General features: G+C 43.3%; 1 protein-coding gene across 1 annotated transcript; it reads right to left on the bottom strand.

Moving 5' to 3' along the window:
- Positions 1-18,670: 18,670 nt before the first annotated feature.
- LOC140918003 (ectonucleotide pyrophosphatase/phosphodiesterase family member 7) lies at positions 18,671-59,494 on the bottom strand. Its single transcript, XM_073361529.2, has 5 exons — positions 59,462-59,494; positions 58,066-58,276; positions 36,135-36,280; positions 21,834-22,460; positions 18,671-19,012 (listed from the first exon to the last, which is right to left on the bottom strand). Exons 1-5 carry the CDS (start codon positions 59,492-59,494, stop codon positions 18,671-18,673), a joined length of 1,359 nt encoding a protein of 452 aa, XP_073217630.2.
- Positions 59,495-67,437: the final 7,943 nt, after the last annotated feature.

Raw genomic sequence — 67,437 nt, 5'->3', positions numbered from 1 at the left:
CTTGGCTCTGTGTCCTTGTGTTCTCATATCATGTGTGACGCCTGGAGCCTCTGTCCCTGTGTGGCTCTGTGTCTTCATGTTCCCCTGTCATGTGTGACGCCTGGAGCCTGCGTGCCCGCTTGGCTCTGTGTCCTTGTGTTCCCATGTCATGCTTGATGCCTGGAGCCTGCATCCCTGCTTGGCTCTGTGTCCTTGTGTTCCCATATCATGCGTGACGCTTGGAGCCTGCGTCCCTGTGTGGCTCTGTGTCTTCATGTTCCCCTGTCACGTGTGACGCCTGGAGCCTGCGTCTCTGCATGGCTCTGTGTCCTTGTGTTCCTGTCTGACGCCTGGAGCCTGCATCCCTGCATGGCTCTGTCCTCGTGTTCCCATGTCACACATAATGTTTGGCACCTGCGTCCCTACGTAGCTCTGTGTCCTCCTGTTCCCATGTCATGCATGATGCCTGGGGCCTGGATCCCTGCGTGGCTCTGTGACTTGTTCCCATGTCACATATCCCAGCATGGCACCTGCATCCCTGCGTGACTCTGTGTCCTCCTGTTCCCATGTCACACATGATGGCCTGGTGCCTGTGTAACCCACACACCTCCTGGGTGTGGTCTTCTGTCCCATCTAGTGGTGTTCGATCTCGCCTACTGACGACCAGGGTCTGTCGGTGTTCCAAGTGGGGGCTCGTCCTGGATTTCAACTGGGAAGTATTTGAACCTCGGGACTTGCTTCATCAGCTAGGGGAAGTATATAACCCACACATCACCTCAGTGTGGTGTTCTGTCCCATCTACTGGCACCAAGATGAGAAAGAGAGAGAGCTAAGGCTGTAGAGCAGACTCAATAACAGCCAGTTGGCTTTTAGCTCATGCAGTAGAGGCTCATGCACTAAGCTCCAGAATCCCGCCCGTCAACGACTGGGGTCTGTCGCCATTACAAGTGTATTCCTGCATGACTGTATGCTAGTGTTCACATGTCACACTTGATGGCCTGGTGCCTGCATCCCTGCGTGGCTCTGTGTTCTTGTGGCATGGCTTCTGTATTCCCATGTCACAAGTCATGGCCTGGCACCTTCATCCCTGCATGGCTCTGTGTCTTTTTGCACAGTGCCCATGTTCTCATGTCACACATTCATGGCCTGCTGCCTGCATTCCTACATGACTTTATCTGTTTCTGGGATCCCATGTCATGGTATCTACATCACAGGCCAATGCTTATGGCCTCACATCATAATATCTCCACACAGTGAGCGATATCTGGATTCCACATAACAGCATCTGTCACAGCTGAGTGCGTGGAACTCCTGGCAGGAGAGACAAACCTGTCACCTAACACAAGTTAATGAGAGAGAGGGTTTGAGGTTTATTGATTACTGGAAAAATTGGAGAACATTAAATTCAGGACTGTCTAATTATTCTGCAACACACTGGGAACATCTGAGAAAAAGGAGCTCTCCTGTGAATTTGGGGATGACCCATTATGGTACCCCATGGTAACATTCCATACCCAAATTCTGAAGAGGTTGCTGGTGGTTAAATCATGGCTGGGAGTCATTGCGCGGTTGCCCCTATAACTTCAGGCCCAGATCTAGCAGGGAGCTCTGCATGAGGGACCTTTGCTCCTGAGAGGAGCCCCTTTGAAGTCCATGTGAAGCACTTTGCAGGATCAGGCCTTAACGAAGGGACACTCAGGTACAAAATTAATACTTTAGTATAATTAATAGCACCCTTGGTTACTAAAAATAACATGGATTACTGAAACAAGAACATCGATTAAATAAAACAAAGAAGTAAAAACATCGTTTTCAATTTTTGTGCTTTGTTTTTCTTTTTTCAGTACATTCAGCTTGGTCAATGAAAATAGGCTGATCAGTTTAATTCTGTGAAGTCAATTTCTGATCAGTTTTGTTTTCTTGTCTTTGTATGCTTGGTAGGATGCTGTGGTGTCTGGATTGCAAACGGATGTTATTGCTCTAAATGTAAACTGTTCCCCTTGGAAATTCAACCACAGCTGAAACATTTATGGATATGTTTTGCAAAAATCAGTGCTCGACCATAATATAAATGACATATTTACAGAATTACTTGTTGCTATATACAAAAAGAGAGCTTCAGAGTAGCAGAGGGAGAACGACATCAAGAGGGAGAAAGAAGTGTGGAAAAGATGGTATTTGAAAAAGGATGGAATTGGTGAGACAGAGGAAAAGGGCAGTTGTTCCAGGTGGTAAGAAATTAGAGGAGAAGGCTCTTGCATCAATAGGTGCAAGATTCTACATTGAAACAAACAGGATGAAGCTGGTAATCCATCATCGATAACTTCTCTCCATCAGTATGTTCTTTCTTTCTTTCTTGCTCCATCCTTGGTTCTGTCCTTTCCTTTCTCTTCCCCTTTGGTCTTTGCTGAACCCTGATCATTTGTACAATAGCCAATTCCCAAATAAGATGAATGGTATTTTTATACTGAGCACTGCTATCTGTGTTATATAAATGCTCACAGGCATTGCCATATGTCATGTCTCACCTCAGAACTGCTTGTTGGGATGAATTTCCAACCCTCAGCACGTTTTGAATAAAAGGAGACAGGAGTTTTGGGAGTTTCTCATATCCTTTGGGGAGAAATTTTCAAGTGACCCAAAAAGAATTGCATCCATAGAATGGACCTCAGGTTAACAGGATTTTTCACAGATGACATCCCATGCTCAGCTTGTCTCTGTATTGTTCAAACTACAACTTTTATCTTAGTTACTGTAAAGAATCTGTAATTGCCAGAATTTTGTCCTAAGAGTCCAGTCCTGCAAATACTTAAGCATGTGCATACATTTATTCACACGAATAGTCTTGTTGAAGTCAGTTAGAATATTCCCATGCATGAAGTTATATATGTACTTCAGTGTTTGCAGGATCAGGGCCTAAGTAATTTTCTAAGATGGAACTGTTTTTGTGGTACTGAATAGTTCTATTTCCTTCCTTTTTTCATTCTTATACATACCAACAAAAAGCTGTCTTTCTGAGTTCTTTAATCAGTCTAATGCTCTTCTAATCATCCTAGATTCCATGTCCTTAATAACATTAAAAGTCTGGATCTGTAGACATAGGAAAAAGAATAGTGGGCTAGTAAATGAAAGCTAATGTGGCAAAAGGAGATAAAGAAGAATACACTTGCATGAAAAGTTTGATTATAGATAAATCCTTTCCCATCATTTTTGTTTTCCTTTCCATCTGAGTTATTTCAGGCAGACATGCAGGGAAAGGGTGGTCGTGGGACCACAGAACAAGACTGTCAGGTGCTCTGATTACCTTTCCTGTCTCTGACAGAGACTTACTGTGTGACATCAGGCAAGTCACATAATCTCTCCATGCCTCTGTTTTCTCAGCTGTAAAATGAGAATTCTATTTTGTTCAGATTCTTGTAACACCCACATCACAGCAGTATCTCTGAATGTTTTCCAGTAGTACATTAAGCAGTATAACTAACATCTGTTCATGTGTGCAGCATTCTGTCTCTCACCTTCTTCCCAGGGGGAAAATTGTGTGTGCAGTGTAGTGTTTAGTTAGTGGAGTTTAGAAAATATATTACACATTCATAGTTTATATTAGCAAAGGCAAGGTCAAAAAAGTATGCCTTGTACTTAGAGTGGAAGGTGGATGAAGTTTGGATAATAGTACCTAGCCCAGGGGTGGGCAAACTTTTTGGTGTGAGGGCCACATCACAGTATGGAAATTGTATGGAGGGTCGGCTGGGGCAGGGGATTGGAGCACACGGGAGGATGAGGGCACCGGCTGGGGGTGTAGACTCTGGGGTGGGGCAGAGGATGAGGAGTTTGGGGTGCAGGAGGGTGCTCTGGGCTGGGATCAAACAGTTTGGAGGGCGGGGGAAGGAGGTTGGGTTGCGGGTGCGGCTCAGGGGTGCAGGATCCAGGCAGCGCTTATCTGAAGTGGCTCCTGGAAATGGTGGCCCGTCCCCCCTCCGGCTTCCACGTGGAGGCAGGGCCACGCCGCTGTGCACACTGGCCCGTCTGCAGGCACCAACCCCGCAGCTCCCATTGGCCATGGTGCCCAGCCAATGGCAGCTGCAGAGCTGGTGCTTGGGGTAGGGGCAGCGTGTAGAGCCCCCTGGCTGCCCCTGCTTCCGGGAGTCACGTGGAGCTACTGCATGCATGGAGCGGAACAAGGCAAGGCGCCGACCCCACTCCCCGGCTGAAGTACCGGAGTGGGGAAAGCTCCCAACCTCACTCTCCGGTGGAAGCTCGAGGGCCAGATTAAAAGGTCTGGTGGGCTGGATGCAGCCTGCGGGCCATAGGTTCCCACCCCTGACCTAGCCCGTGAGGCTCAGTTCATTAATGTTTAGTGTTTTATTTTTAAATTTGAAATCCTTGGATAGTAGAAAGTGCTGTAAAAGTGCAAAGTAATATATTAAAATCCCTCGTTAAAACAAAAACTTCACAAAAGTCAGACAGCTGGTGTGCTGTGACTGCTGCCTGTCATGCCGACCAATATTGACTCATTTTTTCCTTATGCTCCCCCATCTGTCTCCACCAGTTGTCTCTTCTCTTACTTCATTGTAAGCTATTTGGGGGCATGGATCCTTTTTTTTCATTGTATTTGTACAGCACCTAGCACGGGGTGGCCAACCTGTGGCTCTGCAGCCACACACGGCTCTTCAGAAGTTAATATGCGGCTCCTTGTACAGGCACCAACTCTCGGGCTGGAACTACAGGTGCCAACTTTCCAATGTGCCGGGGGATGCTCATTGCTCAACTCCTGGCTCTCCCACAGGCCCTGCCCCTACTCCACCCCTTCCCGCCCCCTCCTCTGAGCCTACCATGTCCTCGCTCCTCCCCCTCCCCCTCTGAACCTCCTGCACGCCACGAAACAGCTGATCAGGAGGTGCAGGGAGGGAAGTGCACTGATTGGCGGGCTGCCGGTCGGTGGGAGGCTCTGGGAGCGGGGTCGGGGGGAGCTGATGGGGGGCTGCTGATATATTACTGTGGCTCTTTGGCAATGTACATTGGTAAATTCTGGCTCCTTCTCAGGCTCAGGTTGGCCACCCCTGGACTAGCACAATGAGCCCTGGTATATGACGGGCTGCTAGGCACTGCCAAAGAGTATATAATACTGTGAAACCTACACACGAGCAGCTTGGCTCCCCATCCTAAACATGTTTAAGTATGTAGCTTTATTCATGTGACTAGTCCCAGTGAAGATTTGAGTGGGGAGTTTTGTCCTAAGTTCTGGAAAAGGGAAAGACCTGGTCCATGGTCATCCATTCCTTTCCAGTGAAATTGGCAGAGTCAGTATCCCACAGCAGGGGTTTTCAACCTTTTTCTTTTTGAGCCCTCCCCTCCCCAAAATGCTATAAAATCTCCAACGCCCACCTATTGCACAACAAGTGGTTTTCTGCATATAAAAGCCAGGGCCTGAGTTAGGGAGTAGCAAGCAGGGCAATTACCTGGGGCCCCATGCCACAGTGCCCCCACCGTGAAGCTAATCTGCTCAGGCTTTGGCTTCAGCTCGGAGTGGGGGGCTCAAAGCTTCAGGCTTCAGCCCCATGCGGCGGGGCTTTAGCTTTCTGACCTGGACCCCAGTGAGTATCATGATGGCCTGCTCGTGGCCCCCCAGGGGGCCCTGGACCCCTGGTTGAGAACCGCTGCCCTATAGCACACCACGCTGGTATTCTTTGCTGGCTTGTCTGACAGCTGTCTCAGGCAAGCCGCCAAAGAAAATCTGGGAATCTGTTCTCCTTATTCTGAAACAGCTGAAATGTAATTTTTTTTCTTTTTACCCAATGGAAAGATAGTAGCAATTTTATTCTGCATGTAGCACTAATAATTTTATTGGGCTTCTATCTAGGAGCATAAGGAGTTGGGAATAAATTCCTATCAGCCAAGTGATTTCAATTTGCACAACACCTCCTCCTCTGCAGGTCATAACAGAGGCCCTTTTGGGCCATTACTTTTTTATTTTTAAAACTCCTCAATTTGCAGGTTAAAAAAAAAAGCAGCTTAATATTTAAAACTCCATCGGCTTTGGTGAATGTTCCCACCTAAAATTTGCTTGTTTTAGTTTTTCATATGAAGGGGAAAGAGGGTATCATCTGATAGTCCATATTGCTCTAGAGATCTGGAGATTTTTTGGTAATTTGTTTCATACTCTGACATTGTACCGAATACATTTCTCAGCTTTACAATATTATTTAGTAGAGAGATGGGTCTTTGTAGGTTTCTCTTGTCTCTGTATAAAAGTAATATTGCTCTAGAATGTAATTTTTAGGAGTGGGGCGCAGAATTTACAATTCCAGGGTAACTTTGCAATAAAAAGTGATTTCCCCCCTTTATTCTATGTTTATAAAGATGTTGTTACATTGGAGCCATTGGCATTTTATTAGCTTTCTGTTATTTCATAGCATTTTTAATTCCATCTACAGAACTGAGTTATTCTAAGCTTACCTCAGGGTCCCTCTAATGCAAACAAATGAGTCTTTTAAGTAATCATCAATTTCCTCTTGACTAGCCAGTGGAGAGGAATAAAGTTTATAAGATAATGAAAGCAAAGCCTCTGTGACAGGGAGGCTGGAAAGCCGCAGCTCTCAGGACATCCAGGAAGTATTATTTTTTCCCTTTCTGCCCTTTTCTTTTTAATGTCAGTTTTGCCACCTCCAAGCCTCAAAAATCACAAGCCAGTTCTCAAAAATCATGAGTTTTTTAAAATAGTAAATTTTTGGGAGGGGGTAGTTATATATGCCTTCTGTTTTCTGAGCCTTTGGCTGTATTTGGATCAAGTTTTCAAACTTTTCTCTGCAGCCATGAAGAAACTTACTCTTCTTTAAAAATGAAAGGTCTGATTTTGACATAATCACTTGACTCCAGAAGCTGGGGCTTTAAAAAAAATCATGAGACACAGTAAAATCACAGGAGTTGGCAACATTGTTATTCAGAGACAAAACAGAAGGTACACACCTCCTTTCACTTCTCTGTGTTCATCCTTTTATTTCCTTTCCTTTTATAACATATCAGCTCTTTGCTGCTGTCTCCATCAAGAGCTGCCTTTTTCTAGACAGGATTCAAAATGGAGGACTGGTCATTTATGAAAGGGGCTTCTTCTCCAGACATAATTATATGGGTCAGATGGTTGGACTATAATTAGTTTTCCTATTTTATTTTTTGTGTTGTGGTAGCTCCCAAAGGTCCAAGACAGGAACACAGCCTCATGATACTAGGTGGTATGGAAATATATAGGAAAACACAGTCTATACCCCAAAGAATTTGCAATCTAATTGGAAACAGGACACAGGTACTGTAGGTGTAACAAGTAATAGAGTGAAGGCAGAGAGGAAGGATGAAGGTAACAGTGATGATGTCATATGGTTTCTTTGATGAGGTGTACCACAGCCACTAAAGGGTTAACAGCTAAGCTAGCTGCCTCCTCAGCAGTTGCTAATTGCTGGGATAAGAAGGCTGCAGATGGGCCATAGGGGCAGCTGTTAGAGAGATTGAGAGCTACTAAGAGGAGGCTGTCCAGCAGTAGGCTGGTGGGAAGCTGTGCAAGGAGTTAGACTTCCACCGAGAGAAGACTTGAAGATGGACTTCAGGGAAAGGTGTCTGGAGAGAGAGAGAGAGAGAGGAAGCAGTCCAGAGAAGCAGCAAGGGATTGTAAGGAGTGGGTTCTAGCTGGTTAAAAGCAGGGTCCCTGGGCTGGAACCCAGAGCAGTGGACAGGTCTGGGTTCCTCACCACCCCCCAGACCAGGGGATAGGAAAGCCTCCCTGAGGAAGAGTGGGAAAGGAATATAGAACCTGGGCTGGGCCTAGTGACCTAATGCAGGCCAATTGGCCTTTGGTACTTGTACTCTTATCCCTTCTGGGGTAGTAGTAAATGACCTGGCCAGAGGGATGGAGTTGTGAAAAGAGGCTGATTATTGCAGGCCAAGCAACTGTCTGGTGTGGTTAACTGAGATGGGACTGCTGTCATGCCTGGCCATGAGGAGTCAATTGCGCTGGTCAATAAGTGACTGCGGCAGTACATAAGCTGTCTGAGGCTACGGCTTCACCACTCCCAGCTCATGTAGACACAATGGTGCTAGCTCAATGAAAATAGCAGTGTAGCTGTGGAAGCATGAGCAGCGGTGGCATGGGCTAGCTGTGCTAAGTATGTACCTGCAGGGTTCAGGCAGGTTTTACTCGGCATGGCTAGCTCCTGCGACTGTTCTTTGCTGCTCATCACTATCAATTTTAACGTGCTAGGTTGGTGTGAGTTAGTGCAGGTATGTCTGCCCAAGCAGGGAATCACCTCCCTCGCTCACAGGGCCCTACCGAATTCATGGTCCCCTTTGGTCAATATCATGGTCATAGGATTTTAAAAATGGCAAATGTCATGATTTCAGCTATTGAAATCTGGTATTTCACAGTGTTGTAACTGTAGGGGGCCTGACCCAAAAGAGGATTGTGGGGGTGTCGCAAGTTTATTGTAGGAGGATTGCAGTATTGCCACTCTTACTTCTGTGCTGCTGCTGATGGCAGCACTGCCTTCAGAGCTGGGCTGCCATAGCGTGGTGGCTGCTGCCCTGGCACCCAGCTCTGAAAGCAGCAGCACAAAAGTAAGAGTGGCACTACCATGCCATGCCATCATTACTTCTGTATGACTGCTGGCAGCGGTGCTGCCTTCAGAGCTGGGCGCCTGGCCAGCAGCCACTGCTCTCTGACCACCCAGCTCTGAAGGCAATGCAGAAACAAGGGTGGCAATACTGCAACCCCACCTCCTACAATAACCTTGTGACTCCCCCACCTCCTCTTTTTGGGTTAGGACCCCCAGTTTGGGGAAATGCTGGTCTCCCCTTTGAAATCTGTATAATACAGGGTAAAAGTGCACAAAAGACCAGATTTCACAGGGAGAGGCCAGATTTTGTGGTCTGTGACACATTTTTCACAGCTGTGATTTTGGTAGGCCCTACTCATAGTGCACACACAGCCAAAGTGTGTGACCTGATTGTGTGTTTAATTCAGTAGGTGTTTTCTTATATAACAGCATTCTGTTTCCTGCTGTGCTGCTCAACCTCCCTGTCATAGCTAGCTGAGTTCTCTTTAGCATCCCAGCAGAAGTTGGTCTTGAGAAAGGATTTGAAGGAGGAGGGGGTAGTGGCCATGGGGATTGCCTCAGAGAGGAGGCAGCATGAAAGAATGTGTTGAGGTATTGTGGGAGAAGCAGACAAATGTGCATTCAAGGGGGAATTGCTGGTGAAGCAGAACAGAAATGGGCAGGGGTGATGTGCATAGGGATAAAAAGATAGGGGGCGGGGGAAGAGTTGTGAAGGGCCTTGAAGGAAAGGACAAGAAACTTAACTTTGGGTCTATTTATATATGTCAACTCATTGAGCCATCAGTCTGGTTTAGTTCTGGACCAGTTGTAGAGACCCAGAACGCTTGCATGAGGCTGGTCAAAGACTTGTCTTCATCCATCTACACATAGAACAGTAAGGTAAACAGATTGTATATCGGTTGTATTATTCATTTACACTTGCTGTTTAAACGCACTCTTCATATGTAAAACTCAGCTGAGCACTATGTGTTACACTCTGAATGATGATGGAAATTGTCCTGTTCTTTACCACCTCTTGTCTTCCCTCACAAAAGACACTGGGACACCCCTTACCTGTGCCTTATGAATACCTGCCATCTTTCTAATGCAGTTTCCTGGCCCTCTTGGAGCAGGTTTTTGTCAGCTTTGTTTCCTTTCTTGAGGAATGAATTTGTAGAGAATCTGAGTGAGTGCACAGTACAATCTGTTACAATGGCATTCTTTCAAAAAATCACAAGAAGTGGCAACTTGAATCTCCCTACGTGAATGCCATAAGACCTGTTTGGCGCACAGATTCTCTGTGCATAGAAAAAAGGATTCCAAGTGAAGCATTTGAGGTCTATTTCAGAGAAACAGATCTTTATGCTAGGCAGTTTCACAGGCTCCTGCTGTTTTTAGCACCCTTCATGTGGCTTGTACTAAGAGCTGCACTGTTAATAGATAACCAGTCTTTTCATTAGTCATTCAAATGTACCCACTTCTGAGGTAAAACATGAGCACTGTTTAAACAATACACAACACTGCATGCTAGTGTACGACAGGAAGTGAAGAAGAAAATTTGCAGAGGGAACTTTAGTAGACAAGATGTAATAACTCAGTTGAAATTTGTTCATCATATTACTTTTTGGTATGGCCTGGGATGTCAGTGAGTTTAAATCAAAACTGAAAGATGGCACCTCGTACTACACAGTGACTGTAACATGGCCGAGGTATTTAGTTCAGCAAGAAATACTGACTCACCATCACAACTTCCTGTATAACCCTGGATTTTTCTTGGAGAGGTCCCTGAGTGTTTATCAAACCCAGCATTGCTTGTTTTATGACATGTAATGGGATGGCAGTCCAAGGAGGCATGACTGCAGGGGTGTTGAATGTTTTTGTTCAAATTTACATTGTACAGCTATAAACACTTCAACAGTGATGTTTAGACAATTTGAGAACACCCAGCTGAATCTAGGTACTCTAATAAACCTTTAGGCAAACTTGGTGGAGATAGAGGATAAATGGTCCAGTGGCCTTCTGGGGTTTGTACATTCATGTCATGAGGGTGTTAATACTGAAGCCAACTACTTGTGGTCAATTGACTGTCTGGTCAGTTGTCCTTAGAACTGAAATGGTCAGAATGCTGCTAGGTGAAAATGACCAATGTAACCTTGCAACAGAGTATACTGCATGTGGGTGGCAAACGTAAAATTGGTGCATGGAATGTTTGAACATTGTCCAAAACAGCTAAGTGAAGGTCTGAAACTGGCCATTATGTCACTTTAGTTCATGCTTAATTTGCAGATCCCTTTTGGGAGGAAAAAGGAGAGAGAAGGCAAAAAGGGCTGTCTAGTCTAAGGATGCAGACCAAATACAGGATTCACAGGAGGAGTAAGATCATGCCAACTGGGGGTGTTTAGGATTTTGTTTCTCAAAGATCTGTAACTCTCTAGTGCTTTCAAGAATAAAAGTGACTAGTTAAGGAATTCCTTGGCTAAGCCTGTATTCCTTATTTCCATGCCATGTTGTCCCTGAAAGGACAGTAGCTGAGATTTCTCACAGCACAGTGATGCACTAAGGGAATATAAATAAGCAAATGGGGGGGGTGGGGTTTGAGAAGGCTCAGGCACTAATTCTGGAGTTTAAGGCGGCTGCGGAGCCCCACATCCCAAGGAAGGGTGGCAGACATGAGATCAACACCTTCGAGTGTGTCTTAGAAACCCAGAGCTAGGAACAGTGACCTGACTCTGCCCAGAACCGGTTGGTTTAGGAGCGTGTGAGATCCAGCATTTGGGGCCACTTGCAATGGATTGTCCAGAGTGGGGGACAAGCCTTGTAACAGGAATGGCAATATACATACATACACACACACACATGCTCACTCACTTTCATTGGACAGCTTTTTGTTGCACATAATATTGCTCTCGTTTGTAAAATGATAACGTGTTACTATCCTCGCTGTTTTGAGACCAAGGATTTTTTAGGACCTGTATTGTAATGTATCAAGCCAAAAGTTTAAAAAACACAAAACATGTAAAATGATCATTTCATGTAGCTTTCTACCAGTTTCTGGTAGCAGACACAGCAAATAGAACCAGAAAGAACAAGATGCAGACTTGATTTTTTCAAATGCTATATGTATTCTCTCAAAATGAAAATGGTTCACAATGTTGTTGATGATAAAGGTGGGTTGTTCTTTGCTTTGTGATGATTCTTCTTTAGCCTGTAGGGTGGGGTGAGAAAATACTTGTTAAATAGATTGGAAGCTTTTGTTCATTAAGTTACAATAAATACTGCAAAAAACATTTGGGGCAGAATTCTCCTCTCTAAGCTGTGCCACAGGTCTGTATTGCATATGATATACTCCTACTTACAGATCTCCCACTGCTGTCACTTGGAACTAATATGTAATAGAGGTATACACAGTGGTGTTAAGTTTTCATAGGCCATAAAATGCAAACCTCCAGACTGAGATTTTCAAAGCAAACTAAGGAGATTTAGACACCCAACAATTTCCATTAATTTCAGTGGGAACCATTTGGGCTTTGCGCATCTCAGGCTCTGTCTATAATGACCTATTTTAGATTAAAGAGAGAACAGAAGTCAAGTCTCCAAGAGAGCATTGTGTGTGTGTGCGTCGCGTCCATTACGGTCTGCAGCAACTCTGAGGACAATATGTCAGCTGAAATCTGTACACAGGGATTGTTCTTACAAATGTAAAGGTGTGGAATGTAGGAAATGAGACAGATTTATAATTACAGATCACACAAACAAATCTCACTAAGTGGCCTTCTACTAATCTGGGCACTTGTCCACTTGCATTGAAAAAGGGTCATATCTTTCCTATTCTCAACAAATATGAATAACAGATGTTGTGATAGCGGCAAAGAGCCCTGTGGCACCTTATAGACTTACAGACATATTGGAGCATAAGCTTTTGTGGGTGAATACCCACTTTGTCAACTATTACTAATACCTAGAACCAGCTTATGTGGCTGTTCTTCCTGTCATCCTGGGTAGCTTCCATGAATGTCAAAGACTATTACCCTTCACTTCTAAATCTAGTTAAAGCACTGCTCTCACCATGACTACAGCTATCAGAGGTGATTAAATTATGCTCATTTTGGAGGTTTAGACTCTCACGGTAGGTAAGATGTTTCTGAGGAGTCGAGTGGTTTCACATTTCACACTCGACAAAACCAGAGGAAAACACGTGCTCAGACTAAAAAGAAGCCTTGCCAACTGTATTTTGAGTGAGTGCATTTCACCAGTGTTGCTACAGATTACTGCTGCTTATAACAGATGGTTCAAGCCATTTCCAGTGTCTTGTACCCAGAGACAGATGATATAGCTAACAAAACATCTGGTATGTTACAGTTAATTAGAAACTGAAAATGCTTTTTGTGTGTGTGTGGGGGGGACGGGACGGGACGGAACACCTATTTATTTCAAGTTATAGATATAGATTTTGTATATGTCATTTTGCATTACACTTAATGGGTTTCCTTCATCCAAACATTTTGAGCTCAATACCTTGAGCATACAAAAACTGAATCGAGATGTTTCCTATACATGCACAGTCCAACTTTCAAACGCAGGAAAGTAGGAATAGGCCTATTGGCTCAAACAGACACCCCATCTAGCTCAGTGTTTTTCTCTGACAATGGCCAGTACAAGATGCTTCAGAGAAAGGTGCAAGGCATCCTATAAGGAACAAATATGGAAAAACCTGTCCTTTGGGAAATTTCTCCCTAACCCTAGATGGTTATTCCCTGAACATGGCTTATTAGACATTTATGTGAATAATATTCTTTTGAATCCTGCAAAGTATATAATTTTAATGGTACCTCAAAGCAGTGAGTTCCACAGGTTATTTTATGGATCGGTAAAAATGGTATTTCTTCTATTCTATTTTAAATTTTGGTGCTGTTCTAAATTTCATAAGCCATTCCCTTACTCTAATATTATTGGGAGATCCTGTTGATCTTTTCCTATGTTTTCTATACTGCTCATTATTTTAGATTTCTCTATCGTGTTGCTTTTTGTAGGCATCAGTGTTACTGCAATACACATTGCTATGTCAGGCTCAACTCTTACAACAGACTTATTCTGAGGTGAATTGTTCCCTGAACTTGATGCAGAATCGGTTTTTATTTATTTTTTAACCTGTCACGGAACTGGTTTAGAGTAAACTGCAGTTTACATTTCACGAAACCCTGGGCGTTCAGAGGGCAGAAGGCAGCAGAGCCTCCTGCATATGTGCATGAACAGGAGTCTATTATGAGTTACATTCTCCTCCTTAATGTTCAACTGCAGCACGAATTGCAAGCACTTTTTTTTTTTTTATCTTGAGCCGATCTCTTTCTAAACAATGGAGACGATAAACCTTCCCTGCTCCCACCCGTCCCCCAGTGGGGAAAGGGTGGAGGGAAGAAGGATTTTTATAATGTAACTCTATTTAACGTTCTTTCCAGCTCTAATTTTTCACAGAACTTTATGGGTACAGTGATGGCACTGCTGTGGTGCTGTTGCTGATTGTTTAAGAGTAAACGATGAGACAGGTTGCTCTTGTAGCCAAAATATTTGGCATGGTCCTTTTTGTGTGGACCCTGAGCACAAGGGGCAGGGCCCCCTTGAAGGCAGTGAGACTCTTTCTGTTGACTTCAGTGGGCACTGGATCAGGAACATAATGCTGACCTGAAGTGCTGTCTAGTTTAGCATTCTGTATGAGTGGAAGTGATTCACATGGTTGAAGAGGATGCTGTAAATGTGGAGAGGGATATGATTGCTGGTAGCACAGGAAAAGAACCAGACGTTGTCGTTCTCTTTCCTGTTTAAATCTACTTAATATGTGTGTTTCCTGGGGAAAATTTTGCAGGAAATTAAGTTATTGTGCTAAGTGCGATCTCATTCTGATGAAGGGGTTGGGTGTGATCCACAACTGCTAGCTAATTGACCCACAGCACGATCAGCATGGCTTTGAAATGGGCTCCTCTCACTGAGGCACTTGCTCTGACAATCTGCCTTCCTGTTGGTAGTATGCTGTCCAGAAAAAACACTATTCAGTATATCAGTTGTCCAGATTTCATCTCCTCGCCTCTCTATCTTTGACTCCAGTGGGTTTGGCTTTTTGCTGCTGCACAAGAATAATACTTATAAAACCAAGATAATAACTGCTGTACTGGGTCAGACCACCTGGTCCATCTAGCCCAGCATCCTGTATTCAAACAGTGGCCAGTGCCAAATACTACAGAGGGAGTGAATAGAGCAGGCAATCCATTGAGTGATCCATCCCCTTTCATCCACTCCCAGCTTCTGGCAAACAGGGGCTAAAGACACCCAGAGCATGGGGTTGCATCCCTTGGCTAATAGCTATTGATAGATCTATCCTCCGTGAACTTATTTAGTTCATTTTAAAAACCCCTTTATAGTTTTGACCTTTTCAACATCCTCTGGTAACAAGTTCCACGGGTTGCTGTGCATTGTGTGAAGAAGTATTTCCTTTTGTTTTAAACCTGCTGCCTAATCATTTAATTGGGGTGACCCATGGCTCTTGTGTTATGAGAAGGAGTAAATAACACTTCCTTATTCACTTTCTTCACACCAGTCATGGTTTTCTAGATCTCTATCATATTCCCCCCCCTTATTTATCTCTTTTCCAAGCTGAAAAGTCCTAGTCTTTTTTAATCTCTCCTCCTATGGAATCTGCTCCATACCCGTAATCATTTTTGTTGTCCTTCTCTGTAGCTTTTCCAATTCTAATATCTTTTTTTGTGACCAGAAAGGCATGCAGTATTAAAGGTGTGGGCATGCCATGGACTTAGACAGAAAATATCATCATGTCTCTGTATATCTATCCCTTTCTTAATGGTTCCTAACATTCTATTAGCGTTTTTGACTGCTGTTGCACACTGAGCAGATGTTTTCAGAGAACTATCCACAGTGACTCCTAGATCTTTCTTGAGTGCTAACAGCTAATTTAGACCCCATCATTTTGTGAGTATAGTTGAGATTACATTTTCAATATGCATTACTTTGCATTTATCAACATTGAATTCCATCTGGTATTTTGTTCCCCGCTCATTCAGTTTTGTTAGATTCCTTTGTAACTCTTTGCAGTCAGCTTTGGACTTAACTATCTTGAGTAACTTTGTACGGTCTGTGAACTTGGTCACCTCCCTGTTCACCCCTTTTTCCAGATCACTTATGAATGTGTGCAACCACACTGGTCTCAGTGTTGTATGACAATTGCATGTTCCCATCACTTTGTGATGCAGTATTATGTACTGATCCAATATCAGATGAAGTCACAGGGTCTGGAAAGATTCTCATTGACATCAATGGATCTGACTCACAATGACACTGCAGAGGCTGAAATAAATTCAAGACCCTAAGGATACATCTACATTGCAAAGAAAAACCCGTGGCACAAGTCTCAGAGCCTGGCTTAATTGACTTGGGCTCACGGGGCTCAGGCTGCAGGGCTAAAAATAGCAGTGTAGGTGTTCCTGCTCAGGCTTGAGACTGGGCTCTGAGATCCTCCCCTCTGTGCTGGGCTTCAGGACCTGAGCCCCAAGCTGAGGCCCGCCGTCTCTGCTGCTATTTTTAGCCCGATGAGCCAAGTCAGTTGACCTGAGCTCTGAGACTCAGTGCTGTGGGTTTTTCTTTGAGGTGTAGACCTACCCTCAAGGGCCTGGTTTCCAGAGGTTATAAGCCCTTCCATTTCACACTGACTTCAGTTGGTGGTATAAGAATTCAGCACTTCGAAAATCCAGCCTGAATAGTCTTGCAATCCAAAGCTGGATGTGGAAAACACCTGTGAAATTTGAGGTGGTTACACCATTTGGAAGTATGAGCCTGAGTAGCCCCTGGACCCAGGTATTGTGACTTTCTAGCAGGCTCCAATGTAATACAGTTAAATGGGTAACTTTTTGCTATTTACTTGCCCTGAATCGGACCCCTCTGTACTATAGTTAATGCTACTGCAGTCCCCTTTTAAATAACTAAAGAAATATAAAACAAAATTAAAATTCTTTGACATCTTCTATATTGTCACAAGAAAAATGGTCCTCATAATTGCTGGCTGAGAGAATCCTAAATAATGAAGCATTCCACAGATGCATGCTGTTTACTAGAAAGTTTCCATTGAATGTAATAATGCTCACATATATATTTCATCCAGAATAATCAATGTGTGTGTGAAATATGACTAAATTATGACTGGAAAATGATTGAGCCAATGTTTTATTGAGATTTCAAAGAGTGGAAATGCAATTTTTGGTGTCTTGTATATTTTAAAGGCGTGAATAAAACATGATTTGCAATGAACAACTTGGTGCTTCCGAAAATAAATCTCATATTTGCTGATTCTTTTTTTTTCCAAGTGCAACAGCCTTGCATTCCATTCCTTAGCACAGATAAGTATTAATTAATATCAGTAAGGGACCTGCGGCCCTGATATTCTATGATTCTAATGCAAAAAGGAAACTTCTTTATTCTTTCCCTCTTAAGCTTCCATAGTATAACCTTTTTTCCTCAAAGCTACTTTATGACAGCAATAATAGTCTATCTTGTTCTCGTTTGATAGGAGACTGTGCCATAAATCCCTAAGCTTTCATTACTGATTGATTAATATTTATCTGTGCTAAAGAATGGAATGCAATGTTGGTAAAAAGGAGGAATTTTCTTTCTTTCTGAGCCTCACTTAGTCTCAGACAATGTTCTATGAAAAGCTCATCATGCCAATGTATATTGCTGTCCCTCCTCCAGAACATGTGCAAAATGATCATCTGACCAGAAGATAACTTTCTAACTGGATATTCGCCTTTAATTACAGTTGCATTTGCTGCTGTAGAACTCGTACCCGTAAAGGGTCAAGTTCCAGTCTTAAGCTTCTGTAACTCTGGCCTCAGTGGAGTTATTCCTGATTGCCAGGAGTGAGAGAGAGAGAATCGGGCCCAAAGAGGCAGACTGCTTTGTTTTGTGGGGAGACAAATAGGGGCTTGTTTACACGGTCACATAATATGCTTTACAAGGGTATAATTTCTATAACCTATTGCATGTTAATTGGTCCCTGTCGACCCCGCAGGTTCACCGTAAGTTCTCTAGTGTGCCTTACCATAGTGCTATTTCAAATACATTACATAGCACCAGCAGGGTCGACACAGATCAATTAGCACACAAAACATTAGCGTGCTTCAGTAATGAACTCTGTGACGGTGGGAAGTGACTTACCCTACTGTGCCGACAAGCCCCAAGAGAGTAGAGCCTGATTCTCCACTGTCCTGCACCTTGTGTAGCCATTTCCCACTGTGTGAAGTGGGTATGAAACGCTACTGAATCAGAACAGTAGCGTTGCGTACCAGCTTCACGCTAGTGTCAATGGCTCCACAAGGTGCAAGAGATGGAGAGTCAGGTCTACTGCATGGCACCTGGTTCTGAGGCTCAACGCTACAAGTTAAGGCACGGGCTTCAGGCACAAGAGCATCTGGCTGATCTGGGCCTGTGTAGCGCTCGTGTCAATAATGCTGCTCTGCACTGCTGCAGCACCTTTCACAAATGCATCTTAAAAGTCATCTGAGGCCGAATAAATAAAGGTTCGTGACATCCTCTTTATTACTGGCGCTCGCGTGCGGGGAAGGCAGGGACATCGGACTAGACTTTCAGGGCGCAGGGTAGGCTTGTAGGGCTTTCCCTACTGTTAGAGGGTAAAGGATTGCCCAGTGGTCAGGGTGCTGACCTGAGACTTGGAGACCTGGATTCAATTCTTTGCTTCACCACCCACAGCTTTCCTGTGTGACCGTGGGCAAGTCACCTGTTTTTGTTTTTTTTTTGGTTTTTGTTTTTGCCCCTATTTGCCATTTGTAAAATGGGGATGCCCATTACTATACTGAGTACCTTGTATAGTAGCTATTGGTAACCATTTTTACTGATGGGAATGCTGAGTGCAAAGTTAAATGGCCTATTCAGGGTCCTAGACTCTGTGTCAGCCCCAAGATTTATTTCTCCTTTTGTCTGTGTATGTACATGGTCCCAAGCATTGTAATATCTGAGCCCCAAACCCGTAATTCCCATCTCCCTCCTTCCAATGCTTTCCCCTGGTGTAACTATCCAAGCCCTAAAGAAAACTTTACTTACCTCTTCTTTCGCTGGATGGCAGTGTAAGTCACCGATGTGATGAATATTAGCACAAGCATCACTGCTATGGCACTTAAAATGAAAGCAGCAAGCAGGATGTTTGACTCTGGCTGTGAGGTATCAATGAGCATTTTCTGTGTAATTGCTAGAGATCCATTATTGGGCTGTGGATTGATGCCCAGGAGTTTGCACATCAGTGGATAAATGTGGATACTGTCAAAGGGCTCAGCTAAGTAATTCTCTTTGAAATCAGGACCAAAAGCTCTGAATATTGTCTTCATGTCCATATCCTCATTGTCAAATCCATGATCTCCTTTGTTAACATATAATATAAACCTCTGGGGGAAAAAAACAACCAACAATCAAGTTTAGCTTTATCTAGTGCCTTTCATCCTAAAGGCACCCTCAAATTTAACTTCTCATACACCAGTCACTAGTCGTACCTGAAGATGCTTCTGGGGTGAAATACCACTGCTGTATAATAGCACACGCCAATACAAACAAATGAGGCAGTGAAGGAAAATACAGTATCCAGCTGAAACAGCAAGGGAATTGTCTTCCACCTCCCTCAATTTCAGTAAGAAATGTGTGAAGAAAAGCATTAGATTCAAGAATATGCTTTGGTGTTTGCTAATTGATGCATTAGGTTGGCGTAACACTGAGCTTTGACAATTTGAGCTCATGCGTCTCTTTTAGATTTTTCAGATAATACCTCAAAAGTACGTCCACTTTTTGTTTTGTTAAAATATGGAGCCAAAATGTCATCGTAACTCTGACAATGGTCAATACACCTGATTCCCCTCTGGATGCTGAGGCCATATTTTGCCTTGATTTATGCAGCAGGGCAAGGAAGCAAGGAGCACCTTATGCTCCCTTGTGCTGGTTACCCAGGTCATGGGAAGGACAGCTGTCTCGATGGGGCTGCTATGTAGCTTCTACCCCGCTGTGGGAGTGGGTAGAGCCTTTGCTCCTGCCCCCACAAGGCACTGGCTTGCATAGCTATGCTGGTACAATGGGGAAAATATTCTGTAGCGGGTATAGGCCATCTGCAGGGGAAGTATCTGCACAGCTGGGGAACTCGGAGGCAAATTGTGACTCTGAAAGTCGCAATCTGCTTCCTGAAGTGCTCCTGGAGCAACACAATAATGCTCTGCTTCTCGCTGGAGGCTCCTGGGAAAGCCCCAGATGAGCGAACTTGGTTTTATATTGGGGGATTGTGATAATGCAGGACATGTAATTGCCAAAAATGACAGTAGTGTGAGTATAATTCCACCAAAGCTTTGCACTCTGTTACTGGATTTATAGCTTTAGCCTGATTCCATTTATCATGACATGCAGAAAGGGTGACTTCCTAGAAAAATCTTAGGAAAAGAAGGTTTGCATTGTTAAAATACTTGCAGTGATCCATTGTAGAAAGTAGGTATTGCTCCAAAAACGTTATAGTGCAATTTACCAGAACCGTAATGCACAAAGATAACAACCCATGTTAAATAGTCTAATCCAAATCTCCCGTCTGATTTAAATTTGAACAATGAGCAATTGGCAAACCTTAGGAGCTGCTTCACTGGCCACTGTGCATCCCTGTTGCTCCATAAAGTAGCTGCAGGCTCATTATTTTGGCTCAGATTAAGCTGACCAAAACTTCTGAGGACAAAACTGGAAGTTATAGTATAGACTACTGAGCGTTTGCCTACCACTTATAGGACAAGCTCTATAGCTTTTTATCTCCCCCAGATCTGTCATGTAACTATCAGCCTAACAGAGGGGAAAAAATACTCTTTCTATCAATATGGGCAAATGGATACTCTTTGCATAGAGGTGTCCATGTGGGGAAGAAAATGACAGTGTTTTTGCACAGCGACTGAAGGAATCTCTAGTTTAGCAACAGGGAAGAGCTGATCCCTTAGTATGTTTTCTAGAGTCAGAGCGGGGATATTACTTTCTAGAATTCTGAGGATGATTTTTCAAAGTTCAATGGAAACAAATTACTCACAACTAGTAATCTGGGGCCCAGAGCTGAACACAGTGTCGCACCAGAATCCTATATTTTGAGATTCAGCTTTCTTACTCTTCGAGGTGTATGATAGAAGACATGGCATTCAGATGCCAAAACTTATTAAAATGAAGATGGAAAGATGAACTGAACATATCATTCTTACTGGCCTTCCTAGAATAAAATGTTGGCTGAATATAAACTTTACTGGAACTCATTTATGGCCTGATCTGAAGCCCACTGAAATCAATGGTGGGATCTTGGAATTGTGTGGGTTTTTTTTTTAAACCCTTCAGACTCCCTTTTCACCCTGTTTCTCTAAGCGAGCACCTTGAAAGACCAGGCACTTTAAATCCCCCAAATGGCTTAATGTTTTGATTGTCCATAAGGTTCCATTGGTCAGAGGTTTTAAGGCAAGTGAATTGTTCCAAATTCCAAACCAGAGTCCTCAAAGTCTGATAAAACTCAAAGATTCATGAAGTAAAATGTGTGGGGCTCCTATGGCTTCATGGCAAAGCTCAGGTGGCACGCTCGGAAAGGTTGTAAGTCTATTTTTTTTAATATGGGCTCCATAGTTTCATAGATTTCAAGGGACCATTTGATCATCTAGTCTGACCTCTGTACAACACAGACCAGGGTATTTAACTCAGTGACTCCTGTATTGAGCCCAATTACTTGGGTTTTTACTCCCACATGTCTTCCACAAAGGCACCCAGTCTTGATTGACTGGAAGACATCAAGAGACGGAAAATCTATCTCCTCCCTTGGTAGCAATGAAAATGTTCTGTTGGTGTAATTGCTATTTTCCTGCAATTAACAGGGTAAAATAACATGTACATATTTATTTCTATAGTAGTTGCTTTTAGGATCCCAGTCATGGACCAGCAGCCAATTGCACTAAGCACTGTGTTAACAAAAAAGAAGTCCCTGCCCCAAAAAGCTACAATCAGTACCATAGGCTAATATGTCCTTATTCAGGATGTGGTAAAAATACATGTTTTATCAACTGGCACTGGAAATTGCTTAATTTATTATGGAGCAAAACCAACACTGATTACAACTTGTGGAAAAATACTGTAAAGTGACTTGTCTGTGGAATCTTCTAAAGGTTACTCTATGGCTGCCAAGAAACCTGATTGTTGTATTAGATTCAGTAATGAACTTACCCCATTAACACTATAACCAGGGTCACCATAAACCAGGATTGGTAAAACACGTTCATTTTTCGCGTAGTGGAAGTGTTCAGGAAACTCTTCTTTTTTATACACCTTTAGATGAGGATGAGCATTCTTAAGTGCCTGATATAGTTCCTCTTCTTTCCCTGGTTTTGGGGTTATCATCCCAAAGCCTCCATAGTCCAGTATGTCAAACTTGGTCAAGTTGCTGAATTTGATATATTTGGACAGTAAGATCTCCTCTACTTCAGGTTTCTTCTTTATTGTGGTCATACCGTGATCAGATGTAATGATGACATTCAGCTTATCCTTCAGGCTATGTTTCTCAATAGCTTCTACAAGGTAGCCAATGGTCCTATCAACCTGTCGAATTATCATCTTCCTGTCTTCTGTTTCAGGGCCCTTTCTGTGCCCCACTTGATCGGGTTCTCCATAGTAGAGTGTGACAAAATCAAAGTTCTCTTTGGTAAACCAGCTCATAACCATGTCAATATTTTCTCTCCACTCTGTCTCATTGCTGTCAGGATGATCAAATGACTCTACTAGAGTTCTGTCGACCGCCTGCCCCTTGTAAGTGGCACCACCGCCAGGATAATGGAATGAGGCTGTTTTTTTCCCCTGAAAAATTGAATAATGGAAGGTGATATTTGTACTATATTAATAACAGGGCAAAATCTATAACGTCAATTACTTTTGACAGCTGCGTACCACACCTATGTATTAAACAGATCTCAAAACATGAGAGCTAAGTGTAGTGTATGATCAGCATATAAAATTTCAAGAGAAGGCTGATGAACATAGCTCTTAGGATGAATACAAAGCATATATCTTAAAAATAACATTTAACATAATTTGATGGCATATGTGAAATAAACTCGCAGTCTCATCTTAGTTCTTAAGGGATGATAGATTGGATGTATATATCCACTCTCAGCCCTACTTCCTCTCTAGTTGTCTCCCCAGATCCTCCCCAAAATATCACTGCTACAGATACCATTGGCATGTTGGTGGTAGACTCCCTATGAAAAGGTAGTTACATGGAAAACCAACTACCTACTCTCTCACTCCCTTTATCCAGAGTTACCCCATCCAAAAAAGGATTGAAGCATGTTGGCTGTGCATTGTGAAAGAAGGTCATGCTGCAATGAGGAAGATTTCAGGCTGTACAGCTGGAGCCATATTGACTGAAAAAATGTTATGGTATGAAATACATCTTTAATGAATTCTGTGCACATCTGGATGGTAGAATATTAGTGTATGCAATTCAAGGAAATTAGAAATACTGAAGAACAAAACAAGAAGGGAGAGTGAGAATTTGGATTGGGTTGTGCAGGAACATCGACACAGGCAGAGTGAGACTGGGAGTTGAGAATTATAATTAGGAAAAGGCCTAAACTGCTGACTTTGGATCTGAATCCAGATCCATCTTGGCGTTTATGCCAAGTTCAGAGAGATTTAATCCAGGATTACCTGTTTGCCCTTCTATAATAAGCCTGCGTCACGCAACTGGATCCAGGAAGGTCAACCCCAAATATTCAGCATTCATGAGTCAGGCCTCCCAAAATCATGGGACTAATAAAAATCATTAGTAATGTTGGGTTCTTTTCATTTGTCTTGTGGTTCTGAAGCAATTGGTATTCATGTTTTCCAGCTTTCCTCTGCCACTTTGAGGGCTAGAAATTGAATCTTTAATGAAAACAGAGATCATCATGAAATAACATGATTCCAGAAGATGAGGCTTTAAGGAAAGCCCAGGATAACATGAGAGACACAACACTGTGAATATGAACTTTGGTTGGTGGCCTGTCTGAAACCATAGTATATATTCTTCCTTTCTCCTTCCACAGCCTTAAGGCATAGCGTGTCCATGTTTTTTGCCACTTATTTGGGGCTTGTGCTGGTCTGTTCAGGCTTGAGTGTCATGTTGATGAATTTGACTTCTCTCTCTATTCTGCATAATATTTCTCTAGGTTACTTACTTTTTTCTTTTTCCAAATGGTGTCCATATTATCACTTGCTATGGAAGTCATGTTGGTGGCATTCTTAAAGTCTATCTTAAATATGGCCACTATAATCATCTTACCATATTGGGTGCTTTAGGTAGGTTTGTTCTACTTAGAATTTCTGTGGCAAGAAACTCTTTCCAATGGACTCTGAACACCTTCCGCAGGCATTTAGTTAGAAATTGATAAGATCAACTCATTCCGACTGTTCATTTCTGTGACTCTGCTCCACAAAATTTTGAATTTTTGTGACCATACCAATTTTTCCAAATCTTTTCAAGTTTATTATATGGCACCATGGATTATTTGTATTGATGCTGTTAGAGGGCATTCTGCTTTATAGACATCTAAGACATGTTTCCCCCCACTCAAGGAGCTTACAATATAAATGGGCAGAATACAGACAAAAGAAGGAGGAAGGGAAGTATAAACAAGCAAAGGGATTGTGTGGTATATTTGGCCACTGTCTGATTAGCTCATGTCATTGGATTTCTTTTTTATGTTTAAATTACAGTGTGAGATAAATTTAAATGATTATAAGGTAAGGCATGTGAGCAGGGATGGGTTCTGAGAGGTGAAGGTGCTTTCTGTACATAGTGTTTACTTATCTCCAGTAAACATGGCCCCTCACCTGAAGGGGGAAGCAATTTAATCTGAGGAGATGCATTATACAAATGTAAAGGGTGAGTCCTGCTCTAAAACTCCCTGACTTTAAACTCCCACTGTCATAAATACAAAGGGAAGGGTAATCACCTTTAAAATCCCCCTGGCCAGAGGAAAAATCCTTTCACCTGTAAAGGGTTAAGAAGCTAAAGGTAACCTCGCTGGCCCCTGACCAAAATGACCAATGAGGAGACAAGATACTTTCAAAAGCTGGGAGGAGGGAGAAAAACAAAGGGTCTGTGTCTGTCTGTGTGATGCTTTTGCTGGGGACAGAACAGGAATGGAGTCTTAGAATTTAGTAAGTAATCTAGCTAGAGATGCGTTAGATTATGATTTCTTTAAACGGCTGAGAAAATAGCTGTGCTGAATAGAATGAATATTCCTGTCTGTGTGTCTTTTTTGTAACTTAAGGTTTTGCCTAGAGGGATTCTCTATGTTTTGAATCTAATTACCCGGTAAGGTATTTACCATCCTGATTTTACAGAGGTGATTCTTTTTTACTTCTATTAAAAGTCTTCTTGTAAGAAAACTGAATGCTTTTTCATTGTTCTCAGATCCAAGGGTTTGGGTCTGTGGTCACCTATGCAAATTGGTGAGGCTTTTTACCAAACCTTCCCCAGGAAATGGGGTGCAAGGGTTGGGAGGATTTTGGGGTGGAAAGACGTTTCCAAACAATGTTTTCTCAGGAACCCAGATAAAGTTTGGTGGTGGCAGTGGAAGTCCAAGGGCAGAGGGTAAAATAGTTTGTACCTTGGGGAAGTTTTAACCTAAGCTGGTAAAAGTAAGCTTAGGAGGTTTTCATGCAAGTCCCCACATCTGTACCCTAGAGTTCAGAGTGGGGAAGGAACCGTGACACCCACTCATGCCACTGATTTCAGTGGCAAGAGTCACATTGACTTCAATGAGGTAAGATCAGGAGCAGAGTCAACAGCGATCTGCAATGAAGGGCTAAGTGAAAGAAGGGGGTGTTAAGGAGGGATTGGAAGGTGGAGAGGCAGACGCGTGGCACATGGGAAGTGGTGGGGTGGGGGTAGGGAAACCTTCAGGTCACCACCTGCCTGTTGCTGGAAGAGAAGTGGGGGCCAACCTCTTGTGCTGGGATCAGCACATTGTCAGCATTTCATTTATTATCCATTGGGCTATTGTCCAAATAAGCTGGAGGCCTCAGAGCTATTAGGGTCCTACTCACTGATGGGTTCTGTGTGCATTATAGTGAGTTTCAGCACTTTAAAAATGCTTTACAGAGCGTAACTAATTAATCACATGAGCAGTTGATCAATACATGGTATTATCTCAAATTTACACACCAGGCAGAGACATTAAATGTCAAGATCATGACCAAGAACTAGGATTAAAATGCAAGTGAGTCTCTTGCCTTTCAATTAGTCTAAGTCCACTGGCCCATGCTGCCTCACAAGCTAGTGAGCTACTCCTCCTTTTAGCCTGTTTCATGTACTGCATGCTGGATAATAACACAAAAGACTCTACACTTGTAAAACTAAACTGGCTCTTTATTAACAGAACTATTTAAAGAGCTGCTGCAACTGCAGCTTCCATTCTAGCCATGTGCACACAGACTGACTTCCTTGTACCTCTTCCAAACTCTTCTTCTGCAACTTGTGCTCCTTCCTTCTAATTCCATGCAGTTTACCACATAGCCAGGGGTCACAATGGCTGCTCAGCAGGGAAGCCTGCTCAGCTGCAGGTAACTGGCTGGAAGCAGCTTGCAGCATCCCTGGCTTCTTTTTTGAATTGGTTTGAGGCTCAAGCAGAATTCAAGAGACCTTGGGGTCATATGTTTCACACACTGAAAAGTCTGTCATGGACCACAGTTAGGGAAGAGAGTTGTAAGGAACTATGGCTTCTGGAAAAGTCATAGTCAAAAATTTGTATCCCTTGCAATTAGTTTACCATCCCAAGGTACTCTTCTTTGTAAGTAAAAGGGCCAGAAACGTACTGCCCCCATATTCTCCATGTAGTTACTCCAGTTGTTACCTGTGTAACTTCTTGAAATCACTAGTGATATAGTAACGTAAAATGGAGCTACACACTAGAAAATCAGGCTCACTGGTTCGTTATGACAATTGAGATTAGCCACGATATTTCTAAGCCCCAAAAATCAGGGGATGAGAAGAGGTGGAAAATATGGCTTTAATTATGCAGAAAATATCAACTGAAGAGGGAACAAAAAGCAAGCAGCACATATTAAATAAGAATTTTATCAAAATTGCACTGCCAGAGGGCTCAGATTTCATTTTTACACATGGCACATGAAGTACATTTTCATTGTTATGTAAATAAAGACCTTTGATCCTTGCAATTTTATTTATCCTTGCAGATTTTATTACTTGCTTGGAGGTCACCATTGGCCTGGTAATTCCCTAGTTGATTTTAAAGAACCCTGACCCAAAATGTGAAATAGGCTTTTGTTTCTGCCACTCTCTGATTCACAGTCTTGTACAAACTCTCAGATTATACTGGAGAGAAGTCACACAAGACCTTGTACTTATTCCATTGAGCATGTTCATAATGCGATATTCTGATATAATTAACATCCTGGAAAGCTGCTGAAATTAAGTTTTTAAAGAAAGAAACATGTCTGTTTTAAAGTGTTTTTCTATTAAATGCAGTGTTAATTCCTCATTTTTGAGGTGTAGCCTATAGGTACAGGTACATAAGTCATAGGTATGGATTAAGGTAGTAATACAAAGGCTTACATGTATCGAGCCTGTAAAGACAATATCTTAACCACACTAATGAAGGTATAAGCCCCCAAAAGCCTTTGCATAAGCAGCTAACCAATGATACCTTAAGATCTAGGGTTACTCCTGGTTAGCTGAATATGCTAAGGCTTTTGGGGGCCTATGCCTTAGTTAGGGCTTGTCTACACTTACTGTGTCACTGTAGTGCATACTGAAGATGTTACCGATGCCAACGGGAGAGCTTCTCCTGTTGGCGTAAGTACTCTACCTCTCCGAGGGGCTCCAACTATGTCGATGGGAGAAGCCATCCCATTGACAAAGCGCTGTATACACCAGGAGTTAAGTTAGTATAACTGTGTTGTTCAGGGGGTGTGGATTTTCCACACCCATAAGCAATGTAGTTATAGCACCATAAGTTTGTCATGTAGACCAAGGCTCAGTTTGGCTAAGCTATTGTCTTTACAGCTCAACACCTGTGGGCCATTGCATTACTGCCTTAATCCATATCTCTGGCTTACCTGTAGGCTATTTTGGATCAGACTAGCACATCATAAGCCACCTATGAAGTTAATTCTCACTGGGCAGGAGGAACAGAATGTCTAAATTGTTGAGCTATGACAGAACATTCTTTCTGCTATTGGAAGAGGAGGAACAGGTCTCTGAATGTTTGCCAATGGCCTGCCACTCATCTGGTAAGTGGGTTTGATCTTTTCAGGCCTGATCCAAAGTGCATTGAAGTCAGGGGAAAGGATTTTATGGTCAGAAGACCGTGATCAGTTAGTCTGATCTCCTGCACCTACACAGGCAATAGAATTTTACCCAGTGATTCCTGAACTGAGTCCATCCATTTGTGGTTAAGTTAGAGAATATCTTTGAGAAAAAGATCATACGAGAAGACTTCAAATGATGGATAATCCACTGTATCCCTTGGTAAACTGCTCCAATTACCTTCATTGTGGAAAAATGTACATTTTAGTCCCATTTTGAAATTTGCTGATCTAAGCTTTTCAGCCTTTGGATCTTATCTGTTATTTTAAAGAGACTTCTAGTATCAGAGACCATATGAACTAGAAAATGTCTATTAAGCCCATGAGGAAATGTAAAATTTTGTGATGTACAGAACCTTACAGAACTGCTATAATAGGGTATTGGTTTTCTGTGGGATCATTGCTTTATAACCTTATCCCCACTTAGTCTTTTTAGCAGTGGGGAGAAAGGCAGAGGGCTTATAGCAATCTGGAGACAGGACTGGTAGTGGCACAACTGAAAGAAAATGATCGCAGATCAAATTTTTCTCATTTACACTCCTGTGGAGTAGCTGCAGTTCTATGGATGTACCTGAGTTTGGATCTGTGAGTAGGCCCATAGGCCTCCTGCAGGAGGCCTCATGGTCCTGCCACACCCATCCCAGAAAAGGAACAGTGCAGCTAAGTCCTCCAAGTGGCCTAGAGAGGCTGCAAAGGGCTAGCCAACCAGAGAGGCTACAGGGAGCAGCCAATCAGGACCCAGGAGGGCCATATAAAAAGGAGATGTAGAGCTGGAGACAGGCAGCTCCTTGCTGGAGTCAGAGGAGTGCAATGGTGCTCCTGGCTGGCCAAAAGGAACTGCAGCACCATGGACAGCTCATTGCCAGTAGGGACCAGGGCAGTGAGGAAGAGCTCCTGGCTGCCTCAACATAAAGAGCTTGGTGAAGTAGATTTAAAGCTAACAAAGACCTATCTGCATACTGTCTTACCTATGCTTTGCATTCCCCTATGTAGGCATGACTTAATCTGGGTGTCCCCTGTTCTCTCTGGGCACTGAGTTACAGCTTGCTTGCTGCAGAGCCTGGCTCTCAAGTTAACCTCTCTTGCATGCTGACTCTGTGTCCTTCTAGGCTTCCAGCTGAGCTGACCACCTTCCCCTTTCCCTTCAGCCAAGGGCACCCTTTTAACCCCTCAGGTTCTTTTGATTTCAGCCCGAGGCTGGTAAAAGAAAAACCTCCTATTTTGGATGGTTCTCCCCCCCCGTCCCCAATTGATGGCCCAGGCATTTTAAACTCTTTTGAAGCAGGTACCTGAGAGGCTGCCATTGTTTTACCTTTCCTGGATTCCTTAACAACTCCCCTTTACAGCCTCCTTTGATTGAATTCTATGCATTTGGCCAGGCAACAATGCAAATTTGAATAGGGGAAAAACCAAGTTAAACACGATATTCCTAAAAACAACATACAGGCACTTTCTCTGTTAGTCACAGGCTTTGAGAACTGAATCTGTGCCTGTCTGGCAGCATATGACAGTACACAGAACTACCACTAAGCTCCCACCAGACTAGCTTAACTAGCCTCCAAAATCAGCCCCCTTGACACCAGTTTCATTGAACCATGTCAGAGACAGAGAAAGAGGGAGTATGGACTGAGGAATAAAATGTTAATAAAAAGGGGTCACCTGGGATTCTCCACTATGAGGATGGAGAGCCAGGTTTAGTTACTGTTCCCAAGCATAGAAGACTGTTTTGCAGTTAGAGCAGGAGCTGGCAATCAGGATTCCTGGGCTCTGTCACTGTGACCTTGAACAGGTTACTCAACATGCCCAGTGACTGAGTTTCTGTTGTCAAAACATTGAGATTTTGAGGGTAGGTGGTATGAAAGAGGCCGCAATGAGGAGTCATTTATCTCTCAGGGCTTTTGTAGATTCTCTTTCCTTCTCCTACACAGAAGTTAGGGGGGGAAATCTACCCCTGTAAATAATTTATAGTATTTTGATTTAATTAAATGACTTTCAAACTAGCACTTACTTTTTTTCTCCATTGACTTTAATTATAGATTATTCGCCTGAGGCTCATAAATCTGAAAAAAATTGTTTCTGGTGACATTCTTTTCTACATCATTTAGGATTATCGAAAGGTCAAAAATAACTTCAAAGTTAATGTTACGACGGGAAACACCAGAGAAGGCAGAAGACACATCCTAGTTCGTAATATCGTTAATGAAAGAATATTACAGAAATAATAGCAGAAAGTATGATCAATACAGTACCAGCTCCAAAACCAGATTCCAGGAGGCTGTATGTCCTGTTTAGGACCAGAAAAATCAACTGAGGAAGCAATGGGTAAAATACTTTGGCTGAAACTTCTTTTCACTGAAAAATGCAGATTTGGGTTGGCCATAATGTTCTGCGAATTTGTGACAAATTCAGTGAATTTATTTCACTCTCCTCCCCACCCAAATTTTAAACCAATCAGAATGTTTTGTTTTGACATTGACAGAATGAAAACTTTTTTTAAAAATTCAAAATAAATTTGTTTCAAAACTTACTTAAATGTTATTTTAAAAAAACACAAACAAAAATGAAACAAAATATTTCACTTGACCTTAAATGATCTTCCCCCATCCCAACTTTTTGATTTGTCTCAAAATTTGAAAAATCCTTGTTTTAGGTCAGCCCAAAACAAATTTCCTCCCAATTATTTGTCTTTTCAGATCAGCCAGGAACCAAAAAATCAGTCATGCACACAGCTCTTCTTCAAGTTGCTTATACTGGCTTCAAGAATTTGGAAGTTGTTGTTCTATAATCATGTTTAAAGGCCCTGAGATGGGTGACCCCACTGTGCTGGGCACTGTATACCCACACAAAGAGACAGTCTCTGCCTAAAGAGCTCACAGTCTAAAAAGATATGACAGGAGAAAAGGGTGGGAGGGGAAATAGAAGCACAGAGAGAGGAAGTAACTTGCCCCTGGTCACAGCAGAGATGGGGATAGAACTCAGGTGTCCTGACTCCCATTTACTTCTCTGTCCAGCATGCCAGTGTTTCTCAGCTTGTCCATCCTTTTATCCAAAATCAAAGATTTTCACAATCTTCCCCCCTTCACATTTATAATAAAAGTACGACTGAACAATGTTGCAATGCTAATTCATTTGTGTGTTTTTGTTTTTAGAAGCTGACATAGAATAGCTGACTTTGAAGGATAGAAAGATGTAGGGAGTAGGGGAGTGAGATTTTTCTTTGCTTTTTATGGTAATGCAATTTCAACACCTCATGACCCACCTGGTTGCTTTTTGTGACACCTGTGGGGGTCTTGAGCCACTGGTTGAGAACCACTGTCCTAGATCTCACTACCTCCCAACTTGCCTTAGAGTGGATGATAATCATGTGACTAACTGGCTTCATATACTTCTTGTGTGAATGTTTTGAATGCGAGTCTCTGCAGCCTAAGAGGCTGAAATGATGATGTGGCCAAATGCTTTTAGGGGAATTCCTCACATCCCTAATTCCAACTAACAGTTTAATAAAACACTATGAAAATATCCTGTTCAAACAAGTGGGTATTTACTGTTCTTTCCCCCATTTTATTAACATAATCAACTTTATTAGCAGCAATCAATTTACAATATTGTTGGTTTTATTGGGACCATTATTTTCTGTTCCAGCTGCATTTGTTTATTACAATGATCACAGCTATTACTGTTATGCTTATTAATCTTGAAAATGCTTGCGCTTACAGCGTGATGACTTTTTGTAGTCTGTTTCCCCAGTATAAGGAGTTTGGGACTCTGTGCTCCTTTTGCACTTTCCTTTGCACTCTGTTTTCAGTACAAAATCCATTGAATTGAACCTTGAACACCAGTTTGGGCTTTATTACTGTTCCACGTTAGTATCAAATTAGCATCAGCTCTCTTGCTGTGTAAGGGTGAATTTCTTTGTTTAAAGAGGAAAAAAAAAAAGCTACATTTCCCATGGGAAACAGAATGATCAGAACAGAAATATCAGAGGTAATGTCATTCAAGCAAGGCCATATAAGGGCATTCTAGAGAGTCATCCTCCTTCAATATTATGGTTCAATGCTCTAGATCCTCATTCTACCATTCCATTGATTTTCCCCCCACCCCCCTCAGCCTTTTCAACATACCTCCAGGGAAATAAATCTTTACTCAAATTTCCCTTTTAAAGTCTGTTAACAGTGGATCGATTTTATTAATTTTTTAAATCTTGTTTATTACTCTAAAACCTAATATCGATGAGTTGACATTTGTCAACATTTAATTTAATTACCAACAGTCCAGACATGCACAGATGGTTTAATATTTTAAAACAACAGTGGCCTGTAAAAGTTCGTTGTATTCATCTAGGCACTAACTTAGGCTAAAATAGGGATGAGGGACTTTGATCTGGGAACCTCAAATTGTTCTGTGGACACTAATGAAATAAGATTCCAAAGATCCCTGTGAACAGATGAGTCTTAACCATATGCCATTTACAAATTGGGAAACTGAGGCACAGGATGTGCAAATGACCTCTGTATGTGTGTGTTGCTCTCTTGTGCCTTATTGCATTCAGCTTGTGTACAGTCTCTGGGCAGAGACCATCTCTCATCACGTTATTGTATGCCACCTAGCACGTTATTGGATGCTCAAACCCTCCCTGCCCACCCCCATTCCTCCCAATTCAAAATTTGCCCAAGGTCAGCCAGTGTGTCAGTGGAGAGGAGAGAATGCAGCACAGAAATACTGACTGCCAATCTCAGATTCTAATCACTAGAAAATTTTGTTCATTGCTGACATTGATTAGACCAGACTTCAGCAGGGAGCTAGGTGACTAAGGGGATCAGTAATGGCATATTAAATCTTTTGCCTCAAGGTTAAAAGTCTAAAGTCAGCCAAGACTGGTAGTGGCCAAAGGTTGTTTGTACTTCACCTCTGCTTTTGCATCCTCCCACCTCCAATGGGGATCCCACCAGATTGGGAGGAGAGGCGGGCTCTGTCACCTTGGAAGAACAAATTTACATATATGCTGCAGACTTGTATGTATTTATTTACATTTACACACACTGAGAAGTGCAGTCCACACATTCTAGCAGCTCTTGATAATTCCCTGCCATTGGAGGGCCCTGGAGTGCTGGTGGCCCCTTAGTCTTATTTGTTGCATCCCTGATTAGTCGTCTTAGTTCTGAAATGCTTTGATCTAACTCAAGTCTTCCTGTAGGGGTATGTGGGTGAAACTTAATGACCCGTGACATACAGGAGACCTGACTAGATGATCTGATCTCTTTTGGCCCTTAAACTCTATGAAACTTTAAACTACCAATGTCAAAACTTCATTGACACTAAACCTCGGCCATCCTCTCCTCTGTAAACCCCAACCACCAAGCCAGGCGAATTGAAACTTAAACCATCTTCTTCTTCCAACAATTAATCATCCTTGCAATCCTCCCCACTTCTCAAATTCTTGGGGAAAACTGATGGACTTCATCTTAAATCGTAAAACCATTCAATCCGGACTATTTCAGCCCAAGGCAGGAGGAGTGAATTCCACAGAGGACCAATAGGGCTCCAGGTAGATCTTCAAGCTAAACAGTATGGTATGGGAGAGTGTCACAGAGTGACTGGCCTCTTTAAGAGCACTGGGTGGGGGTGGGGGGATCCACATCTGTGCCATAATCAATTAGCTGCTTCCTAGCCCAAAGGGGAAGGGCTAAGGGGGTCAGGTGATAGCTTAATGTACACCTGGGCTTCATAAAAGGGCTGAGTGAGAGCAGTTTGGAGAGGAGCTTCAGGGAGTGGGTAGGCTCCTGTGAAAGCCCTGAGCCCTGTTTGCAATTTGTCCTGTGTCCAGAACAAGGGAGGACACCAGGAACAGAACCCAGCAGGGGCTGAGGACAGAACTCCAAGGGAATGAGCTTGGGTGCTTGGTGCACTATCCTAAAGCCAGAAAGACTCTCAAGAGTGGCTAGGAACAGGGCCCAGAGTAGCTCCTGAAGGGCAGTAGAAGCTTTTTGTTTGTTGTGACTTCTTAGTTGGACTCTTGCTGGAGGGGATTATGTTTTGTATGTGACTTGACCGGAGAGCTAAGCCAAATCTCCAGCACAGACCAGTGTCTTAGAGAGCTGAGGAGACCCACAAAGGGGCGGGGGAGCAGAAAACTGAGGCAGAGATCACTGATCATGCTACATGTGGCCAGAAGTGGGTGGTACAGGGCAGCTAGGCTCTCTGACAGGGAGGTTGACAGGTGTTCTCTCAGTAAGGAAGGTTCTAAGCCATTTAATTCTCTCCTGCTTTCAATCCAGCACCATTCATAAAGAGTGGATGAACAGAGCTTGACATTAATTTGTTTAGAAATTTTACTGGGTCCCCCTTTCCCAAGGCTCCCACTAAACCTGACACCAACAAGAACAGTTTACAAAGACCAGCCAAATCAATGCACGGTGTATTGAAACTCACTAGGAATGCTGGAAGGAGCAGGCTCCAAAGTGAAGTCCCTACAGTGACAACATCTAACAGCTGGTCATAGAAAGTTTCAGCTCTGTGACTGACCGAGTGACCCAGTGTGATTCTTACTTCATGATCAGAAATAGAGAGAGGCAATCTCTTGGCTCAACGGATGCCAGGTCACTGGCATTCCTGCTGATCCCCAATACTGAATATCAGCGCAATCTACTTGCCTTAATTCTCAACCATTTCTATCAAGAATACTTCTTAGGCCTTGATTCACCAAAGTACTTAAGCATGTGCTTTAACTGTAAGCCGTCACATAGTCTCTCTGCAATGAGGAGAGAGAAGAGTGAACAGTGTTAGAGTTGAAAAGGACCTTGAAGGTGAGGACAAGAAGCCTGGACTTAACAGAAATCTGTTTAGCCACATTAAATCCTGGTATATTTATTGAAAAGATTAATCCCTTTTCTGAATAAATTTCTTGGTTCAGGAGTCCCCAAACCTCTCATTTTTGGTTAGGCTATGCTGAGGGATTTTGTGGCATTGGTGAATTGGTGCCCCAATGGGACTCTTTCACAAAAGGCCGTTAGGTGATTCAACCATTGCTCTGATTACCTCCACCGAAAGCATACCAAATATCCTGCATTGTGAAAGAATGTTGGCAAAATCACCTTGATAGAAAGAAAACATTTTAGCTTTACTAAAGGTTAATTCATCAATCTCCACAAAACTTGCCATAATGGACCAAGGAGTGCAATGGATTTCTTGATGGTGAATTCTGTCCAAGACCATGTTCCAGGCGGCCCATGCAAGTAAAATTTTGATGAATGGAGTTCTAATGTTGAGTGAGTTGGCCTGCAGCAATCAGGTGGCTGTAACTGTAAGCCAGAGTGTTTTGGTTTGTGGAAGAATGCTTGCAGTCTGCTATAGGGTAAGTGTGGAGTTAAGAACTGGATGCATCAATTTAACATTTGTCTGCCAGATGAGTGAGTCATCAATTCAGATGTCTGTCGTGTTCTTCATTACATGAGCTTGCTGAACAATCACTTATAAACTCAGAGGAAAGGGAGGGCACAAAAAAAAGCTCAGATTATGAGTGATGGGGGTGGAGAGGAACAAATACGCAAGTGTAATTGGCAATCAAACCCTAGGAATCAGACACAAATTGCAAACACCAGAGGAACTACAGCCCAAAATCCTATAATATGCACCCCCAGTGTAAGATAAAGATCTTTAGGGCCATATTATTAAAGCCTAGCACAAAACAAGTGCCTGTCAAAATGCATGTGGTGCACTATGCTGTACAAACTCACTGTTGCAAACACAGGTACCTATTAGCTGGTAATTCCATACACCAATAGATAAGCAGGCTGTTATCCTGTTTGCATATGCAAATACGGCTTTTGCAAGGGCAAAGGCTACATGTACATTGTAATGTTCCTTTGTCCTTTTGGTTTTGTATCCTATGAGGATGTTGAGCCTGATTCAAACCCCTCTGAAGTCAATGGAAGAACTCCCAATGACTTCGCTGGCCATATAGATTTCTTTGGATATGCCACCAATACTTAGCCGTGATGTGTGAAATAAGTCACTGATCTAGCCACTGCTTAGCAAACATAGCTTCAGTGTTGCTTGATGTAGTACTGTACATGTTCCATTCAAGCAAAGGGATGAAGTTACTAAAATGCAAACCTAAGCGCAGGTATCATTACATAGCGTCAAGACTTTCTATGGTACCTGGTTCTGAGCTGTGATCCATAATGGCAATACCCCATTGTCCCACCACTCTGTCTTGTTTTGGGTTGCCTTATGAGAATACTTCCTCAGGGTCTCTGGGTTAAACATCAGATTGTGAATCACTCCATGATCTTCAATCCAGCGACCTGGCATGCAAAAGAGGATGAGAGAAGAGATAAACATGGAGAATATCTCTGAAAAGGAAATAAATAAGGATGTCACATAGGTGTGATGTTGCAAATCGTGGAAACACACTGCAGTCATTGAACAAGCTCTTTCCAGATAAATGGCTTCAACTGTTCCAGCTAACTGGGAAGAAGTATAAGGAAAAGAGAGGGCATGGGTAGACCTCCCTGGAACAGAATGGTTTACCACTATTGCAAAAAATCACAAAAATCACAAAGATGAAGCTAGCAATGAATGGCTTGAATTTCCAAAGGGTCAAATCTTCATTGTATTGAATTTTGTGGAAGAACTGCCCATTGATGTAAATAAAGCAGGATGTGGCCTAAAGAATTATAGCTAGTTAAGGCAAGACTATCGCACTGTATTTTAATAATTCTATTGTTTTACTAATTTTATTTTTACCACAGTTTTGTTAAAAGCCCATCTGCAGCCCTTTTCATTCTCACTGAAGGGGTTGGTGAATGGGATGTCAGAGGGGGATCTAGATGTTTGGTGGTTTGATGTATCCGTGTTAACCTGCCTAGATCTGATGAGCTGGGTAAGGAAGAAAGAGTGAGTAAAATCTGGTCCTTTTTTCACATATTAATTCTTCATCAAATAAACGATTTCATGAATAACTGTTTTACATTATTTGATCAGCTCAATAGCTGGTAAAATTCTGTATCTCAAGTAATAGTGCTGGATTTGTCATGCTTTTTCATTATTTTGCTGGCCCTACTATGATGCTCCATGTGTCCTCAAGAAGTAGTAATGATGCATATTAACAAACGGAAATCCTCCATCAGAGGTTCTGATGCTGTGATGGGAATATTAGAAATCAAACCTTTGGTGACTCAAACCAGATTGAATTGTGTTCTTCCTTTTATAAACTCCCATTGGGATACAAATCCCTTTTCCTTGGAGTTTGAATTGTGCTAGATAAGAGGAAGTGCTGAGCTCTCTGAATAAATGCTTTGGGCCTGGAGAGCACTCCTGGTTCCCTGGGGAGAGCGTATGATTTGGACTACACATCCACATATGGGAGTAAGACGTGAACCCCCAGTTACACTTTTCAGGGACTGCCCAGATACTGAGTCCAGATGGATAGGTGTGAGGAGCAGGAGGGCTTACAGGCCATTTACTCCCTTTGCAGAAGAGGCGGGTGGGTCAAGGAATGGATAGAGTCTTGGGTCCATCCCTTGCTTGCTGGGCAGCATTGCTGAGTCAATGTGGTAGGGGGTGGAGTGTTAGTAATTTACTGCTCATATAGGACAGCAGTACCTTGCTACACACCTCCCCCACCCACCTCTCTCTGAAGAGCAAGAGAGACCTGTAGCCCCCTGAGCCCCAAATCCCTGGTATGCTCCTGGGCTGATGCAGCTACATGGCTCCCTTTTATTGTGAGCTATGTCCTTGTGACAAACTCTACTCTTCAATACATTTTTATAGGATTTATCATGTTGATAAACAGAGTAAGAGAGCTGATCATCATATGACTTCCATTTAATCCTGGTTACAGATGAATGAACATCAGTGGCTAGATTCATGAGCCTGTTTCACGTGACAAGCTCTGCTGGCAACACAGACTGTGAGGAAAGCACAAGCAAATGAATAATTCACTCTGTTCCAAATAGCTACTCTTCATGCTTTGCCTTGCCACTCTGAGTGTATGGAGAAGTGCAGTTAACCTGGCATTGCACAGGACTAGATGATTTTATGCAATTCACCAGGATTTCTAGTTACATATTATTAAAGTAGGCGTGAACCAGTTTTCCTGGCCTGTGAGGTTTTTAAGATTTGAAAATTTTCCCATCCCAAAATGGGATAAAATGTTAATCTTGAAAATTTTTGTGAACTGAGAATCTGTTTTGGTTTTCTGTTTTCCCTTCAGGTCAAGTCAATTGAGAGAATGTGTTTCAATAATATTTGATATGTTTGTTTTGATTTTGACACTTAAATCTTTCTTTTTAGTGTAAATTAACAAGCTTAGAAAAGTCATTCTGAATTGAAAAATGTAAGTTCTAAAAAGTCAGAATGGGATGTTTTGACAGTTTTGAAACTTTATTCAAAAATGTTTCGAACAGGAATATTGATCAAATCTAACTCTTCCTTTTGAACAGCTGCAATGAATTGACATCTCCCAATATAAAAGTTTTGTCGGCAAAATGTTTTGTTTTGGGTCACTTTGATGTTGAATTTGATTAATAGAAAATGTCCATTTTGGCCAAACTTTTCTAGTTTCTTGACTAAACAAACTGCACAAAACAAACCTACCCCGACCCCCCCCCCCAAAGAAGTTATTCAGTCTTCAGTTAAAAAACAATTTTTTAAACCAATTTTTTTACTGAAAACTGATATATTGTTTATCAAATTGTTTTAGAAAACTAAATATTTTTAATAAAACAAATATTTTTGGAAACGTCTTTTGAAAAATAATAGGCATTTTTTGACAAGCTCGATGCACCTGTTTCAGTACTCTGCTGGCAAAGGCCCCTGCTTCTGGAAGTGGTTATATGCCTGTGACCAGTTCTTATCTCTAGTGTCAAGGAGTTCCATTGTCTAGGCCAGCTCCTGTGAAAGTCCCAAACCCTGCAATCCCCTTTCAGTCAATAGTTTCACAGTTCCAATAGCTGTTGTGGGAGATCATGGTTGTGGACAGAGAGAAGATTTTTCCAGTTCACAGGGCCAGTCTCATGGATGGCTTTGACTATCAGGACAAAGACTTGAACTGGACTTTCTCCATGGGGAGCCAGTGCAGTGATCAGTGCACCAGCATCCTGTGGAGATCTTTGTAGCAAACCAGATAGGCTGCTAATGGGTTTTCTGCCAGTTAGAGCTTTTCTCAGAGGCTTGTTTTCATTCCTATGGGTACCGAAATGCAAGTCTGGAGGAGGATGAATCACTGTGGCCAGGTCTGTGCCTGAGAGGATGGAGCACAACCTTTGGGCTCTTCGTAGACGGAAGAGGACATCTTTTTTGCTGCCATTGTTATCCACTACCACTGAGGAGTTCCAAAGGACCCCATGGCTGGGGATCAATGTTAAACTGGAGAGCAGAGGCCTTTAATAATGGGACACGTTATGGAGGATGAACATTTTATTCCTCTCAACTTTTTGTTGCAACAAAAAGTTAATACTGTCTCAGTGAATAAGGGCACATGTACCGTCAAAGGAAGCTTTGTGTCCAAACTACTGAATTAATGGACTCGTAGGGGTACATTCTGCCCTAAATCACTCCACTTAACTTCAGTGGTTGTAAATCAGGGCAGAATTTGGCTCATAACCTTTCATGAACACCCAGTTCTTTGAACGCTCCTTTCATGGTGTAGCAAGTAAAGCAGATTTGGTGAAGGTGGCTTCTTTGTCATGCTGTGGAGTATTTATAAAACACCAAGAAGATTCATGAACTCAGGTGCTCAAGTTTGGCTGTCACCCTAATTGCCCGTCAAACCAAAATGCTAATGGAAAATGCTAATGAATATTTACAGTTAGGGAAATTGTGACAAGGCTGTTTGCTCTAAACATATTTAAATATTCATGTTTCCAAATTTAAATATATTCCAGCCCCTTTGAAAAATGTGAGACCTTTGCAAAAGATTCAGAGATTCTATGGCCATTCAGATCATCTTGTCCAGCAGTTCTCCCACTTCATTGCACCAAGACCCCCTTCGGGCAACAAAGATTACTACATGACCCCAAGAAGGAGGACTGAAGCCTGAGCCCGCCCGAGCCCCCTGGCCTGGGCAGGGGGGTGGGGGAGAAGCCAAAGCCTGAGGGCTTCCATCCCCAATTGGGGTGGGAGGGTGAGCTGTAACCTGAGCCCCACCACCCAGGCCTGAAGCCTTTGAGCTTCGGCCTCAGTCCCAGGCAGTGCATCTCTAGGTTCAGCTTCAGCCCTGCGTGGTGGGGCTCAGGCTTCAGCCCTGGGCCTGAGCAAGTCGAATGCCAGCCCTGGTGACCCCATTAAAAAAGGGTTGCAACCCACTTTGAGGTCCTGACCCACAGTTTGAGAATTGCTGATCTAGTCTGACTTCCTGCATAACACAGAGCAGAGAATTTAATCTATGAATTCTTGCCTTTAGCCTATAATTTCTAGCTGAGCTAGATCATGTATTTTAGAAGAAGATACAATATTGCTTTTGAGGCTACAAGTCACACAGTTGAGGTTTATGAAACCGTTATCAGCACTGTAATCTGGCAGATGGGCCAGCACAACTCTCTCCTACTGGATGCTTTGAAATGAGGCCCCAGCTCTTCCAGGCTAGCCTGGTGTTAACGTTCTAAGAAATATTGAGAAGGGAGTTGCTACTGCCTCTCAGCAGTGTCCATTCTGTATCAGTGAGGCCCATAGCAACGGAGAACTAAGACTGAAGCCTTTAGTCCACTGTGTTTAACTAGAACCTTGTGAACAAGACTCCCTGGAGTTGTTTGTAAGGCACCTGCGGTGGCGAGCGAGGGAGGCGAGAAATTACGTAGGAGAAGCTCCATTACTCTTGCCAAATTCCAACTTGGGAGACTGGATTCTGTCTGACTATAACTGTATCAGTTGTGTATCTCCAGCATGGAGCTAGCTGCTTTATGATAAGGTCTGAAGTTGAGGAGCTTCTGGTCTAAACAGGAAGAAAGGAACAAAGAAGAGGCTGTGAAAATGCAGTGTGAATGAATAGCGTAGTGACGCTTGGTTGAGTTGTTGGCAAAGATTGAAGTTGGAACCTCTAGCATAGATCTTCACCCTCTAAGCAAAAGGACTTGAATCCATGAGCTGGAAGCAATGTCTGGGACCTGTCCTCTGTGGGTCAGCCCCAGGGAGAAACAAAGATATAATTGGACAATGTGTTACAGGAGTAAAAACGAGCATTCATCATTCACACTGCAGGATTTTTTTTGCTTATTATGTTTTTCCTTTGGGTGTTGCATTTATTCTGAGTCCCCAGTGCAGTGTCAGCAGGATATGGTTGTGACTGCTATGGCAACTTTCTGTAATATTGTTGGGAGATCTCACTGTATGAAGTTTATGTATTCTTGCCTGCCAGGGTGTATATGTAATTCCATGGGGGAGGGTGACCACAGCCCTCCAGGAACTAAGAACAGTGAGGGGTGACTAGGCTAATTCACTCAGATAGTAACTCTCCAGAGTGATACCTCCCCCTGGGGAGATCAGCATATACTGGTTCCAATTGGATTCTGCAGAGATCAACAGAGAAAGGACTTTTGGATAAACAGTTTAAACTGATTCTGGGCCTTTCTTCTGATCCATCAAATAGACAGGACCTTCTCTCCCACGGTAACCCAATCCTTGTGGAGGAGTTGGAAGGACTTGACCTACTGGGGCACCATAAGACTGATGGATGAGCTCTGCTGAGATTTTAACTTGTGTATAGGCACACTCATTGTTCGTTTGTTTGACTGTAATGCTTTCACTTTAAGAATAAGTGTGCTTGGTTAGAGCTGTATGGTAATTCCTCTGAGGCTATATCAACAGAACTGCCAGCTGTTAGGAGAGCATAAAGCAGGCCTGCTGAGGCAGTCTGACTTGCTGGTGAATTCACAGTATAGCTGGGAACTGTGCAGCCTGGAAATACCTTGGCCAAGAGGGAGAGAGATGCATGTTTCTGCCCAAGTCAGGTGACTGCTGGGGAGCCAGAAACCTGACAGTGGGTGCCCTTGCCAGACCACAAGGGGTAAATAAAGGTGTAGTTCCCTTGAACAGTGAAACAGGTATTTTTATTCATTCCTTATTCTAACCTGTTCTGTAGTGTTGCTGTGTGCAGATAAACTGCTCCTGTGCTTCACCCCAGGGTGGTTATATTTCAGTGAGGGGCAAAGCGATTTCTATGCCCCCTACGTACCGCTCTCGCATGATCAGTTACATTCATAAAAGCTCTTTGGTTTGCAAGGTGTTGTGTTAACAATGACCTTACATGTATAGACAGTAAGCCTAAATTGCTTTTATTCTTGCTTGAACAAGATTTGTCAACAGAACTGGGGAGCACTTTCATCCCATCCTGACTGACTGGGTGTAGATATTGGAATAAGGGAAAACAGGGCAAAGTATAAGCTGCAGCACTTAATGGGAAAGGTAGCTCAAGGAACAAGCTAGGTGAACCAGAAATCAGCGACAAGCCATTTAACTATTCCAATTTCATCTGGGCATCCTGAGTTTAGGTAACAGGGAGTTTGCTGTTCCATGCTCTCAGAACTGTCAGGCTGTAATATTTTGGGTTTATTTTATAGATTTGTTTGCTGTCTTGAAAATATACGGTGGGCATCTATATCTGTGGGTAATTATATCAGACACCTGCCAAATCGTATTTGCTTGTGTAATGCTGCACTTCAACAGAGATCAGGAGACAGGTCTGTTCCTGCCTAGTTTTTCTGTTAAGAGGGAAAAAAAGGAGGAGAATGGGGCGGGGAGGGAGGCAAAGCAATTCTCTAATTTTCCATCTTGTATGTGGAAATTAGTCATCCTAGAGCTAGGCCATTTTGATGGATGGAGGGCCTGATCCTGTGAGGTGCTGAGGGCCTCCTGTGTGTTGCTGGGAGCACTCCGTTCCCATAGATCTCAGTGCCATCTTGCAGGATGCACTCAGCAGCTGGCAGGATGGGGCTCTGAGTTTCTGAAATACTCACTACAAGGTAAAGATCTGACCTAGATTTTCCAAAAGAGAGTAAGATATGAAAGACAAGAGAACTCTTTCCCCCTTCACTCCCCAAGGCTTCCATTGACATTGTCTTGTTTAGAAGACAGTCCTATTAAAAGGATAATAAGCAGTGCATTGTGCAGCAATTAGCTCGGATGGTGGATTTATTTAGGGCCAGATTCAACTGGACTATTCTTGGATTAAGGGATTACTCAGTGTGAGTAAGGGTGGTAGAATGTGGTTCTTACTGTGGCAATGTAAAGAGGACATAGTGTAAATGAGAATTAGTCTCTCCATCATTAAACTGATACTGTTGTGTTGCAGTGAGACATCAAGAGATGTGAGTCAGACCAGTAGAACCCAGTAGACTACATACTAAAATCTATGATAAATGAGGATATTCTGAACATCTGAGTAAGCATTCAATTCCAACATCCACTCAGTGACAAAGAAACAGTTTTACATCTTCTTTCAAGCATCTGTGTCCTTCATCCTTCCAACTTCCAGCAATGCAATGAACTAGAAGACTCAAAACATACAGATGATGAGCTAATTCTTCAGAGAGAGTGCAGCCCAAGTGGCATGGCAAAAGGATCTCACATCAAAGTACTGTAAACATGTACTTGAGAATCCAATCATTGAAAGTGCAGGCAAATCATAAAATATTAACAGCTCAAGATAAAAGAGCACAACTGCCTCCCAAACAAATAATGTGCTATACAAAATCTGTACACCTGGAACCAAAATCTCTGACTCCAGACTCAGTCACAAAGGAAATGGGGAAACCACAAAAGGAAAAGCTAGCCACAGCTGCTGTTGTGGATCCCGTGGCTTCCAGGCTATGGCACATCAAACTCAACTCTGAGCTGCTGCTTCTTCTCTGTTGCTTCTCCTTTTATTGGATGCAGGGTGACTGGGGAACTGTCTATCAGCTTATCCTGCCCAAAGAACAAAATTGTATCCCCATGGTCTAGTGGGTTAATGGACAAGGTAGCTGTCAAGAAGTTACTGTAGCACTTTTTTGGGGTACATCTACACTTCAAACACTACAACGGTGTAACTGCAGTGTTTAATGTAGACACTACCTACGTTGATGAGAGGGGTTCGCCCATTGACATTGGGAATCCACCTCCCTGAGAGGCAGTAGCTAGAATTCTTCCATAGATCTAGTGCTGTCTATACTGGGGGTTAGGTCCATCTAGCTACATCCTTTGTGGTGAGGATTCTTTGTGGTGAGGATTCTTTACACCCCTGAGAGTTGTAGCTATACTGGTATAAGTAAAGTCCTAGTGTAGACTGGGCCTTACTGTGATGCAGCTACTTAGAATAAGCGAGTAGCACATCAGCGAAATTCTCAGTCTATATTAAACTGAGAGGCATCATTAACAGCAATGAGAATGGAGGAGTAGTATAATAATGATACACAATGGGCTTAGAAATGCGAGCAGGAAAGAATAAAAGGACATTCAGTTTCGGAAAAATACAGCCTAATGTATGTGTAGAAAAATACTCCGAAACAAAGAGTTCAATGGGAGGAGGAAAGCTGCAAGGCAGTAATGCTAAAGCAGATCTAGACAGATGACTACATATGAGTTTGCAATGTGATAGGCCAAGCTGCTAGTGACCTGAGATCCTGATCCTATGAGCTGCTGAGGGGCTCCTGCAAGGTGCTGAGCACTCTCTAATCCTAGTGAAGATAACGAGAGTTCAGGGCATTCTGAACCTTACAAGATGAAGCTCTCACTGGGTGTCTTGTTAGAGGCTGTGTCCACACCAGCAAATGTAGTGTCTGCTCTTCAGTATCGGTGCAAGACTAGACAGAGCCCGGGTATTTACAGCATCATGTCCTGGCAGGACTACGTAACCTGACAGTAGAAACACCTGTCTGATCTACACTTGTGCTGGCATTGTGCTGTTGCCCAGTGCAGCTGCATCAATTCTGAAAACAGGCACTAAGGTCTGATTTGTGCAAGTTGTCTTCAGTGGGGCTCTGCACAGGCACAGAAGCTGACATGTGCTAGTGTGAGGATGCACAGAACGAAGCCCTTAGCTAGGAGCCCAAATAACAGATAAGAATGAAAATGTACATCTAGATAAAGAGCAAGGGAACAATACATTGACTGAAGTCTTATGGGCTCCCACCTCAAGTACTGTCCTGGAAGGACATGACTATCCCATAAGAGCAGCCCTATTCTAAAGGAAGCAGAGAATCCATTTCTAAAATAGCCAAGTGTCAAAATATCTCCTGCCCACAGTTAATCCAGAGTTGGAGAAATGTAAAGATGCTCTGTTATCATAACAGCTGATAGATATCAAATTGTCCTTTGAAAGAAATAACCAGGGCCAGCCCTAGGTGTCGTGTGGCCCAAGGTGGAAAACGTTTTCAGCCCCCCAACCCAAAAGACATAAACAACAAAACAATCCCTCCCCCTTCCAAAATGGAAACTTGGTGCTCCTAAACGTGATAAGGTGTTGGTGCTCAGGGTGGCTCCCCTGATCATCTGCCCCTACGGAGGCCTCTGGTAACATTTGCTAAGGATGGCTGATGCGCAGAGAAAGAAGCATGTTTCTCTCTGCCCACTCATCCATCTACTGGATGACTTGGAAGAGTTATCCTTTCAAGTAGATGGGAACAGACAGTCACAACTGAATTCCATCTGGCCATTGGGTATGCTGTCTATATGAATGTTGACATTTGGCAGTCCTTTTGCATAGCCTGCTGTAAAGATTGGGTCACTTTGGTTTCTGGTTCCTATCACTGCTACGTTAGCTCTCGTTTTCTGTCCATTTTCCTTTCTTTAATTTGGGTGGTGGTGGTGGGGTTGTGCTGATCAACCACTGTCAGACTTTGCTTGGGGTGCCATTAGGGGAAAACAGCATTTGTCCTGAAAGGCTTTAGTTAATTGTTCACTATGCTACAATGCAGGGAAATGCAGCCCCATTTAATGCTGTGTGAGAGTAGAACCAAGAGGCCCCAACAGAGATCAGTGACCAGCACAAGGTCACATGGCAAGACAGAGTTGGGAATAGAACTCAGCTCTCCTGGCTCCCAGTCCTCTGTCCTGACCACTAGCTGACCCTGCCTCCTCTAGGACTCGTCCTCCCTTTCAAATAATGACTGCTTCCAAATATCTGTATCCTTCATGTGGGGGACGAATCCTGCCTTTTGAGCCAAACAGTGCTAGAGTCAAACTGGTGTGAATGACTGCCCAAGGTGCAGGACAATGGAGAGCCAAATGCAGTGTCTATCAGCCTGGTTTCGGGTGGGGAAGCCCCAGACTAGTGCAGGAAAGGTGTGGGTCAGAGAAGAACAATGCGGAAGATTGTGGAGAAAGTTACATGGCTCTGGACTGTCTCCAAGGCACATGTGTGCCTGTGGCTATGGAAAATGCAGTGGATGGCTCCATAAATCTTGCTCACCTTCTCTCCTTGTTTCCACAGTGCCCCTGGTATGCAGACAGCCATGAGAGTAGCCTTACATCAGCAGGGCTGAAGAGTCAGGGAGGAGCCCATAAGCCACACTCATTGAACTGTGCTAAGCTGCAGGACCATAGGCAACCAGCCTCAAGCAACCACCAGTGAAAAGCTCCAATCCAAAGCAAAGGAAGTAAGGACCAGGGTGTCACAAAGCAAGATGGCAAAAAAGAGCCGGATAAAGGGAGAAGAGGAAAAGCTGAGAAGAAGCGGGTGAAAGAACCAGTCAGAAAAGGAGAGATGAGAGAAAACAGTCAAGAAAAGAGATGGTGGCAGTTGTGTTGGGGTAAGGAGCAAGGTGATATGAGAGGGTACCCGTACATGAATCCATGGCAAAGGTAAATCTTTTCTGGTGGAACTGACCACTCAGCAGTTTCTAGAGTCTAAAAGAGGCATAAAGCTCCTTGTTTTAGTTCTGGGAACATGTGTGTGAACCCTGAACATCGTTTGCATGTTCTAAAAGGGCCTTGGCTTGCCTTTATTCCTCCTTCGTGAATTGAGATGTAGCATAGTGATGATGGATCACCAGCAGCCTGAGGAGATGCATATCTGGTTGAGTGGTTTTTTGAAAATGTCCCAGTTTTGGGACTTGGTGACTGATTGCTTGTCATTGGCCATTTGCTTCCCCTTGTTTTGTGCTCTCCTACTGTAAAAAGTGTAAAGGCTGCCTTGCTTGCTTGCTTGCTTTTTGGTGGCTTGAGTCACATATTTCTAGGTTTCTAAAGGAGGGAGCAATGCATTATTTTCAAGGTTGAACCTGGTACAGACCTTCACTCAGGGACCAGCATTTCTGCACATAGGCTCCTTTCAAACCCATTGCCAAATCTTGTACACTTCTGTTTTGTTTTGCACACAGCTATGATGGTGTTGGTAATACTTAGCCTGCTAGTTACTATCATTGATTCTAGTCAATGAATCTGTTTATATATGCAGTTAATAAGCCACCTTTTTCTACTTACAACCCTGCTCCTTCCAAATCTCATTCTCCGGCTGGGCATGCTCTAGGATTTATTAGCTATTATGCCAGTTGCCTAGCCAGCAGTGGCTATGTGTGTGCCCTGATGTAAATGCTGCAGCTTGGCCTGTCCTGCTCTACAGAGTTTAACTTGTTCTGCCTAAAGAGGTTTTCAGGGACCCATGCATGCATGTAATTTGCTCATGTGGTTCTTAGATTTTCAGAGATTGGGCTCTATGGATCCCTTCCCTCTTCAGAATAAAGATTATTATTATTATTATTTTATTTTATTATTTCGGTATCACTTGCTGCTCTAGGACTTTATTTCTTCACTACTAGTTCCACTTGAATATGGGATATATTACGGAGAGGGAATGACCAGTATTCCTTTGTTCTTCTTTGTGTCCGTGATAGCACATGTTTCATTACAGTCTTCACTTGGCACCTTTTTGATCTTCATTTAATTTCAGGGATTTTTCAGTTGCAATGAGCTGCTCCTGCAGGAGTGTGCTAGCTGAGTGCTTTTTACAGCTCTGTCTACCTAGGATTCTAAAAATCATCTGCTGTGGCTTTAATTGGATTTGCCAGCAGTAGCGTAAAGTTCCCTTGTTGCCGGTGTCTGCTGCAGCTACTGGAGTTTTTGTTTTCACTTGGATTTTTTTTTTTTTTAAATTTGAGGCCCCTCTGACCTACACAGTGTATGTGTGCTATCAGTTGGTCATTCTAGTATGAGGAAGCATTGTCTTCTCCTCTGTGCTAGCCTCCCTGTTGGTCTACACTGACTGAGCTCAGAGCTAGTTGTCTGCTCGCTGATATTTGCTCCATGTTGGAAGAAGTCATTTTGGACAACTTCCAACCCATTTAAACACAGTGGGTTCAAAAATCGGCCATGGAGTGGAACTTCTTAAAGGTGTGAGCTGTGGTTACACTGACCAAACTTAGTGAGGGAACACAGTCCCCAGTTCTCATTTCACCTATCAGTTACATTCATGATAACATTTAAAGCACTTAGGACCCAATCCAAAGTCCACTGCAGTCAGTGAGAGTCAATTAATTTCCAGGGGCTTTGGATCAGGACTTTAGATAGCAAAAGTGACGGGCGCTTTGTAGTTACCCTAAATTAATAAACAGATAAGTAGAGCAAGAAGAAACTGTCAGCCAAGCAGAAATGGGCCACAGCTGCCACAACTGGATTAAGATGTGGATCAAAGTTTCTGGAAAGCCTGGGAGTTTTCAAATTTGGGTTTCTGGTTTGTGCCCAATTACAGGCCCAGCCATGCAGTCTTCGTGGACCCAAATCTCTGATTAACTTCAGTGGGAGATGTGGATGCCCATAAACGACACTGGAACAAAAACTAAAAGCAAAATTCAAGGGTGGAGGTAAGGGTGCAAATTCCCAAGGATGATACTTCAGTAGGGGGCGGATGACCCTATAGTTGCCTCCTGTCCTGCACCTTTCTTTGAGGCACCTGGTGTTGGCCACTGTCTGAGTCAGGATACTGGACTAGGTGGGCCATCAGTCTGAGGCTGACTGACAATGCCTATGTTCCCAAGTTTCTCATGATGTAATGGGAACTAAATGGGCCCAAATTTTTTCTGGCATAATTCTGCTTGATTCCTTTATTCTTTTATCCTCAGTTTTGTATGCTTTAAAAGTCTCTCTTTGAACATTTGAACCAACTCACTCAAGGAAAAAGTTGTTCAACCTTAGTACAACAATAGAAAGCATTTTTCCAGCACAAACTCTATTGATTGTTCTTATTTCTAAACCTTTTTCTTGAAAACAACTGTATGGAAATTTTCAGCACTGTTAGATGGCTTCATGCTGTTTGTAGTGGCTAGCTCCCTACAGTACAAAGCTATTTAATTTCAATGTGTACTAGTAATAATCTGTACGATCATAGAATCTAGGAGCCCTAGGACTCCTACAGGACCCCATTGAACTAGGCATTGTACAAACACAGCAAAAAGACAGCCCAGGGCCAGATGAGCTTACAATCTAAGTTTAAGAAAAGACCCAACAGATGGATATAGACAGATGGGGGAGTGAAAGAAACCAATGAGACAATGCTGTTTAAATACACAGCACAGACATAGGGTGGGGGGAAAGGGTAGAACACACAAGCAGAGTGAACAGTGTGATGGTAGCAAATGTCATATGAGTTACATTGGCTTTCTTGTGCAGGTGGTTTACTTAGGAGGAGATCAACTAAAGGGGAAGGGAAGAAGGGTGAGGGGGATGGCAGGGGAGGAGTGAAATTGAGGTGAAGACTGGGAGAGAATTGAAGGGGGAGGGTTGGAGCAGACCACCAATCAGCGCAAGGCTGAGAAAGTTGGAGAACATTGTAGTTTGCACCAGACTGTCCGGCCTTGGTACAGCCATGGGGATGCTATGGTGTGAAGGTTTGCTGTAAATGTGGTATATTCTGACTTTAGTAAGGCTTTTGATACTGTCTCGCTTGACCTTCTCAGAAACAAACTAGGGAAATACAACCTAAATGGAGCTACTATAAAGTGGGTGTATAACTGGTTGGAAAACTGTTCCCAGAGAGTAGTTATCAGTGGTTCACAGTCATGCTGGAAGGGCATAACAAGTGAGGTCCTGCAGGGATTGGTTTTGGGTCCGGTTCTGTTCAATATCTTCATCAATGATTTAGATAATGGCATAGAGAGTACACTTACAAAGTTTGTGGACAATACCAAGGTGGGAGGGGTTGCAAGTGCTTTGGAGGACAGGATTATAATTCAAAATGGTCTGGACAAACTTGAGAAATGGTCTGAAGTAAACAGGATGAAATTCAATAAGGACAAATGCAATCAGTGGCACATACACAAAATGGGAAATGACTACCTAAGGAGTACTGCGGGAAGGGATCACAAGCTAAATATGAGTCAACAGCGTAACACTGTTGCAAAAAAACGCAAAGATAATTCTGGGATGTTGTGGTGGGACAGCTGCTCCACACCAGCAGAAGAAAGGTTAAGGCAGGCTTGGGGAGGCTGTGCAGAACCCTGCCAATCAAGAGAAGGCTTGCTGGAGCAGCCCATATATAAAGGGCTGCTCAGCAGAGTTAAGGCAGTCTCTCCCTGGAGGTCAAGGACTGTCTGCTGAGGAGCACCAGAGAAGATACTGCACTGCACTGCACTGCACTGCACGGCACGGCACGGCACGGCACGGCAGGGCAGGGCAGGGCAGGGCAGGGGAACAATAGAGGAGCTCTTTGCTGACCATGGCCAGACTGAGGCCCTGAAGCAAGGGCTGGGAAGGTGCTAGGCCTATGGGGGAAGTGCCCCAGGGAAAGTAGGCAGTGGGAATAGGAGGAGGGACAGCAAGAGGCTGCCAGCTATTGGGTCCATGGGCTGGGACCCAGAGTAGTGGGCAGGCCTGGGTGTCCCCCCTTCCCCACCCCATTTGTGAATGAGGTGTGGCCTAAATCCAGACTGCAGTTTGCCCCCGAAACCAGGGGCTAGACTAGAGACTGCAGTTGGCCTCTGAGACAAGTGGAAGGACTGAGGACCACCTGTCAAAGGCAGTGGGCTGGGGCACAGCCAGAGGGCCATGTCCCGAAGAGGATGCCACGGTCCAGGAGTGCTGCAGGTCCTGATGGTGAAGGAAGTGGAAGTAAAGGCGAGTGAGTAAAAGCACCCTGGTGGTCCAAGAGAGCTAATTCCCAGCAGGAGGCACCACAGCAGTGAGTTGGCACCACTACAGATGTGTCTTGCTTTCAACACTCTTGCTAATAGAAGAAGTAATTCTTCCGCTCTACTCAGTGCTGATTAGGCCTCAGCTGGAGTACTGTGTCCAGTTCTGGGGGCCACATTTCAGGAAAGATGTGGACAAATTGGAGAAAGTCCAGAGAAGAGCAACAAAAATAATTAAAGGTCTGGAAAACATGACCTATGAGGGAAGATTGAAAAAACTGGGTTTGTTTAGTCTGGAGACAAGATAACTGAGAGGGGACATAATAACTTCAATAATTTTCAAGTACATAAATGGTTGTTACAGGGAGGAGGGAGAAAAATTGTTCTCCTTAACCTCTGGGGATAGGACAATAGGCTTAAATTGCAGCAAGGGCAGTTTAAATTGGACATTAGGAAAAACTTTCTAACTGTCAGGGTGGTTAAGCACTAGAATAAATTGCCAAGGGAGGTTGTGGAATCTCCATCACTGGAGCTTTTTAAGAGCAGGTTAGACAAACACCTGTCAGGGATGGTCTAGATAATACTTAGTCCTGTCATCCGTGCAGGGGACTGGACTAGATGACCTCTCACGGTCCCTTCCATTCCTATGATACATGGGGACAGCATGGAAGGCTATGCAGGATGGGCATGAAAGGCTGTAATTTACTGGGGTGATAAGAAGGGTCTGATCTTAAGTCTACTGAAATCAGATTATGGAGACTTTTCTCTGAGCTTGGCATCTCGAGATGGGTGAGCAGATCCATTCAGCAGGCTCTAACGTGGAATAAGAAAAAGACACCTGCCTTTCAGTAGCAGTCCTTGGCTATTCCCCTCCCTGCCACACATCTTCCCTCTGAGGTCACAATTTTCAGACACTCGTTGCCACAGTGGCAGAGCTACTAGGAATGACACCTGGATATTGCAGGTGAAGCAGCAGGGAGCGCAGGCAAAGGCAGGAAGTGGGCATTTTGCACCTGTCTACTTATGAAACAAACAAACCCCCACCTGGAGATCCATGCATCATTTATGGAGACACGTGGGTATCTGAAAGCTTCAAGAGTTTAATCTTGTGCTGCAGAGAGGCAGGGCTGCATGTAAAAAAGGGGTGAACAGAAGAGGGAGAGCAAGAGAACCTAATCCTGTAATAATAAGAGCGATGTTACCTCACTATTCCTGCCTTGAAGCAAGAGAGGATTACTGAAGAGAGGAGTGTCCTGTTAACACAATGGGAGCATACACAAACCCATAATTCCACCTCAGATATGTACATTCTCCTCCCTCTCTCTGCCATTTTATACTTTTGCCCTTGAGAGTAGGGGAGGAAGCATATTGCACAGTGTAGAAAGCCATGCTTAGCTCTGAACCCTCTTTCTTTCCACCCCCACAAGCCCTTGGGATCAACATCCTTGCATACCATGCAAAGGCTTGCAAGATGCAAGCCCTGATAGAAACAATCCTACAATGAGACTCTGGAGGGAGTCTTGCAAGCAGCTGCGGATCCTGCCTGGGATGGCTTGATGATCAGCCACTAGGTGCAGCCCTTGTTCTGCCGACACTGCCCAGTGTGTGCATTCTGTGGAAGCAGAAAATCTGAAATTGAGAGGTGGGGGTGGGGGAAGTATATGCTAGAGGGGACAAAATCCCCTCACACTTACTTTTTGCTGAAGTCTGCCTTATATATATATATATATAATAATGTTCCCCTCTTCACCTGTCTACTTTCTTGTCTATTCAGCTCAATCTTGAAAGATGTAATTGACAAAATTATAATATCAGGCGTGATACTTTTTGATAGCTTTTGTCCAAAACTCTGCTGCAATAGCTTCTTATTTTCAGTTGATTCATTGGGGGAGAAAATATATGCCACTCCATTAGAACTTTCCATTCACACACCATTTACTTGACAGGATTTTCTTAGCATCACAGCATAATTTATCCTTACTGCTATTCAATCATTTTATAATAAAAACCGAGATTGCAAAAAATGTTCATTGTCGTTACTGGTGATGGACCAGTAACTACTTCTCCATGAGGGGGATGGAGGGAGGAAGATCAAGGATATATTATACTTAAAATAAGGCTGACGTGCAGAGAATTGTTTTGCAGTCAGGAGGAGTCTGAATGGAATTCATATAGTAGAGGAGAGTGTCCGATAATACAACGGTCTTGGATCTGTAATCTGTCCCTTTGAATTCACTTCCCCTTCATTTAATTAAATAAATACTTACTTACTGTAATAATGTCCTGGGGAATATCCCTCCAGATTTCTGACTGGGACTTTGGAACAACTGAAGAAGAGACTCCCTGCTTCAGGCTAGAAGCCAACCTCTAATGGATGGGGTTTAGTGAGGAAAAATTTCCCTAGGGGTAGGTTATCCCACAAACGTTGCTTGCAGGGTTTCTTCCACCTTCCTCTTAAGCAGTTGGTCCAGCTGTACTTGAATCTGATGGGACCTAACTACAAGTGTCTCCAACCCTGCCCCCTTCACTGTTTCCCCCTTGCCCTACAGTCCTCCATTCCCTCCCCATACCTTTTCCCCTCCCACCAGCACCATCCTCGCTCCCTAGCCCATCTGACCCCTGGAGGCCCGCAGAGCCTGGCCTCTGGTAGTGAGGTACCCTAAGCAGGAATGACTCTGGTGGAGCTGCAGGATTCAAGCTCCCAGCAGTGGGACTGGGGTTGATCTGAAGGGGAGTGGTAGCTGTCGTGGTGCTGCCACTGCCCAGGGAGCTGGCAGCACCCCGGGGCTGCTGGCAGGTTGAGCCAGCTGCAGGGATGGTCTGGTGTGGGTGTCCCATCTCCCTTCTGTGCTTCTGCATGGGATGGCGGTGATAGCCCCCCAGGCCCACACACTCTGCTCTGACCCTTGGGCTCACATGGCTGGGTGCTAGATGTTCTGGGAGAGGTGGGGAAGCTGCTTGGCCTTATCCCAAAGAAGGGGCGTCTGAGTGAACCATTGCTGGACCCTGGTCTCTGAGGAAGGGTTGGCTTCCCCAGTGAGTGGGGCCCAGCTCATCAGCTCCTGTGGGTCCTGAGCTTCCATGAGGGCAAAAAACACTGATGCTCTGGGCATGGATGCCCCCACCTGAGCCTGCAGTGACCTCCATGTGTCTACCCCTAGCTTCCCAAGCAAAACTAACACTCAACAAGTGTCGGGTTTGGGTGCGGGATGAAAACTGTGCAATATTGGGTCTTGCATCAGGTCTGGATTGGCTGTGGTCTAGTTGGATTCATGTCGGGTTTTGAAATTAGGTCTGAGCAGACCTTTACTAGATATGCCATTGCAGTGATAATTTCTATATTCCAATGACTATCCCCAGTGAATCCATCCCAGATTTTACATTTAGGCCAGTATTGGCTGGAAATGGACTTTGGAAATTTGGTCAGTGCTGCATGGATCAGATGTGATCCAGGAAACCCAGCTTTCATACCCCGTACTGAATATCCGTTCCTTAGTTCAAGGTGATCCCCAGTAGTATAGAGCATCACACTTATTACAGAAAATTAGAAATTGATGTTGTTACTATTTTCTCCATTCTAGAAGAAGAAGATTGCACGCATACAGCAAAGATTTCGAAGCACTGCACAAACATTGCATAAATCAAGTAACTTGCCACAAACCAATAAGAGTTTTTGCCTGGATGAGGATTTCAGTATCGGGTACACAGCGAGTCAATGGCAGAGCAGGGAATAGGCGCGAGGAAGCTTAAATCTCATCTAAGCAATAGATTGCACTTTGCCACAGGATGAAAGTAATTTGTATTAAATATAATTAATTGATCACAAATTAATACGAATTAAATCAGTTCCTGGGTGATGTGTTCACTCTGATGATGTTCTCTTTAATGAACATATTTCTATACTTGTGTAAAGTAATTAAAATCTACTAGGTGGTTTTCAAGCATATCTATTCATTTTAAATAATGCTCAGTAAATAACGAACACAGATAAACAGCATGTAATTGGTTACTGAACTTCAAAGCTACAATTAAAACTACTTTGTCATTTTTCTCTTTGCGCCTTTCTGAGCCTCACACCCCTGTGAAAATGTAACCAACAGCATTACTCATCACAGTAACTGATGCTTCCTTGGGGTGAGGTAACTGATAATCTGAGACCTTGACCTGTGAAATTTCATCAAATTTAGTCCAACTGAAGTTTGCGTCTAGTTGGACTTTTGCATGCCTGAATATAAGGGGCAGAATCAGCGTGCTTGTATGACAGCTGCTGGCAATGTAAACCCCAGCATGGGGCTGTAGCAACAGAGAACCCCTTTAGTGGTTGGGGAGAGGCTGTAGTTCTACAAAGCAGCCATAACCTCACCTCCACTGCAGGTGGCATAGGATGAGAAGGGGACAAAGCCACGGTGGCTCATGCTGTCCTTACTTAGTGCATCTCCTTGCCACATATATTGATAGAGCTGGATTTCCCCCCTACCGCCATGAGCTATGTCTGCTCCTCTTTGTGTGGCAGTGATGCCATCTCTGTGTAAAATCACCCTCCTATGGAGTAGGGAGCCAGGTTGGTGCAGACAGCTAACATTTCCCTGAGCCATATTCATTACACCCACTGCTATTGGTCAGGCAGCTTGCCTCCTGTTCACAAAGTTGTTGTTGCTACCCCGACTGGCTTAAAACCTTGTGGAACATTATATTCTTCAGGGAATACAGAGAACAGTGCTGCAGGAAACAGCCGTGGTGGCTTCTTACAGTAGGTGACACTCTTTCCTCAGAGCTGATACCAAACCAATGCCCCAGGGTGGTGCTGGGGGTGCTACGGCTCCTGTAGCGGCCAACTTTCTGAGGAGATGTTAAGCTGGAGACCTAACCTCCTGTGGTCACTAATTTTCCCATGTCACTTTCGCATCAGAGTAGGAACTCTGATGTCTTGGCCAAATTCCAACGTGGGTTAATTCTATTCTGGTGTCATAAAACTGCCCTGGCAGTTTAGTTGCATCTGGTATCATATTCTTCATTCCCTGTCCTATGAGTTGCGCCTATTGAGAGTTTTATTATATATTATTTGTTCAATATCAGTGATGTGCTCAGTGCTGCAAAATGCCTGCCACGGAGGCGCTGACAACCTGGAGCCCACAGTTGTCTCCATTTCACTGCAGAGGTGACGACAGTTCAGTGGTGGGTGATGAGGTCTCTGTAGGTAACTAGCATATCAACATGTAGAGAGCACTTTGGGCTTTGAAAGTGAGATATACGTTAGTTATGATTATTTGTGTCTCAGGAACAGGCTAATTTGGCCTTTCATAGTAGAAAATAATGACATTATTATGGGCCTTATCCACACAGGAATCACTGTGGATTTGCAATATTGCTCTTTATTATCTAACTCATCAGTGAGAAGTATTGGTCATTAATAACCCCCTCCTCACCATCCTTCGCTAGCATCTCTTCTGCACCAAGGCAGATCCCAGCTAATGTCAATGCACAAGGGCCAGCAGTAGCAGAATCTGGTGTAGGATTGGAGCCAAAATACAGTCTCCCTTCAATCTCCTCTTTGTCCTCTCTTTTTACACGTCTGAAGGTTCACTGTAAGCAAATCTGTTAATTAGTAATTGACCCTAAAGAGCAAATTTTATGGTGGTTTACATCAGGAATATCCTCTGGATAAAGGCACTGCCAATATTTTTATTTTTATTATTTTCCAGTCATAGATATTCTTTATCACATTAGGATAAGCCGGGTCATGTTACTGTCTGTTTGCAACACACAGAACAGTGAATTCTGATAAGCTTTCCATCATCATTATTTTATTGCAGAAATACAAGTAACTTATTCATTTAAAAAAATTGATAGCTGGACAAAAGTCCAAGGCTTCAGAAACTCTAATATAATATAAAAAGGAAATGTAGATCAACAGGCGCACAAGGCTAAGTATTTTAGTTTTTGGGTGAATTCTTTTCTGTTAAATTTCAGGGCAGTGAGCTGTCTACAACCCTAGACTGCTATGAAAATCTGTAGCCATAGTGAAGGAAGATGATTGTAAATAATAGTAATGAAGAGTATGTCTAAATCCTGTAAACTGATTAGAAAACCTCAGCCTGTGATATTTATGCTGCTTTCTAGAACCTTCAGTTCTCAGTCTTTTCTTCTATTTCTTGGTGCTTGTTAATTTAATAAAGGTACAATTCTGTCTTCCTTTGAGCCCATCCAGTGCCGGCGGAGTTTAATGAGGGCTGTATTACTGAGGGCAGAATTTAGATTGTAATCCGTTTTGGGTCAGAGACTGCTCTTACTATGTGCATGAACAGTACAGCCATGCTTAAATGCAGCCCACAGGTGCAACTAAAATAGAGGTAATAAAAATCACAATTGGGCTTGATGTTTTCAAGTATCACCTTTTGGTGATATTCTGCCACTCAAAATTATCTCTATCAGATAATGCAATGGTCTCTTTTCTACCTCAAAGGTACATGAATACACTTGGACGTTGACGGAACAGTGGGGCATTGTTTAAGAGAACTGCAGCATTTGGCTTACAAGGGTCACCCTCGGTCAGAAAAGATTAGTGTCCCAGGGACTGAATTAGAGAGAGAGAGAATGAAAATGAAGGAGTCGGTTTGTTCTTACATAGAGTTAAAGTCCTGCTTCCCTCAGCTGCCAAGTCCTTAAACCTTATGAGTACAAGTGAAATGAACACGTAATTAAAATGTTTAGCTTGTGCTAGAGAATGCTCCAAAAATAAAATTAAAATAAGAAAATCAGCTGATAGATGTTACTAAATGTAGCTGTAGCTTATTCCAGAAGTAAATGCAATTCCTTCACAGTGAAAAATAAGGGAAAATTCCTTCGATTCTGTGGGAATGCCTTCTCTAATGGGCTGTGTGCAGGGGTGGCACTGGGAAGTGCAGTTTTCTAACGCAATTAAACATTAAAGCCTTGTTCAATTTTTTTTTAACGAAACCTTACAATGCCTTCAAGCTGTTTATATCTGATCTTCTCACTGCTACGCATAACAGCAGAGAAGAGAACGCAGAGTGCGCTGGCAGAACGGGACCTACCGGTGATGATTGTGAAATGCGATGGGGAAGTCATGGTCACGAAAGGAGGTGTGATGTACTCAGCCTTCACTCCCTGCTTCACCAGGAGATCCATGTTTGGGGTATCGACGTCCTGGTCATAATTCCAACGGAATCCATCAAAAGAAACCAGAAGGAGTTTGTTAGAGCCCTTTTCCTTCTCATTTCTGCCAGCTGGATGGCAGGTGAATGGCTTCAGGAGGATGAGCAGAAGCAAAAGAAAATGAAGGGCCTTCATGCTGGGAGAGCTCACAGCACAGAAATCACATGCCCAGGTTTTTGCTTCTGCTTTTCTTCCTTTCTTATCGGTGGTCGACGAGCAAAGTTCAGGCCCGATAAACCTGTTCAAAGCTGTATCCTTGATAGCGTATGGATTTATTAAAGTAAAACCATCTGGGCAAAGGTTTTCTGAAGAGATTAGTGATTCTGAAGTGCCTCAGTTCACGGGGTAGCTGACTAAGTATCTTAAAAAGGGGACTGGTTTTCACAGGATGTGTGTTCAGCACTTTCTGAAAACCAGGCCCTGTAGCAGGGTTGGCCACCTCCTAAGCACCCCTTCATGGCCTGGGGTGGCCCTGTGGTGGCCTGCGTCAGTTTCCCCTCTGTGGTAACCCCAAGGACTTTATGTCAGCCAGGTTCTCTTGATTACATAATACCCTCCTGGGGCCTGTGTATTACAAAACATAGTGGGAGCACTCTGCAACAGAAGTCCCCAAACATAAGAAACCTCTCAGCTTTTGTGCCCCCAGAGGAATACACTCACAAATAGCACAGGGATGTTTTTACAAGCCCTTTGAGAATTTGATCCCTTGTTTTTGCCATTAGATTTGGATTCTCAGATTAACTTTACCTTCCAATAGCTGACTAGCCACAGTAATAATATGCCAAGTGAGTCTTCAGGAGAGCCCAGCCAGGGAGGAAAACCATAGTTCTCAGAAGATGAGAAGGTCAGTAATTAAAGCTGTGGCTGCTCTAGGAAAGGAGAGAGGAAAAAAAATGAAACTGCCAGCAATGAATAATGAGAAATCTTTGATGAAATTAGTGATGCAGAACAGATACTTCCTTCTTTCCTCCAGAGTCTAAAGTTTTAACTGAAAATGAGTTGGTGAGGGGCAAGAGTGCTGAGAATCTAAGCCCCACAGAACTAGGCACAACAATCTGGTTAAGCAGAGAGAGAGTGAGTTAAAGGACTTTAGTCAACCTGGCAATGAGACTAATTTTATCATTGCTATTCACCTATATGTTCTCCTGGACAGCTAATGAGCCTGTATTCTTATAAAAAAATCTTAAGGTGGAGATGAACATTTGAAAAAATAATGAGTTTGAAAAAATAATAATTGGGGAGACCATGTTTACCAGCTTCCTTTAATAAACTCACCTGTGTAATGACAGGTTTCCGAGTAGCAGCCATGTTAGTCTGTACTCGCAAAAAGAAAAGGAGTACTTGTGGCACGTTGGAGACGAACAAATTTATTTGAGCATAAGCTTTTGTGAGCTACAGCTCACTTCATTGGATGCATTCAGTGGAAAATACAGTGGGGAGATTTATATACACCGAGAACATGAAACAATGGGTTTTACCATACACACTGTAATGGGAGTAATCACTTAAGGTGAACTATTACCAGCAGGAGAGTGGAGGCCGTGGGGGGGGACTTTTGTAGTGATAATCAAGGTGGGCCATTTCCAGCAGTTGACAAGAACATCTGAGGAACAGTGTGTTGGGGGGGGGTAAACAAGGGGAAATAGTTTTACTTTGTGTAATGGCCCATCCACTCCCACTCTCTATTCAATCCAAAGTTAATTGTATCCAGTTTGCAAATTAATTCCAATTCAGCAGTCTCTCATTGGAGTCTGTTTTTGAAGTTTTTTTGTTGAAGTATTGCCACTTTTAGGTCTGTAATCGAGTGACCAGAGAGACTGAAGTGTTCTCCAACTGATTTTTGAATGTTATAATTCTTGACTTTTGATTTGTGTCCATTTATTCTTTTACGTAGAGACTGTCCAGTTTGACCAATGTACATGGCAGAGGGGCATTGCTGGCACGTGATGGCATATATCACATTGGTAGATGTGCAGGTGAACGAGCCTCTGATATTGTGGCTGATGTGATTAGGCCCTATGATGGTGTCCCCTGAATAGATATTTGGACAGAGTTGGCAACGGGCTTTGTTGCAAGGATAGGTTCCTGGGTTAGTGGTTCTGTTGTGCGGTGTGTGGTTGCTGGTGAGTATTTGCTTCAGGTTGGGGGGCTGTCTGTAAGCGAGGACTGGCCTGTCTCCCAAGATCTGTGAGAGTGATGGGTTGTCCTTCAGGATAGGTTGTAGATCCTTGATGATGCGTTGGAGAGGTTTTAGTTGGGGGCTGAAGGTGATGGCTAGTGGCGTTCTGTTATTTTCTTTGTCGGGCCTGTCCTGTAGTAGGTGACTTCTAGGTACCCTTCTAGCTCTGTCAATCTGTTTCTTCACTTCAGCAGGTGGGTATTGTAGTTGTAAGAATGCTTGATAGAGATCTTGTAGGTGTTTGTCTCTGCCTGAGGGGTTGGAGCAAATGCGGTTGTGTCGTAGAGCTTGGCTGTAGACAATGGATCATGTGGTGTGGTTGGATGAAAGCTGGAGGCATGTAGGTAGGAATAGCGGTCAGTAGGTTTCCGGGATAGGGTGGTGTTTATGTGACCATCGTTTATTAGCACTGTAGTGTCCAGGAAGTGGATCTCTTGTGTGGACTGGTCCAGGCTGAGGTTGATGGTGGGATGGAAATTGTTGAAATCATGGTGCAATTCCTCAAAGGCTTCTTTTCCATGGTGATGAAGATGTCATCAATGTAGCACAAGTAGAGTAGGGGCATTAGGGGACGAGAGGTGAGGAAGCGTTGTTCTAAATCAGCCATAAAAATATTGGCATACTGTGGGGCCATGCGGGTACCCAGAGCAGTGCCACTGATTTGAAGGTATACATTGTCCCCAAATGTGAAATAGTTATGGGTGAGGACAAAGTCACAAAGTTCAGCCACCAGGTTTGCCGTGATATTATTGGGGATACTGTTCCTGATGGCTTGTAGTCCATCTTTGTGTGGAATGTTGGTGTAGAGGGCTTCTACATCCATAGTGGCCAGGATGGTGTTTTCAGGAAGATCACCGATGGACTGTAGTTTCCTCAGGAAGTCAGTGGTGTCTCGAAGATAGCTGGGAGTGCTGGTAGCGTAGGGCCTGAGGAGGGAGTCTACGTAGCCAGACAATGCCTGAGATGATGGGGCGCCCAGGATTTCCAGGTTTATGGTGCTTGGGTAATGGATAGAATACCCCAGGTCAGGTTTCCAGGGGTGTGTCTGTGTGGATTTGTTCTTGTGCTTTTTCAGGGAGTTTCTTGAGCAAATGCTGTAGTTTCTTTTGGTAACCCTCAGTGGGATCAGAGCATAATGGCTTGTAGAAAGTGGTGTTGGAGAGCTGCCTAGCAGCCTCTTGTTCATAGTCCAACCTATTCATGATGACGACAGCACCTCCTTTGTCAGCCTTTTTGATTATGATGTCAGAGTTGTTTCTGAGGCTGTGGATGGCATTGTGTTCTGCACGGCTGAGGTTATGGGGCAAGTGATGTTGCTTTTCCACAATTTCAGCCCGTGCACGTTGGTGGAAGCACTCTATGTAGAAGTCCAGTCTGTTGTTTCGACCGTCAGGAGGAGTTCGCCTAGAATCCTTCTTTTTGTAGTCTTGGTAGGAAGCTCTCTGTGGGTTAGTATGTTGTTCAGAGGTGTGTTGGAAATATTCCTTGAGTCGGAGGCATCGAAAATAGGATTCTAGGTCACCACAGAACTGTATCATGTTCGTGGGGGTGGAGGGACAGAAGGAGAGGCCCCGAGATAGGACAGATTCTTCTGCTGGGCTAAGAGTATAGTTGGATAGATTAACAATATTGCTGGGTGGGTTAAGGGAACCACTGTTGTGGCCCCTTGTGGCATGTAGTAGTTTAGTGTTCTTTTTCTTTTGCAGAGAAGTGAAGTGTGTGTCCACATATCTATTCAGGGGACACCATCATGGAGCCTAATCACATCAGCCACTTGAAGCAGTAGGCTTTTTCAGTCTAAAAATAAGAGCTCAAGCACCATAGCTAAAGGCGGCCCCTACAGTCCTCTCTGATTTAGAAAGCCTGGAGGGACAAACACACAGTACATCTAGTGGGAAAGGTGCCATGGGAAAGGGGAGCGTATACAGGGAGGAAATGCAGCCAAATGGTATCCTTTCCCCCATTGCACAGAGCTGAATACATATTCACAGAGGTGAATACTGTGATCAATTCCATGTGAATTCTGGTTTGAATTTTTAAACCAATTGGCTTCAGCTGTGAGTGTGTTCCTCTTCATGTTGCTTGCTTCTAATATTCTAGCTAGTGAGCTGGATGACAGGAATGCCTGTAGAACCAGCTCCTTGTCATGAATATTCCCAGAAAGCAAAGTCTGGAGTCATAAGCACATAGAGGAAACCTGAATTGAAGAGTTCTGCTTGTCCAATCAGGGAACAGGAATGCACTATGTGACTTGCATGCCCAGCAAAAAAACAAGCCTGAATTTCAGCTACCATTGAACTGCTTGTATATAATCCTCAAAACAAGAATTATTTCTGGAGGTGATTCAGCAAATTAATTCAAGAAAATTGACGTCTGCTTGTGGGCCAATTTCAAACAACAGCTGTAAAAAGGTTGGATAAAGCATTCATTATGAATTATTCATCTAGCCTTAGTCCCAGCATCTTTTCCAGATCAGCTGTGGGGGACTTCAGTTTTACAATGTCTCAAAATGAAAGTGGGTGGGGGAATTTGGGAGCAGCTGCTCTATGAGGCTTGCCTCTGGGAGAGACTGTCACAGTTAGTACAGCAAATGTGCCTGCGTTAAGTCTTCCTCTCTGTCACACAGGGACATGTTGGCGGGGAATAGATGAAAAGAGTTATGAGAACTAATACCAGCCTGGCATGTTGATTAGCCACGACGGCATTAATGGGGAAGGGGCTTGAATGAGATGGGAAAGGGACCCCGCAAGAATGGCGGGGGAACCATCGGTTTGGTAGAAATTTTCCCATGCATCCCCAGCCTCTGCTATGCCCCTGCTCCCTACTGTAGTGGTACCAGCCTCTCTCTCTCTCTGAGCAAAGTGGAGATGGGAAACCCAGAGCCAAATGTGAGTAGAAAGACCATGGGTCCATAGCTGCTGTTGAAATGGTCTATTAATTGAAAAAGGGTAAGTTGGAGTAAAGAATCATGCAGCCTCAATCTAATGGGCTTCAATTTCCAGTGAATGCATGACATTGGGCATGAGGGGGCAGAGAAATTCCATGCCCATTGTATCCAAATGAGTTCTGCATTCTGAAATTGCTTTCAAGTATTTGTCAACATTAGCCCTCCGCCTCAACTGAAATAGGACTGTTGAAACATCACTGTCAGGCAGAATGCAGAACATGCCATGCTTTGTTGGCAGGACAGAGGTGGCACAAAAGAGTAAAATGAAGCATCACCATGGGTTATGAATAATTCTCACAATTAAGGGCTGGACTCTCTTAGCTAAATCAGAGATGTGTTTGGAATAATATTGTTTGGAAGAAACCTAAGCAGGGTGACACAAACTCAGCTGCAATTTAGGAAAGGCTTCTCCTGTGCCTTTTTTCAAAGGCTGCTATTTCTAGCCATGATATTCAGCTTGTGGCTTTTTGGGGCCCCTCATTATGGCATCCATGGACCTGACTGGAGTTTATGATGCTCTGGGGTGAGATTCTGTACTGTGCACACAATACTGGGCCAGCAGAAAACTCTCAGCCCTGAGGAAGGAGTAGCTAAGGTGATTTTAAGCTACTTTGGAGCCCTCCCGCTCCTAGGCCGGTCCAGCGGTGTGAGAGGCCCTGGTGTAACAGCCCTGGCTACCTGTCTACATCACAACAGCCTTCTGGGGCTGCACTCTGGGCCACAGTATTGCCTGGAATCTTTTGCAGTATTTGTACTGCAGCCCTGCCCTCAGCCTGCTCCTCCTGGCCTTAGTCCTGCCCCTGATGTTCCCTCTACACCAGGGCTTATGAGGTGGTCCTTGGGAGGGGGGCAACCTTATGGCTGTTTTCCACAGTGCCAGCTGAAAATTACACTTCTAGGGCCAGTGTAGACATATCTAAATTATGTCAGTGGATGAAAGTGATCCAAGTTCATTCCCCATCCTTCTAAGCAGCCAGGAAGTTGGGGTGCATAGGGGAAAGAAGCAGAAGAAGGGTAAACAGAGAGGAAAAGGACAGTATCTATTGACTTCAGTGGGCTTTAGATCAAGCCTTAAATGCAAATGTTGCATTACCATTTTTATTGTGGGTGCTGCATCGCAATAGGGTGATGTTGATGTGACATCACAATTCAAACGTGGCAATGTAACTTCAAGAGTCTTGCACCGGCATTATTTTGTGGCTCTCTGTAATTTCCTTTGCAAGGTCTCCAGCTCTTCAGGGTTGCTCATAGTTTGCATGGAAGATAGAATAATCTTTTAAGTTGGCATTGCCATGTCAAATAACTGAGAATAGATATTCTATATCTCAGTAACCTTTTGTTTAAAAAAAAATCCAGTGGAATTTTTTCTGGCAGTTTCCTCCAATATGACAGCAATATTGTCGCAAGTTTGGGATGATTGCTGTAGGATACTGTAGTGTCTCTAATAAGAGTGCTAAACATTAATAAAAAGGTAAAGGGAATAATTTCTGTTTATCTTGAGAAGTTGTCTTGAGTATCTGCAAACAGAAGTCATGTATTTATATCTCAAGTGCTAAGGAAGTGCTGAGTCTGACAATGCAGTAAAAATTGGAGTCATTTTTCTTGACAGTCCAGTGTCTATTTACAACCTGTTAATTAAAATATCAATATGCAAATATCAATAATATGGCTATAGATAAGGAAAGGATAGTTATTTATTTAGATTTATAAAAGTGAAACAAGAACAGCCCAACTAATGCTCTGGGTGCCCTTGATAGTTTTTTAAAAATATACTAAAATATTCCATAGGTGCTGGAACTAAGAGTGCAGGGGGTGCTGCAGCACCCCCGACTTGAAGTGGTTTCCATTATATACAGGATTTACAGTTTGGTTCAAAGTCTCACAGCACCCCCAGTATACAAATTGTTCCAGCAACCCTGTGCCTCCAGATCAACTCAATACAGTAACTATTCTATGTTATATAGGTTCTTGTACTGTGCTCATCACTATAGTAACAACAACAACCCCTTAAAGTGGTTTTCTGTTCCTGAACATGGGGCTGTCGCCAGTGCTGCTGGGGATCAGGCCAGAGCACTGCTGCTAAGGTGGATCCCCAGCTGCTCATCTCTAGTTGATTAAAAAATGTTGGCCAAGGTTTTCTGCTGCAGCTCGTCACCAGTGAGTGCTGTGAGGAGGGGAGGGGCTGTCTTGGAATTGGGTACAGCTCCTGGACCCTTAGGTTGGCTTTTTGCAGGCCTTAGCAAAGTTTAGAGCAGCTGAAGGCTGTGTGCTGAGTTCTACCAGCTGTTAATAGCTCCCACAAAGCCATCTGGGGACAGCCGCAGGCAATACATTTAATCAGCACTCACTCCTCTCTGTCCACTATATGCCCCCTACACAGGTTTATGAGCCAGTTATAGTGGCTCTCCACCATCAGGCAATTCCCTGCTCCAAAGAACGTATAAAGTTAGTTAATAAGACGCAAGAGATGGATGAAATAAATGGGTGAGGATATGGGAGGAGGACAAGGTGACAGTTATGTATACAAGCTGTTTTGGTGTCAACTAGTCATGTATATAATCTAGCTCACCCCAGTGAGATGGAGATCACTATGCTTCAAGTAGATGCCTTAGAAAAATGCTGATAAAAATAAATTTTTAGCAGCAGGTTCATAAGAATCCATAATTTGCTCTTATTATATTTGCAAAGGAGAAAGAGAGAGTGCGTGGGCAATATATGCTTAGTTCCTGTTCTCAAGTTAGTGGGACTGACCTTATAAAGTTTAAAATATAGTTCTGTCTCCTGCTTCCATTCAAGGAGTCTGCTAATTTCCTTAATATTTGTTGAATGAAAGCAGCAAGACAACCTTAACTTAACTTTGAGCACTGCCTGGATTTAAGGGCCCAAATGTCACTTTTCACAGATCATTGATTTATTTCAAAATAGCTGTAGCAACATTAAATCATTAATGAAGGGATTGTATTTTTCCTCTGAAGCTACAGAGCTATAGCTACTGGAAAGAAATCTCCCCACAGCCTCACCATCCACAACAACAAATCTGAACAGACTCTAAAGAAGGGAATTGTCCAGTCATCTTGGGCTTTGCATAACTTAGCTACTCCTTGTGGTCTGAAAGAGAAAGGGCTGCAAAAGGGGCTTCCTTAAATATCAGCTGAATTTAGAGCAGCAATGGGAGTTCAGTTTGAGAAGAATTGTCTAGTTGAGAGGAAAGATTGTACATGCAGGCAAGTATTTAAGGACGTGTGTAACTTGAAGCACATATTCAAATTGCAATAGAAGATGAGATGTGAACTATCCAAGCAATCCACAGGTATTCTTTCTGCAAAATGTGTTTGAAATTTTGATGTATGCAGAAGTTAAATTTGCCTCTGGACAGCTTTGACTGGCCCGACTGAGAATTTATCCAGCAGATCGCTCTAGGTACCGTTATCTGTGGCAACGTTACAAGAGTTCTATTTTGGAATGAATTAATGTATCAGTGTATTGGATAATTGTATTGTATTAATTGTGTATTGTATTAATAATCAGTGTATTGGAAACATGCTTTATTTATTTTTCTCCCCCATTTAGCACAAGTGATTAGAAATGCACCCTTTTTCATTGCTCTCAAAACCATTATTTGTTGTGCTGCAAGAAAAGATGAGGGTTCATGCCACCTTGCAGGATTGGGCCCTAGTTGAGGCCAGCTGTGGTGCTTCCTTCAGAGGAAGAGCAATGGCCAGCTCTCTAGAAATGGGCTGATAGCTTCAATTCAGTGACACTCAAAGGAGACTGTTGCTATAAAATGATGTACCAAGGGTCAGACAAAAACAAATCTCTAAGCTGGCAGAAATGAGAGCTTGCGGGCTTTTGAGGAAATAGTGGACTTAGACCATGTTTTCTTAGATCATTTTGGGACAAGTTATACAGGACTAATGGACCCCCCCTTGCAATTCCTTTTGGATTTGTGTTGTGACATCCAATCGGGGGAGCCCAGCACTTTAGAAACAAAATTCTCACTGAAGCAACTAAATGAGTGATTTGCTGCATATTAGAAGGACAAATTTAACTACCCCAAGCAGTCAGTATTAGTGGGAGAGAGGCTGCAACAACTGACTCAAGTGAGAAACCAAAAAGCAAGGAAAA

The sequence above is a fragment of the Lepidochelys kempii genome, chromosome 10 (genome assembly GCF_965140285.1).
Source record: "Lepidochelys kempii isolate rLepKem1 chromosome 10, rLepKem1.hap1, whole genome shotgun sequence".
NCBI classification, from domain to species: Eukaryota; Metazoa; Chordata; order Testudines; family Cheloniidae; genus Lepidochelys; species Lepidochelys kempii.
The sequence above is the reverse complement of the archived record's forward strand: the minus strand, read 5'-3'. Positions and strand labels throughout refer to the sequence as shown.

Coding starts and splice junctions, on each gene's coding strand:
- LOC140918003 (XM_073361529.2), bottom strand. CDS start 59,494: ATGGCTGCTACTCGGAAACCTGTCATTACACAG. Junction 36,281..58,065: donor GCATTTCACAATCATCACCG/GTAGGTCCCGTT, acceptor TTTGCATGCCAG/GTCGCTGGATTGAAGATCAT. Junction 19,013..21,833: donor CTGGTTATAGTGTTAATGGG/GTAAGTTCATTA, acceptor TTTTTCCCCCAG/AGGTTTATATTATATGTTAA.